General features: G+C 36.3%; 6 protein-coding genes, 1 non-coding gene and 1 pseudogene across 7 annotated transcripts; 6 read left to right on the forward strand and 2 right to left on the reverse strand.

Moving 5' to 3' along the window:
* Positions 1-6,242: 6,242 nt before the first annotated feature.
* On the reverse strand, positions 6,243-18,974 carry LOC113759180 (annotated as a pseudogene).
* Positions 18,975-40,928: 21,954 nt separating this feature from the next.
* On the forward strand, positions 40,929-42,160 carry LOC113759175 (putative disease resistance protein RGA1). The gene is made up of 2 exons (XM_027301740.1): positions 40,929-42,075; positions 42,144-42,160. The coding sequence occupies exons 1-2, from the start codon at positions 40,929-40,931 to the stop codon at positions 42,158-42,160; spliced, it is 1,164 nt and encodes a 387-aa protein (XP_027157541.1).
* Positions 42,118-44,372, forward strand: LOC113759182 (putative disease resistance protein RGA3). Its single transcript, XM_027301745.1, has 2 exons — positions 42,118-43,769; positions 44,332-44,372. The coding sequence occupies exon 1, from the start codon at positions 42,186-42,188 to the stop codon at positions 43,758-43,760; it is 1,575 nt and encodes a 524-aa protein (XP_027157546.1). The 5' UTR covers positions 42,118-42,185; the 3' UTR covers positions 43,761-43,769; positions 44,332-44,372.
* A 1,623-nt stretch (positions 44,373-45,995) lies between these two features.
* On the forward strand, positions 45,996-46,562 carry LOC113759176. Its single transcript, XM_027301741.1, has one exon. It carries the CDS (start codon positions 45,996-45,998, stop codon positions 46,560-46,562), a length of 567 nt encoding a protein of 188 aa, XP_027157542.1.
* A 5,655-nt stretch (positions 46,563-52,217) lies between these two features.
* On the reverse strand, positions 52,218-52,324 carry LOC113759183. The gene has a single exon (XR_003467007.1). It is a non-coding gene; the product is annotated as a small nucleolar RNA R71 (small nucleolar RNA).
* Positions 52,325-52,454: 130 nt separating this feature from the next.
* Positions 52,455-54,521, forward strand: LOC113759177. The gene has a single exon (XM_027301742.1). The coding sequence runs from the start codon at positions 52,455-52,457 to the stop codon at positions 54,519-54,521; it is 2,067 nt and encodes a 688-aa protein (XP_027157543.1).
* Positions 54,522-59,231: 4,710 nt separating this feature from the next.
* LOC113759178 (putative disease resistance protein RGA3) lies at positions 59,232-60,909 on the forward strand. The gene is made up of 3 exons (XM_027301743.1): positions 59,232-59,378; positions 59,888-60,085; positions 60,337-60,909. The coding sequence occupies exons 1-3, from the start codon at positions 59,232-59,234 to the stop codon at positions 60,907-60,909; spliced, it is 918 nt and encodes a 305-aa protein (XP_027157544.1).
* A 95-nt stretch (positions 60,910-61,004) lies between these two features.
* Positions 61,005-61,371, forward strand: LOC113759179 (putative disease resistance RPP13-like protein 1; the record flags this gene model as incomplete). The annotated part of the gene is made up of 1 exon (XM_027301744.1): positions 61,005-61,371. A coding segment is annotated over exon 1 (367 nt), but the record flags the coding sequence as incomplete, so codon positions are not given.
* Positions 61,372-61,461: the final 90 nt, after the last annotated feature.

The raw sequence follows: 61,461 nt of genomic DNA on the forward strand, positions 1-61,461 counted from the left end.
TTCCTATACACCTCAAGTACCTGTTATGAGGTACGTACCCGTAAGTTCCTACACTAAACAATTTTCTCATCTTCTGACATTTGAGAACATAAGAACCTCTGCTTCTGTGTCTATGAGCACAAAATGGGAAAAACAGGTCCACCCGCTATGCATTGTACTTATTACGTGTCAGACAATTTCAAAGTGGTTCTAAGTAGCAATAAACCACGAACATCTTTCAATAACAAAAGATGTGTCCTTTTAACACAAAAACCATCTGTCGACTAGGCAAAAATTCCATCACAGCTACCACCTATGGATCAGTAGTATACACAGTAACCAATCTTTTGATTCCTTTCTTAACAAAACTTGTATAACTAAGCTATTGGATATCTCGCTATTACAATCAAATCTACCATAGCTCTGTAACGACTATTTTCCCAAGGGCTGAATTCATGCTTTTAGTATTTCAAGTTAGGAAGAATTGGTTCTCCAGATCATACAGTGGTTTTGATAGAAGTCATTAACTGGTAAGATTGGTGGAAATATTCATTAATAGTTTAGAGTGGGTATTTTTTTGTTGAGAAAATGTAAGTCATTAACTAGTAAATACAACAGTAAATTTGTAACAATACCCAACTGCAAATTCTTGAGTTTGGAATTCCATTTATATCTTGTCTTTTTTTCCCCGCTTTTTTCCTTTGTTTTCCAGACAATACTCATTGATGGCTCAAATTGAAGCTATGGCAAAAGGCATTTGGGGATCAATCTCTAGGCCAACTTTTCACTTAGGTGCATGTAAATTTTCAAATAATTGTGAATAAGGTTGAAGAGCCACATCCACATGCTTTGTTCAAAATCATTTGTTAAAAACGTTTGTAACTTTAACAATTACCAAATTGACTTTCAAGTGGTTAGTGGTTACACAACGAATCTTTATTTCTTCAGATTATTATTGTCCTGCTGTCTATAAGTTTGTGTAGATTTAATAAAGAAGATTGTGTACATCTGTTTATCTTTATGGTGTATTATTGGCAATCTATTAATGGCGCACCCAATATATGGTACTGTTCTAATGATTAAAAGTTAACAAAGTGACAAATTACCACCTAATGTACCTACTAGCTAAATTAAGATTTGAGGACACCCATTTTTTTAAATTTTTTTCTACCAAAAAAGGAACGGGATTCAATAAGTGGGCAGGAAATGGGGGATTAAAATCCAAGACCTTTAAATCTTGGGGTCTCAACCTCAACTACTAGGACTTGAGGTTATATATATGCGCGCGCGCACCACGTATATATATATATATATATAGGGTAAACAACAAAAAAGCTCTTTGTAGTATAGTTATCTTACAGAAAAGTCCCTTGTGATTTCAAATCATACGTGTTGGTACCTCATGATTTGAAGTAATTTGAACATTGATGGAAATCGTTAAAACAAACGTTTTTGAGTGAAATGACGGAAATGCCCTAATAATATAAGCAAAAATATCCTAAACAAACGGTTTTTGATTCATTAGTTTTATTCACTAATAATATAAGCAAAAAATGTCAATTTCTATAGGTTTGGAGCAAATTTGAAGAAGAACCATTGTTGTTTTATTAAGGTATGAAGGGTAAAACAGTATTTCAGGTCAAAATTTGCCTTATAAAACTATTTTTTGGAAGAACCACGTGCATTTCCAGCACATTAACATTAAAGGCGTTAAATTTAACGATTTTCATTGATTTTTCACTTTATTTCAAACCATGAGATACCGATGTGTATGATTGGAAATTATAAGCGATATTTCTATAAAATAGCTATACTACAGGGGACTTTTTTATTGTTTACTCATATATGTATATATATATGTATGTATGTATGTATGTATATATATATATACTTCCCTAGCCTAGCATCTGATCTTTTTAGACATGTGGGTTCTACATGTCCAACTTGGCCAGTGGGCTTCGGCCACATGGCACAGTAGTCTGGTGTCCCACGTGTCAACAGGTACATGGGAAGACAATTGGAGTGTGGAGAATCAAATTCAAATTTTAAATTTAAATTTCATTATATATGTGTGTGTGTGTGTGTATGAATATAGATAATATTAGAAACTTCCCTTAAGGTTCCTCTTAATAGCACTTAGTACCCCTATGATTTTAAAAATATCATTTCCCTCCCTTGATAGCTGCAAAATGACTATATTGCTTCATATATAACACATATACCAAATAAATGGAACTTAAAAAACTTAAAGAAAAAGAAATAAAAATCACTTTCTTCTCTTTCCCCTTTCTCCAACTTTCTATCTTGTCTATTTCTTTGGGTGACTATGCGATTTTTTTTGTAAATTACCGTAAAGCGAATTTTGCTTATCTTTTTTTCTTGCATGATTGTCTTAGAGTTAGGTACAATTTCTTTTGGCTATTTTGATTTCATTTTTGTAACAATTTAGTACAACTTAAAGGGTTGGGTCATGAGTTGAGAAGATATTGGAAAAAAAAATAGAGTTCATAAAAAATTGATTTTTGATCATATAAATTTGAATTGGTGCTAATGTATTTATTTACAAGTATCTTTTTTATTTTTGAAACGTATATTTTTAGGAGTTATGCTTTTGTGATGTGGTGGTAGTACTTAAGATTGTTTTAAAGTGATGGTTTTTGATAAAGTAAATAAAGTGGTTTAAGTGTATTTTTGTTTAATAAAAGGAGCAAATAATATTTCTGTTAGAATGAATTTTCTTCAAATGTCAAGAATACTCTCAATCAATCAACTACATATATTCTTCTTGATTTTCCTACGTTCATTAAGCACTAATTATTCCTCTTCTTCTCTCTTCAATTAAAGTTTTTTTTTGTACTCTCTTACTTTCCTAGGAACAATGGGTTTCCGACATTAGTGGAGTAGGAGGTAGTGGAGGAAGAGTAAAAGAAAAGGCAGAGGAAGGCAATGGGAAAAAATTACAAAGGCATAGTGGATTTGGCATGCTATTGCTATCAATCAAGAAGGAGAGAGGTTAGGCTTTTCTTTTTTAATATGTCATTTTTCAATAATTAATTTACCAATTCAATCTTTTAACTATAATTGAAACTGTAATGTTTCACTTTAATTCAAAACCGTAAGGGCTAAATTGCAAGTTCGAAAACTATAGAGAGTTAACATATTCAATCACCCAAGCAGGCAAGCACAAGCGAGGTTTTTTTTTTAACCATTATATTGATTAACTACCAAATTGTTTCAATCTTTAAATAAATATTAAGAAAACAATCCTCACATTCTTCTCTTTTAAGAGCATCTAATCGAATGGTCAAATGTTTGCTTCTCAATTAAAAAGGCATTCTCTACAATTCAAGCATTAAAAACATTTAGTTTGATGACATCACCTCAAACAACTAATTTTTGAATCTTTAAAATTCAACACGAGCACACAATTTGATTTGACTTGAAACTTGAATTTAGTCCAACGGCCAAAATCCCTTGCCAAGATATCTAGTGTCTTTGGCAAACCATCTAAAAGTGCAAAAATATGGAATCACCAAGAGGCCTAGCGTCTCTGGCAAACCATCTTGAAGTGCAAAAATGTGAAATATGTTGGTTTTGACAAAAATAGATTTTTCGTTCAACTTGAGCTGTTTTTGTAATTCAAAAAACCCACTTAAAAACAAACTCAAACAAATGTGCTAGTCCAAATAGTTCATTGTGAGTTGATATGATCAATTAATCCATTTTAAAATAAATGGGCATTGCACCTTTAATTTGATTTAAGACCCACATAAAATTAGTGCAATTTGTAGGCCAAAATGTTAGTTGATTTTTCATTATTTAATTTAAGTTAATCAATACCAATTTATTTTATTCCAATATTGACTAAATAATTTTTTATTTTTTATTTTTCCCTAGCAGGGAAGGATGAAATTAAGAGGCCAAGATTGAACTTAATACCTAGAGATCCCGAGGCCTTTTTTTTTTTTTTCGTCCAAACATTACTTGTAGATTCTTTGTAACTCACACTCAAAAGGACAAATAGAATATAAACAAGAACTACTATAATATAGGATAAGTTATTATAAGGTAACATAACATCAAAATTCAGAAATAAAAATATGTAGTCATTGTTCAGTAAGCATAATATTTTAAGTAAAGTCGAGAAAAATAAATCCAAGTCTGATTATCATCCAGCACAAGAAGCCTCGTTTCCGCTTTTTCAACGTTCATAGCACACAAAAAGAGAAAGTAAAATCATGCATTAATACAGTTCATGAGTAACATAGAAAAGGTATATGTCCTCATAAAAATGGAGACATCTAGGGAGCACAAATCACCTATTAAATATAGATCATTGCTGACCACTGAGATTTGATATACTCAGTTTAAGGGTATACCAATTCTGCAATTAGACACCACATGCAAATGCAAAATTTCTAGCCTGAGATATTAGAAGCCGGATTTCCTACTCTGTTGTGCACAACTATACAACTGCACCACCTTGAAAGAAAGCTTGTAAAGAAAGCTATACAGCAATTATGCAGCAATTAGTTCTGTTTCAGTCTCCTCTGTCTTTCTCAATTACCGCAGAGCTCAGCATTTAACTTCAAGCACAGATCCAAAACTTCTCCCAAAGAACAAAAGAAGGAGGTCAGCAAGGGATGAAACTTCCAAGCATCACAAAACTGAACTTCAAGAGGTTTAAATAATGCATAACAAATATCTACTGTTCAACGAGAAGCGGACAAACTCATGCCATAAGAAAAGAAAGCATCCACCAAAACTATTTGGGATGACTAGATGGATACTCGCCATCCAACCCAGCAACTATTACAGTCAGAAGCTTCACAGCAAAAACCATAAAGTTCTTCAAAAAATAGTGCTTCGTCTATATCAATAACTTCTAGCTGTGATCATGGCCATAGTAATTACTAAAGATGATGGGGTACTATAAAATAGGACTGTCATAATGGTCAGATGAAAAATTATTTTAAGTTATATGTTCCTTCTGAAATATGTCGTCATTTAGCATTCTTGCAAGATAGTACATGGCAAACCAAATATCATATGCATGCCTTCTCATATGCCAGACCAAGACGCAGCACTATTTCTCAAGTACAAGGTCAATTTCAACAGAGCATACCTTCTCATATGCCTCAGTACCAAGCTTTTGTCTGAATGATGAAAGATTCGCCAACGGCCAGCATGGCAATTTTTCTCCATCATGTGTAACCATTCAATCCAATGCATATCTAGTGTCTTTACTTGATCTTATAACCGCAACAATCGGTTGAAGCTTGGTCCAATTTCCATCATGTGCATTTCAATATTCTCTTACATGGACAATAATCAAACAGAGGGTATGGAATTTTCTTTTTCATCTTTTCAAGAGATCAATGGAACATGTCGATTTCCCCTTCATATTGTTCCACAAGCGAATCAGGTAACAGTTTCAGAACACCTACCAAGCCTTGATTAAGCATTCCCTATAAATTGAATATAAATCAGGAATTCGGGCAATAAAGAATCTGTTTTACAAACCCCCAATGGTATATTCTGGAAGGAATCTAGAACTTTAGAATGCTAGACACCAAAAAAGAGTGAACTTGAGTTATGAACTTTACATTGACGTAATAATTGAATGCTTCATTGATGCAATAATTGAATGCAGAAATGGTAACTAAAAGTTGCAACAAGATCAAATTGTCTAGTTTGCTAAGAAGCCCTTAGCCCTCAGAGCATCAAAAGACATAAAGAACTCAAGTGGGAGAAATGGCCGTTCAATGGATATGACTTACCAAGTGCCAGTCTGTACTAATTCCAATACATTCAAAAAAAGTTCCGACATTCACTGTGAAGCTTGACTCCTGAACGATTTCCAGCATCATCTCAATATGATCTGATTATTTACCCAATTTCCAAAAGGTGCTCAATATAATTCAATGGCAAAGATCCCTCTGAATCTTTCGTACAGATTTGACGTATAGGCCTTACCTAACCATTAGAGGAAATATAATGACCATAACAATGTTTATCTCCTTCTCTAATTATAAGAGAATAGCATACAAGACACTGAGGATGAAGTACAGGCTAAGAGTTTAAAGCTTTCAGAAGGTCTCCCCTCCTCAAAAGCAGCATTCAACCTATAGCATTAGCTGCCACATAGGCTATTGTGTTCCTCAAACTTTAATCACGTGAATCTAATTACTTATATCAGTAAGATATCCTATATCTTTTAGAACACAAGTCAGATCTTCAATCAATCGATATAACTCCCCAGTTTACTCATCAGTATTATGCTTCATAAATAAAAAGTAAGCCTCCCTTTGAATTTCGATCATGCTATGACCAGGCTCCTTCTTCATACCAGATTCATTCATCACACTACTAATCTCGGCCACATTATCCTACAGCGAAATAGAAGCAGAAGCATTTGACAAGACAACATACAAGGTTTCCACTAATGTGACACTTGATCCACAGAGCATGGGCTTGCCTGCCCTGTTCTAGGATTGCTAAAGCAGCACAAACCCTAAAGACTGATGCAAAGGTATAGTGGTCTGGTATCAAACCATTTTTTCTCATCTTATGGAACATGCTCAAGCCCACCTCTTCCAACCCTTTCTGCACATAGCCTGCAATCATCGAATTCCATGAGACCGAGCTTTTCATTTGTACCTTCTCAAAAAGAATACGGGCTAGATTAAAATCTCCCGCCTTTGCATATAAAATCAACAATTTATCATTTAGATATTCATTGGGAACACATCCAGTGATTATCATTTGCCAATGGATATTTTTTCCCATAAAGTCTTGCAAAAGACGAGAATAAGTTTCCAATTCTACTTGAACCCGTGCATGGCATAACATCCGAACAGCTTCCACTACTCTTCCTGACAAACAGAGATCCTTCAGTCTCATCCAAGTGAAGGGTAATCTCTCTCGCATCAGCTTGAAAACTGGGAATGTCATCAATGATGATTTAATTTGATAGCTAGAACAACTCTATTTCCCCCGTTCTTCTTCAGAGAAGAGGAACATGATGTGGAAAAAATATTCCATTCTAGTTGTATTAATACCAGTAATTACAATCACATAATATGCTCAAGCTCTTTTTTTTTTTTTTTTAAAACCCCTCCAAGAGTCTTACAAAAGACTAAACTTTTAACTTTAGTCATTTATGATACATAAAAACACTCACTATTTGACTCTCATGGCCTACATTGATACCATTTACTTCAGCTTGCATAATCCCTTATTTAGAACCCACATAAAAAAAAGGTTTTAGTGTATTAATACGGCGAATTATCAATATGGCTCTTGCCCAAGCACGTATAACTAAACCAATTGAAACTTGTATTCATCCTCAGCACAGAACCCACATAAATTAGTACAAGTTATGCAGAAAAAAGAAATTAAAATACATATTTTTTCTGTACTAATACAGATATTTATCAAGTTTTTATATGTCAGAGCATTCAGTTTCCACTAAAAATCCAACAAACTAACTAAAAGTGCAAGATATTAAGAACAATCAATGGAAATCAAGATATGGTGATTAATAAAACAACTATGAAATTAAAAAGAGCAAGAGAAAAAAAAAAAGAAAGAAAGAAAGAAAGGGAACCTTACTTTCCATTGCTGCTCTCGGTCTTAATCCTCATGAGAAGAGTGGAAGTTTTTCCGGCGAACCTTACTTTCCATTACTTACAATCACGTGAATTTCACCAGCAATTCTAGACATCCATTGAATTTATTTGCAAATTCTAGACACCCATTGAATTCATTTGATTTGTTTCTTTGCAATAGTTAGTATATTATCTTGAAATTCTAGACACCCAGTAACGATTGTTCTATGAATTTCTTTCTTGAACCATAAAATTCATTTTTAATTGTTCTTTGAATTTACTTCTTTCTTTATTGAATGTTTGGAGATGCCAAGGATTTTACGATGATAACTATTGCAAGAAAACGAAGACCTCCTACATAGGCACATTGAAGTTCCAGTTAGCTGAGTATTAGCGTTTCCTATTTTAATCGGAAGGGTTATACGTTTGATGTGATAAAAACAATTTGAAATTGGCCTGAATCCATAATCAGCCCGCATTTTATCTGGTATTTTGTATACAAAGACTTGCACTTACCATATTATAACATGTAAAATAGAAAAAAGAATAGGCGCGACTCAGAGTCGAGCTCGAAATATAGTTGAAGGTGAATTCATCTAGGTTGAGAAAATAACCTTTTCTATTGTTAATTAGAACATTCATGTTTAATTAGTTTTCTGGGTGTTAAAATTCTTATACCAACATCATTCTACAAGTGCATAACTAAGCAATGTACATCCCACCATCTTAATTGTATGACGTAAAGAAAGTCGTATCTTTTTTATTTTTCTTATTTGTTATTGTAATTTGTAACTTATCCTTGTGCATACAGTACATCAGAAAAGGTGTTTTCCCATCTACTTTTATTTTTTAAAAAAATAAAGAAGGCAGAGAATTGAGGGAATAAGCTTGTGAGGGAATATGTTGAACTTCTACTTCTTTTTCTACTTATCCTTTTTCATCCTGTTTAATTGTTTTATAATTTCTTCAATTTACAAATATATTTAATACTACATATTAAACACTATTCATGTTTTCTTTAAACACAGTAAAGAAAGCTTGAAACGGTCGCATGACCACTGATGCACTCCACTCAAACTTAACTATATTCTGCAATTTTTGTCGCAACAGATCTTCTGTTCCACTCCCTGTTCTACTTACTATTACTTTTTTATTATATTAATATTTCTTCATAAACATCATATTATAATTCTTTTTTTCGTAAAGATCCAATAACAATTAATTGAATAACACACAAAATTTAACAAATTTAAAAAATCAAATTACACAAAAAATATGTTTTATGAATTTTTTGTTGTATTTTTTATTTTCTATTACATATTTCTTCTTTTGAGACTATTGTATATATTTTTTCCTGTGTTAGTAGTTATTTAATAGTAAAAAATATTAAAAAATTAAAATATGATGTTTATGGAAGAGAATAACAATATAATAAAAATTAAGACAGAGAGAGGAATAGGGAGTGAGACAGAAAATCTATTGCAAATTTCAGTTGGATTCTTCTTTCTAAGTTTTGAAAGAAGGATTTCTTATGAAACAATTTAAAGTGTGGATGTCCCTTTGTATTCCCAAGAGAATTAATTCATGATTTATGGCTATATTATGTATAGAAGTTACAATCCATAAATCTACTCATGTAGTGGAGAAACCGTTTCATAAGTTTCTTCATATTTTTGTAATAGTGGGTGTTTAATAAGATTGATGTTCCTTTAATCTTGTAGTACCTATATATAGAGGTACATTGACACCCTTTGGGATGACTTTTATATCTTATTGGAATATAAGAATATCACTCTTCATTTCTCTACTTCTTTCTCCAATATTTCACTTGATATTATAGTAGTTTATTTTATTAGTTTTATAGCACGTTATCAGCACGAGTCTCTACTTTTGAGCAAAAGGTGAAAACAGAGGCTCTATCTCGAACAAAAGTGAAACAGGAGATTTTGCCAAAATTTTGCCTGCATTTCTTCAAGTAACTTCTGAGGTAAATTTCTGATCCACAAACTTATTTCAATTTCTTATGGTTAATATTTGAATTATCGCAAAATACAAGTGTCTACTACTGAGCAACTACTAAACAAGAACATATACTCTTTGACATCTTTGAGGTAATATTTCATCTTTTAATTCTACTTATTTATCTTTAGAATTATTATTTGTTATAAATACTTATATTCTGATGCATAGAGTTTTTAGAGATGCTATTATAGAAAATCAATTATATTTGAGGATCTACTTGTCCTTTGAAAAATTTAAAGAAAAAGATTCGACCACCTAAAGATGGTCGTTCTTTAACGAAAAGATTTGACCACCAGAAGATGGTCATTATTTCAAAACTTGGTATGATAAATTTACTTATGGGTGCAAGTACACAATTCTGCTATGTTTAGAATTATTTCTTAGTTGAAAATAATATTCTCTACATATTTCTCAAATATACTCTTGTAGTAGTAATATTGAGATAAATTTTGAGAAGTATTTTGTACTTATTGCATGCTAATTCTAGTCCATTCCCAGAAGTGAATGCGACTAAATTTCAATTTATTAGTTATGGTTGTTTCCATGACTATGATTTTGGTAAATATATATTTTACCATGACAAGAGAAAAAGTTACTACTTAAAGTGGGATAATAATGATAAGGACAAAAAAATAAGAATTCTGAAGATAAATGTCCCGAAATACATTTTACGAATCAAAATTATAATATCATCTTCATATGGCCAATTTCTTTAAACACCCTGAAGGTGTATGATGATTGATTTAATTAGCTTTTCTTCCTGAAGAAGAAATGGATGTTAAACATTTGGGATCAAAGAATTATGGTGATGATATTTGTCCCATAAGAATTATGGTGACAATGATTGACAGGTTCCGAACCTGTGCAATAATAAATACCTGCTTAAATAAAATATAATTTCTGTAGATAGTGATAAGTAGGGTCGAATCCACAGGGATTGGGGATAATTTATTTCTTTTAGAGTCCGAAGTTTGGGGGTTTTTGGAGAATATAAAATAACTAATTAACTAACTAATAAAACAACTAATAGAAATAAATAGAAATTAATCAATAACCAATATGACTCTAGCCGAAGGTACAACTTTTCAGACACGGTCCATGCAACTGATCATCGACGCAAAGATAATTCAATTACTCATTAATAGATTGGTTATAGTTGCCATACACGCGATGAACAACCAGCCTTTCCTTAATTTCTCGATAGTTAAGGTACGACCGTTAACTATTTCTCTAACCAAGAAATAACCCTAGGTACGACCATAGGATTTAATTACTTGACTGCATTAATAATTAGAAAAGCCCAACCCTAACCAACAAACACGCTACGAGGGTTTGTTTAAGTTAGATCATACGTTTCCCTAACATGAAACCAATCACGCTAGTCGCCACTGGTATTAATCGATAGAACAATTACGGATTCAATCAATTAATATGACAGTAGATTATTAGGTTAATTCGAATATCGGGCCCTTGACATTCAAATAACAAAACAATCATAAACAATTAAATCAGGAAACGTACAAATACCAATAAATAAAAGAAATAAACAAAATAATTAGATCTCACAGATGTTCGGAACCGAGTCCTCAAATTGACCTTCGACTAGAAAAAATGAATTAGTTCATCTTCATGGAGGAAATCCCATGCAAAATTGCAGAAGTAATTATTCTAAAACAAAGCTATGTTTACGTCCTCCCCCTAGAAGAAAACGGCAAAGCTATATATAAAGTAATGAATACGAAGGAACTAGCTAGAAGCAAAAACAAAACGAAACTCTCCTATTCTAAAACAAAAACTACTTCTTGTCTCGTGGTCCCCACGAATAAGGAACAAGCCACAAAGACTAATGCCTTTCTTCTCCTCTGTACGTTTGTTTCCTTAAAGCCAAAAGAAATGACTCAATGCTATCTATCTAGTGGTCCCCACCGAATTGAGAGTCCAAAGGCCAAAGAATTGGAGCTCTGCGAAGTCCTTGATTTTAGTTTCCTCTTCATAGGAAAACTTCTAATCAGCAAAAGAGATGCAATCCGTCTGTGGCACCTTGTGGGCCCGGGTTTGTGAAGCTCTTTGGAGTCTCCCACGTGTGGAGCAATTTTCCTCAACAGGTCCTCCTTTTTAGTATATTTCAGTTCAACTTCCCTGTAGATAGGTCCAAATACCAAAGATAAGTATATATTAACAATTTAAACAATATTTGACAAGGACAAAGGGGGAAATTAACAATAAAATTACTAACAATTAGCACCCTATCAATTTCCCCCACACCTGAACCATGCTTGCCCTCAAGCATGAGAACAGCAATTGAACACCAAAATTTGACAATGGCTATTGCTCAAACTACCGTATTGCCAAGATACCCAGAAAAACATATATCAAGCATCACAAGTTAAGATTCAAGAAAAACCACCCCGATTAGCTTCCCAACCACCAATTCCTCCAATTTAAAGCAAACTAATCTAAGAAAAATGAATGGTTGCTCACATTTATCAGCAAATGGTCCAACTATTAACCAAAATCTCGACATTAAAATCACAAACCGGCAAGCTGATTTATTCGCATACTAACACAATCTTTACTTTACTTTTTTTTCTGTTTGTTGTTTTTTTTTTTGTTCGAGTAGCAAAAGACTTAGTCTATAGCCCTTAGAGTCTTTTGACGCGAACTCCAACATTTGCCAGATGGAGGAGCCCGGTTACTCAGCTCTAATTGCTACGGGACCACGCACTCATAGCAACTTCTACCTTTTGACGCGAAAATCAACACTTTAGGTGAAGATCCCCGGTTACTCAGTAGTAATCACTAGCGGAGTACAGTCAACTCTTTATTTACAATCATATAACACAAAAATAACTAAAAATAACACAAAAATAACAGTAGCCAGCCTCCAATTTCCAAACATGGAGAACTAAAATTAATAGCCGGACCAATTCACATGAAAAATGCCAACAGTCATTCCCTATGCCTAGAAAAGTTAACCAAAAATTGGAAAAATCAAGCAATTACTGATATTCACAAAGAGATGTTCCTGAACTCAACCACATCAACTTGATACCTTTTTATTAATAAACTTGGCAATAGCAGAATTAGAGACAACAATCCAGCATCAAACTTGGTATTCATATGAAGACTGACCACTAGAAAAAAAAAGAAAATAAAATAAACGAAAAAGAAGATAAATATCAAACTAAAACACAGGAAAAACCTCTAGAACCTAAAAACAAAAATACTAGCACCCCAACTGATCCCCCCCTACACCTAAATAACACATTGCCCTCAATGTGATAACGTAAAAGCAGAAGGAAGGAGAGGGGCGACGGTACTTCCCTGAAGTTATCAAAATAGGGGCGGTTCAGGTGGAAATTGTGGATCAACTCGCATCTGGAGCTGGTGCCATTCGTGGCTTCACCATGGACTCTAGATATCACTCTAAGCAACAAGAGACTACAATTGCCAACAAATAATGGAAGCCGGAAATTCAATGCAATAACAATTTTAAATCCAACCCAACGAATAAAATGCACAATTCAACCACCCAGAGGACATACAAATACCCCAACACTTATGGCAATGGCAATCAATACGCACTTACGGTCCCAATGTAGTCAATTTCAGAATCAATGCAGTCCAAAAGTGCAACAAATGGTCCAAAGATGTAGGACTTGAATTTAAGAAGCAGTGTACCCCAAGCAAGTCAATTAGGCACACTCGATCAGCAATAAGCAAAGGAAGGGACACAGTAGCCTTCCAATTCAACGAACGGACGCAGAAAGTACCCTACGATACCAGAGCACAGCTCCCAACAATGCACCAAAACAACAAGTCGAACAAACTAAGAGCGGTGCTAGTGCTAATCAAAATAACAAATTTCAGCAATTGGACACAATTCCACCCACAACCTCAACAACTGTCTCCAATTGGACAGTCAAATACTCAACTCAATCTACTAAAATCAGCAAATGACCCAAGAAAAGGGAAATTCCAGCAACAGTAGTTCGGAGACTAACAGGAGCAACACTTTCAGCGCAAAAGCCTAATAGTCAATGGTGCATAACAAAAAATTAAAGCAGAGCAAAATTAAAGCAGCCACAAGAACCTCTTACAAATCGCAACCAATGGTACACAGAAGCGGCACCTAAATGCCCAACCCAAAATCGCAACGAACGCCCCACAGAAGCAGAAAACCCCCAAAATCAACTCCCAATAACTTCCAAAGAAAATAGCTATCAGAAGGTCTAGAAAATATCAATCTCAAGGGCGAAAAGAAGTCCCAAACAAATGAATTGGGATAGTAACTATGGCCATGAAATCAGCAATCAATGCACTAAGTATTATAGTTGCTGGATTGAACAAATAAATGCACAACTCTGCCAACTACAATTCAGCAGAGGCCCGAATACTTTAGCTACTTAAATCAACAGTCATAGGGCATCAAGAATTCAGCAAAATAATTTAGCAGGGGCCCGAAAACCAAAATTCAACATAGAACCCAAAGTCTGTGCCCAATTCAATCTAGAAATCTATTCCAGAAATAGTACTCCAAATATAAGTAATTTACCTTAGAAAGTTGGGCCAATAAATTGGGAAAAACAAATACCTCCGCTTCATACCAGAGACACCAAGCAGATGGCCATGGGTGGTGGAGCAGTGGAGCAGCGGAGGAGCTGTTGGCCGTGAGATGGTGACGAAGTGGAGAGAGAGCAGAGGGAGATGGCGGCGGTTGGCGGAGCTTAGGCGAACTGGTGGTGGCACGAGCTCAGGAGGCAGCGGCGCGCTTGGAGTTGCGCGCGGAGATGTGGCGAGCTAGCGAAGAGGCGGTGGGCGAAGCTTCGTGCGCGCGAGCAGCGCGCGACGGTGGCTCTGGTCGCGGACGAAGCTGGAGGAGAGCTGGCGGTGGTCGCGCGTGATGGAGCTCGTGGCGCGCGACGGCGGCCAGGAGGCACGCAGTAGGGAGGCAGGCACGGCCGTGAGCTGTGGGTGAAGTGGAGAGAGGCTGGTGAGGCGGACGAGCGGCAAGAGGGTTAGCGGTGGAGCTGGGCGTGCGGCAATGGCGAAGCTGCGGCGCTCGGTTGTTGGAGGTGGAGGTCCATGGGCTCCAAGCGACAGGCGGCGGCGAGGGATTTCGGCCAAAGAGAGAAAAAGAAAAGAAAAAGAAGGAAGCGGGGAAGAAGAGGAAGAAAAGAGAAAGAAAGAAAGAAAGAAAGAAAAGAAAGAAAGAAAGAAGAAAAAAGAAAAAGAAAAAAATAAAAGAAAATAAATTGGTTTTGGGGGTTTTTTTTTCAATGTTTCTTTCCAATTTTTTTCGGATTTAAATTTTCAAAATTTGAATTTTTGAAGAAAAAGAAAAAAATGTTTTTTTTTTTTGAATTTTCTCAATGTGAAATTTTTTAATTTTTTAATTTTTTTTTTGGGTTTTGGGTCGTTAAACACAGCGTGGGCATGCCAAGATTATAAAACGTCCACTGATCTCAGGAGTCACAAACACCGCGTGGGCACGCCAAGATTGCTGTCCTGACCACAGTGGAGGAAAACATTAAGACCGACCACAACCTAAATAAGAAACGACATAATTAAAGAATTTAACAACGAAAAACAATAAAATCAATATTTGGGTTGCCTCCCAAAAAGCGCCTTTTTTTAATGTCTTTAGCTAGACATTGTCATCTTTGCTCAGGGAGGATAAAATCTTGTGACTCGTTTCAATGCTTCATCCTTTATATAGTCCTGATAACCCTCGTAAATAGAGTAATCCTTGAGCACACGAACTACGGTTTTCCTTGGACTAGTAGATGGCGCCAAATAATCAAGCAGTGATCTCAATTCTTCATCCACTCCTCCATCAAGAGCACTCAACGGTTCAAGATATTTGACCATAGCTACTCTTAACTTATTTCTGCCATGAGACTCAAAAACTTCCGGTATAACAAAATCAATCTCATTAACAGAAATCATAGAGTAAGAGTTAAGAAAATGCGGGTTAGGGAATGGAGGTGGTGTCACCACATTTGATGATTCTTCACTGGATTCTTTCACTTGAATGGGTTGCGGTTGGGGTTCCATTTCTTCCTTTTCGGCTTCTTTTTCAACTGCATCTGTAGATCTCTCATTTTGACACTCTTGCATCTCCTCATCACTAGTCAAGCAAATTGCACTCTCATTTTCTTCAAAATCAACAATGGTTTCTGAGGGCAATTCTTCAATTTGAGAAGCCAATCGATTTATTTTGGATGTCAATAGACATATTTGATATGCCAGATTACTCATTGCATCCTTCATCATCCCATTTCTCATTTGTGTCTCCTGTTGGAATTGATATGTATTAGTAGTTATTAATTCAACTATTTCTTCAAGAGACATACCTGACATAGATGATGATTCTTGAGACTCATACTGCTGAAAATTCATTGGCCCTGTTGTATAATTATAACTGGAGTTATCCCACCATCCTTGATCATACCCGTTTGGATTAGGGTTATACCACGTTTGAGACCAGGGTGAAAAATCTCCATAATTATTGAGTGGGACACTCAGATTATCTTGATATTCGGGGCACATACCGGTTGAATGATCCCTGACATAACAAATTTTACAGGTTGCAGCAGCCATTCTTTCTCTAATAGAGTTTAGTGCCTCTAAATATGCAAACTTAGCAAAAAAACAAGCCTCATTGCCTTCCTTAGAAACAAAATCCAATCTATCACCAAAATACGGAGTGTCAGAAGCCATAAACTATATAAAAAAATAAGAGGAAAATAAATTAAAAAAATAAAAATAAGATGAACTCAAAAAGAAACAAATTAATCTGGCACCAGTCCCCGGCAACGGCGCCAAAAATTGACAGGTGCCGAACCTGTGCAATAATAAATACCTGCTTAAATAAAATATAATTTCTGTATATAGTGATAAGTAGGGTCGAATCCACAGGGACTGGGGATAATTCGTTTCTTTTAAAGTCCAAAGTATGGGGGATTTTTTTGGAGAATATAAAATAACTAATTAACTAACTAATAAAACAACTAATAGAAATTCATCAATAACCAATATGACTCTAGCCGAAGGTACAACTTTTCAGACACGGTCCATGCAACTGATCATCGACGCAAAGATAATTCAATTACTCATTAATAGATTGGTTATAGTTGCCATACACGCGATGAACAACCAGTCTTTCCTTAATTTCTCGATAGTTAAGGTACGACCGTTAACTATTTCTCTAACCAAGAAATAACCCTAGGTACGACCATAGGATTTAATTACTTGACTGCATTAATAATTAGAAAAGCCCAACCCTAACCAACAAACACGCTACGAGAGTTTGTTTAAGTTAGATCATACGTTTCCCTAACATGAAACCAATCACGCTAGTCGCCACTGGTATTAATCGATAGAACAATTACGGATTCAATCAATTAATATGACAGTAGATTATTAGGTTAATTCGAATATCGGGCCCTTGACATTCAAATAACAAAACAATCAATAGTAATTAAATCAGGAAACGTACAAATACCAATAAATAAAAGAAATAAATAAAATAATTAGATCTCACAGATGTTCGGAACCGAGTCCTCAAATTGACCTTCGACTAGAAAAAATGAATTAGTTCATCTTCGTGGAGGAAATCCCATGCAAAATTGCAGAAGTAATTATTCTAAAACAAAGCTATGTTTCCGTCCTCCCCCTAGAAGAAAACGGCAAAGCTATATATAAAGTAATGAATACGAAGGAACTAGCTAGAAGCAAAAACAAAACGAAGCTCTCCTATTCTAAAACAAAAACTACTTCTTGTCTTGTGGTCCCCACGAATAAGGAACAAGCCACAAAGACTAATGCCTTTCTTCTCCTCTGTACGTTTGTTTCCTTAAAGCCAAAAGAAATGACTCAATGCTATCTATCTAGTGGTCCCCACCGAATTGAGAGTCCAAAGGCCAAAGAATTGGAGCTCTGCCGAAGTCCTTGATTCTAGTTTCCTCTTCATAGGAAAACTTCTAATCAGCAAAAGAGATGCAATCCGTCTGTGGCACCTTGTGGGCCCGGGTTTGTGAAGCTCTTTGGAGTCTCCCACGTATGGAGCAATTTTCCTCAACAGGTCCTCCTTTTTAGTATATTTCAGTTCAACTTCCCTGTAGATAGGTCCAAATACCAAATATAAGTATATATTAACAATTTAAACAATATTTGGTAAGGACAAAGGGGAAATTAATAATAAAATAACCAACAATTAACACCCTATCAATGATATGTGTCTCGGCTAATAAATGCTACTATATACAATATTTTCCAAACAAAAAGACAAAACACAATCAGTGGTAGTCCTTAAGTGATTGAAAACTCCAGAAGAACCACTGTTATAATTTCTCCCCGTAAGAGAAAAGTTTATTATATAAATAAACACTTACCTTTTTTTTTTTTTTTTTTTTTTTTTTCATGTCTCGAAAAATTTATCAAATTTGTAGTGAGGATCTCAAAATTTCATTAATTTTTGAAAATTAAAATCAAAATATTATTTAAATGTTGAAATTATTAAATAATATGTATTTATATTTAATAATGTGTATTTATATTAGTAATGATGTTTTCACTTATAAAAATGTTATATTTTAATTTACATGAATTTTTAAAAATTTATTTGACGGTTCGCGTTCGACTAAGCATTAGGGTAAATTTTTGCGCACTGACGCGCAATGTAGCACTAAGTTGAAATGTAGGATATGTAGAGGTTATAAAAAAAAATGTACAACTAAGTTGAGGATGTGTTAAATGGGGAATTCCTACCAGTAGATAAAATTCTCGCGCGTAAACGCGATTCAATTCAAAATTTTCCCACCGTTATTAGCATGCCCAAAAGTCAATTAGACTACTCCCTAGACTACCCCAATTTTCCTCCCATCTTGTCACCAGCTACCACCCTTTTCTTACCCCTCTAAACTTTCGCTCCTCTGCTGCAAGAAGAAGCAGAAACCGCTGCCTTCCAAGCTCCAACAGCCTCTCATCTTCAGCCACTCACACCCAGTCTTCAAGCTTCCATTTTCAGCTTCCACCTCCACTTCTTGCTGCTGTCCAGATCGAGCAAAAGGAAGGAGAGGATCGTTGTTGTTGCTGCTACTCTCGCTGCTCCTACCGCTGCTACTACTGCTGGGTTGTTCGGACCAGGGTGAAGGAGAAAAACCAGCTTCCTATTTCTTCCTTCCACCAACCACAGAACCACCTCAAGCTCACCAAAAACCCCAGAACCCCAGCCCTCTTCATCTTCAGTCGCTGCTGTGCTGCTGCGGTGACTGGCCAGACCGAGAGGGAAACAGAGAGCAAGGGAGCCGGCTGATCCTCTATGGTTCTAGGAGCAACTTGAGGAACTAGACAATACATTTAGCTGGTAAACAACCCACTTGAAGGTAACAAACTCCAGCTTAGCACCTTAGCCAAAAATTTCAGATTTTGCAGCTTGTGGTTCATGAAATGTTAACTTGCGTTGGTGAAACTTGTTGGGTTGCTGAACCTCTAAGCTAATGATTGATGAAGCTAGAGGTGTTTTATGTGTTTATATGTGTGTTTTGTGGTGGGTAAATGTTTGGGAAATGTTAAGAATGAAAATGGAGAGCTGGCCGAAATGGGAAGGCAAAATTCCAGCTTGGTTACCGGTTGTTGTTTTGCAATTTTTACTTAGGTAATGAACTGGATTGCTTGTTGGGAGGTTAGACTAGTTAGTTGTGATTGTTATGGACTTAAAGTATGACTTATAAGTTGAAAATGGTTGAGCAAAAAGAGGAGAAAATTCTGCTCTGCTATAGCCGCACAAACAGGCTTGACTTTCTTCCATTGTTACCCGAATTCTTGAGCTGGATTTTGTGAAGTTATTGGGCTATTTAAATCATGTATATGTTCACCTGTATGTGTAGAGTAGTTTTGGTGAAAATGCAGCTTTGGTACAATGGGAAATTTCATTGAAAAATCAAAGAGAAAAATGCCCTTGAGCTGTCCGAAAAATTCTGGAAATTTCCAGATTTTTTGGGCGAATTTGGGGTTTGGTTTTGACAAGTTTTTGAACCATTTGAGCTGTAAACATGTTAACCTGTATGTGAAGTATTGTTTGGGTAAAAATTTAGCCTTTGAGTAGTTTAAAAATCTTGGACAAATGGAAGAGAAAGTGGACTGCTTGTACCGAATGCACTTGAAAATTTTTTCAGCTTTGCATGAGACATGTTGAATGATTTTCACGTTAACATGAACCCAATTTGACTTGTGTTTAGTTAAGGGGTGTGTATAGCTCAATTTGGGGACAGAATCTAGTAGAGTTTACGTCCAAAAAGTGGACCAAAATTTTATTCTTCACGAGGCTACCCAAAACAGAAATTTTGTTTGAAATTAGAAATGATTTTGACGTTTGGATTTCGTTTTGGTTAAATGTGGACTAAATTTGTCCCGAAAATGTTTTCTAGCATTAACCTTTGTTACTAGGTCCACTTCGAGTCAATAACCTTGAATTTTATTAGACCAAATGTCCTATTTCGAGAAATATGCCAAATTTGGAAATTTTCTTGAAAACTCAAGTTTTTGCCTTCATGAAAATCCTTGAACCAAGTTGGTCAATGAAATTTGGCAAACTTAAGGAGTTTCTATTTTATAGAAATTCCAACGACTAGTTTTACTTGGTTTATATGATTTACAAAAACTACTACTCGTCTCGTGGTCCCCACGAATAAGGAACAAGCCACAAAGACTAATGCCTTTCTTTTCCTCTGTACGTTTGTTTCCTTAAAGCCAAAAGAAATGACTCAATGCTATCTATCTAGTGGTCCCCACCAAATTGAGAGTCCAAAGGCCAAAGAGTTGGAGCTCTGCCGAAGTCCTTCATTTTAGTTTCCTTTTCATAGGAAAACTTCTAATCAGCAAAAAAGATGCAATCCGTCTGTGGCACCTTGTGGGCCGGGTTTGTGAAGCTCTTTGGAATCTCCCACGTGTGGAGCAATTTTCCTCAACAGGTCCTCCTTTTTAGTATATTTCAGTTCAACTTCCCTGTAGATAGGTCCAAATACCAAATATAAGTATATATTAACAATTTAAACAATATTTAGCAAGGACAAAGGGGAAAATTAACAATAAAATTACTAACAATTAACACCCTATCATTCCCCAGCACCCTGAACCAATGCTGCCCTCAGCATGAGACACAGCAATTGAACACCAAAATTTGACATGGCTATTGCTCCAACTACCGTATTGCCAAGATACCCAGAAAAACATATATCAAGCATCACAAGTTAAGATTCAAGAAAAACCACCCCGGTTAGCTTCCCAACCACCAACTCTTCCAATTTAAAGCAAACTAATATAAGAAAAAGGAATGGTTGCTCACATTTATCAGCAAATGGTCCAACTATTAACCAAAATCTTGACATTAAGATCACAAACCGGCAAGCTGACTTATTCGCATACTAACACAATCTTTACTTTACTTCTTTTTTTTTTTTTGAGTAACAAAAGACTTAGTCTATAGCCCTTAGAGCCTTTTGATGCGAACTCCAACAATTGACAGATGGAGGAGCCCCGTTACTCAGCTCCCATCGCTACAGGACCACGCACTCATAGCAACTACTACTTTTTGACGCGAGAATCGACACTTTAGGTGAAGATCCCCGGTTACTCAGTAGTAATCACTAGCGAGTACAGTCAACTTTATTTACAATCAATAACACAAAATAACTAAAAATACGACACCAAAAATAACAGTAGCCAGCTCCAATTTCCAAACATGGAGAACTAAAATTAATAGCCGGACCAATTCACATGAAAAATGCCAACATCATCTCCCTATGCCTAGAAAAGTTAACCAAAAATTGGAAAAATCAAGCAATTACTGATATTCACCAAAAGAGATGTTCCTGAACTCAACCACATCAACTTGATACCTTTTTATTAATAAACTTGGCAATAGCAGAATTAGAGACAACAATCCAGCATCAAACTTGGTATTCATATGAAGACTGACCACTAGAAAAAAAAAGAAAATAAAATAAACGAAAAAGAAGATAAATATCAAACTAAAACACAGGAAAAACCTCTAGAACCTAAAAACAAAAATACTAGCACCCCAACTGATCCCCCCCTACACCTAAATAACACATTGCCCTCAATGTGATAACGTAAAAGCAGAAGGAAGGAGAGGGGCGACGGTACTTCCCTGAAGTTATCAAAATAGGGGCGGTTCAGGTGGAAATTGTGGATCAACTCGCATCTGGAGCTGGTGCCATTCGTGGCTTCACCATGGACTCTAGATATCACTCTAAGCAACAAGAGACTACAATTGCCAACAAATAATGGAAGCCGGAAATTCAATGCAATAACAATTTTAAATCCAACCCAACGAATAAAATGCACAATTCAACCACCCAGAGGACATACAAATACCCCAACACTTATGGCAATGGCAATCAATACGCACTTACGGTCCCAATGTAGTCAATTTCAGAATCAATGCAGTCCAAAAGTGCAACAAATGGTCCAAAGATGTAGGACTTGAATTTAAGAAGCAGTGTACCCCAAGCAAGTCAATTAGGCACACTCGATCAGCAATAAGCAAAGGAAGGGACACAGTAGCCTTCCAATTCAACGAACGGACGCAGAAAGTACCCTACGATACCAGAGCACAGCTCCCAACAATGCACCAAAACAACAAGTCGAACAAACTAAGAGCGGTGCTAGTGCTAATCAAAATAACAAATTTCAGCAATTGGACACAATTCCACCCACAACCTCAACAACTGTCTCCAATTGGACAGTCAAATACTCAACTCAATCTACTAAAATCAGCAAATGACCCAAGAAAAGGGAAATTCCAGCAACAGTAGTTCGGAGACTAACAGGAGCAACACTTTCAGCGCAAAAGCCTAATAGTCAATGGTGCATAACAAAAAATTAAAGCAGAGCAAAATTAAAGCAGCCACAAGAACCTCTTACAAATCGCAACCAATGGTACACAGAAGCGGCACCTAAATGCCCAACCCAAAATCGCAACGAACGCCCCACAGAAGCAGAAAACCCCCAAAATCAACTCCCAATAACTTCCAAAGAAAATAGCTATCAGAAGGTCTAGAAAATATCAATCTCAAGGGCGAAAAGAAGTCCCAAACAAATGAATTGGGATAGTAACTATGGCCATGAAATCAGCAATCAATGCACTAAGTATTATAGTTGCTGGATTGAACAAATAAATGCACAACTCTGCCAACTACAATTCAGCAGAGGCCCGAATACTTTAGCTACTTAAATCAACAGTCATAGGGCATCAAGAATTCAGCAAAATAATTTAGCAGGGGCCCGAAAACCAAAATTCAACATAGAACCCAAAGTCTGTGCCCAATTCAATCTAGAAATCTATTCCAGAAATAGTACTCCAAATATAAGTAATTTACCTTAGAAAGTTGGGCCAATAAATTGGGAAAAACAAATACCTCCGCTTCATACCAGAGACACCAAGCAGATGGCCATGGGTGGTGGAGCAGTGGAGCAGCGGAGGAGCTGTTGGCCGTGAGATGGTGACGAAGTGGAGAGAGAGCAGAGGGAGATGGCGGCGGTTGGCGGAGCTTAGGCGAACTGGTGGTGGCACGAGCTCAGGAGGCAGCGGCGCGCTTGGAGTTGCGCGCGGAGATGTGGCGAGCTAGCGAAGAGGCGGTGGGCGAAGCTTCGTGCGCGCGAGCAGCGCGCGACGGTGGCTCTGGTCGCGGACGAAGCTGGAGGAGAGCTGGCGGTGGTCGCGCGTGATGGAGCTCGTGGCGCGCGACGGCGGCCAGGAGGCACGCAGTAGGGAGGCAGGCACGGCCGTGAGCTGTGGGTGAAGTGGAGAGAGGCTGGTGAGGCGGACGAGCGGCAAGAGGGTTAGCGGTGGAGCTGGGCGTGCGGCAATGGCGAAGCTGCGGCGCTCGGTTGTTGGAGGTGGAGGTCCATGGGCTCCAAGCGACAGGCGGCGGCGAGGGATTTCGGCCAAAGAGAGAAAAAGAAAAGAAAAAGAAGGAAGCGGGGAAGAAGAGGAAGAAAAGAGAAAGAAAGAAAGAAAGAAAGAAAAGAAAGAAAGAAAGAAGAAAAAAGAAAAAGAAAAAAATAAAAGAAAATAAATTGGTTTTGGGGGTTTTTTTTTCAATGTTTCTTTCCAATTTTTTTCGGATTTAAATTTTCAAAATTTGAATTTTTGAAGAAAAAGAAAAAAATGTTTTTTTTTTTTGGGTTTTGGGTCGTTAAACACAGCGTGGGCATGCCAAGATTATAAAACGTCCACTGATCTCAGGAGTCACAAACACCGCGTGGGCACGCCAAGATTGCTGTCCTGACCACAGTGGAGGAAAACATTAAGACCGACCACAACCTAAATAAGAAACGACATAATTAAAGAATTTAACAACGAAAAACAATAAAATCAATATTTGGGTTGCCTCCCAAAAAGCGCCTTTTTTTAATGTCTTTAGCTAGACATTGTCATCTTTGCTCAGGGAGGATAAAATCTTGTGACTCGTTTCAATGCTTCATCCTTTATATAGTCCTGATAACCCTCGTAAATAGAGTAATCCTTGAGCACACGAACTACGGTTTTCCTTGGACTAGTAGATGGCGCCAAATAATCAAGCAGTGATCTCAATTCTTCATCCACTCCTCCATCAAGAGCACTCAACGGTTCAAGATATTTGACCATAGCTACTCTTAACTTATTTCTGCCATGAGACTCAAAAACTTCCGGTATAACAAAATCAATCTCATTAACAGAAATCATAGAGTAAGAGTTAAGAAAATGCGGGTTAGGGAATGGAGGTGGTGTCACCACATTTGATGATTCTTCACTGGATTCTTTCACTTGAATGGGTTGCGGTTGGGGTTCCATTTCTTCCTTTTCGGCTTCTTTTTCAACTGCATCTGTAGATCTCTCATTTTGACACTCTTGCATCTCCTCATCACTAGTCAAGCAAATTGCACTCTCATTTTCTTCAAAATCAACAATGGTTTCTGAGGGCAATTCTTCAATTTGAGAAGCCAATCGATTTATTTTGGATGTCAATAGACATATTTGATATGCCAGATTACTCATTGCATCCTTCATCATCCCATTTCTCATTTGTGTCTCCTGTTGGAATTGATATGTATTAGTAGTTATTAATTCAACTATTTCTTCAAGAGACATACCTGACATAGATGATGATTCTTGAGACTCATACTGCTGAAAATTCATTGGCCCTGTTGTATAATTATAACTGGAGTTATCCCACCATCCTTGATCATACCCGTTTGGATTAGGGTTATACCACGTTTGAGACCAGGGTGAAAAATCTCCATAATTATTGAGTGGGACACTCAGATTATCTTGATATTCGGGGCACATACCGGTTGAATGATCCCTGACATAACAAATTTTACAGGTTGCAGCAGCCATTCTTTCTCTAATAGAGTTTAGTGCCTCTAAATATGCAAACTTAGCAAAAAAACAAGCCTCATTGCCTTCCTTAGAAACAAAATCCAATCTATCACCAAAATACGGAGTGTCAGAAGCCATAAACTATATAAAAAAATAAGAGGAAAATAAATTAAAAAAATAAAAATAAGATGAACTCAAAAAGAAACAAATTAATCTGGCACCAGTCCCCGGCAACGGCGCCAAAAATTGACAGGTGCCGAACCTGTGCAATAATAAATACCTGCTTAAATAAAATATAATTTCTGTATATAGTGATAAGTAGGGTCGAATCCACAGGGACTGGGGATAATTCGTTTCTTTTAAAGTCCAAAGTATGGGGGATTTTTTTGGAGAATATAAAATAACTAATTAACTAACTAATAAAACAACTAATAGAAATTCATCAATAACCAATATGACTCTAGCCGAAGGTACAACTTTTCAGACACGGTCCATGCAACTGATCATCGACGCAAAGATAATTCAATTACTCATTAATAGATTGGTTATAGTTGCCATACACGCGATGAACAACCAGTCTTTCCTTAATTTCTCGATAGTTAAGGTACGACCGTTAACTATTTCTCTAACCAAGAAATAACCCTAGGTACGACCATAGGATTTAATTACTTGACTGCATTAATAATTAGAAAAGCCCAACCCTAACCAACAAACACGCTACGAGAGTTTGTTTAAGTTAGATCATACGTTTCCCTAACATGAAACCAATCACGCTAGTCGCCACTGGTATTAATCGATAGAACAATTACGGATTCAATCAATTAATATGACAGTAGATTATTAGGTTAATTCGAATATCGGGCCCTTGACATTCAAATAACAAAACAATCAATAGTAATTAAATCAGGAAACGTACAAATACCAATAAATAAAAGAAATAAATAAAATAATTAGATCTCACAGATGTTCGGAACCGAGTCCTCAAATTGACCTTCGACTAGAAAAAATGAATTAGTTCATCTTCGTGGAGGAAATCCCATGCAAAATTGCAGAAGTAATTATTCTAAAACAAAGCTATGTTTCCGTCCTCCCCCTAGAAGAAAACGGCAAAGCTATATATAAAGTAATGAATACGAAGGAACTAGCTAGAAGCAAAAACAAAACGAAGCTCTCCTATTCTAAAACAAAAACTACTTCTTGTCTTGTGGTCCCCACGAATAAGGAACAAGCCACAAAGACTAATGCCTTTCTTCTCCTCTGTACGTTTGTTTCCTTAAAGCCAAAAGAAATGACTCAATGCTATCTATCTAGTGGTCCCCACCGAATTGAGAGTCCAAAGGCCAAAGAATTGGAGCTCTGCCGAAGTCCTTGATTCTAGTTTCCTCTTCATAGGAAAACTTCTAATCAGCAAAAGAGATGCAATCCGTCTGTGGCACCTTGTGGGCCCGGGTTTGTGAAGCTCTTTGGAGTCTCCCACGTATGGAGCAATTTTCCTCAACAGGTCCTCCTTTTTAGTATATTTCAGTTCAACTTCCCTGTAGATAGGTCCAAATACCAAATATAAGTATATATTAACAATTTAAACAATATTTGGTAAGGACAAAGGGGAAATTAATAATAAAATAACCAACAATTAACACCCTATCAATGATATGTGTTCGCTAATAAATGCTACTATATACAATATTTTCCAACAAAAAAGACAAACACAATCAGTGGTAGTCCTTAAGTGATTGAAAACTCCAGAAGAACCACTGTTATATTTCTCTCCCGTAAGAGAAAAGTTTATGATAAATAAAGCACTACTTTTTATCATGTCTCGAAAAATTTATCAAATTTGTGTGAGGGTCTCAAAATTTCATTAATTTTGAAAATTAAAATAAATATTATTTAAATGTTGAAATTATTAAATAATATGTATTTATATTTAATAATGCGTATTTATATTAGTAATGATGTTTTCACTTATAAAAATGTTATATTTTAATTTACATGAATTTTTAAAAATTTATTTGACGGTTCGCGTTCGACTAAGCATTAGGGTAAATTTTTACGCACTGACGCGCAATGTAGCACTAAGTTGAAATGTAGGATATGTAGAGGTTATAAAAAAAATGTACAACTAAGTTGAGGATGTGTTAAATGGGTAATTCCTACCAGTAGATAAAATTCTCGCGCGTAAACGCGATTCAATTCAAAATTTTCCCACCGTTATTAGCATGCCCAAAAGTCAATTAGACTACTCCCTAGACTACCCCAATTTTCCTCCCATCTTGTCACCAGCTACCACCCTTTTCTTACCCCTCTAAACTTCCGCTCCTCTGCTGCAAGAAGAAGCAGAAACCGCTGCCTTCCAAGCTCCAACAGCCTCTCATCTTCAGCCACTCACACCCAGTCTTCAAGCTTCCATTTTTAGCTTCCACCTCCACTTCTTGCAGCTGTCCAGATCGAGCAAGAGGAAGGAGAGGATCGTTGTTGCTGCTGCTACTCTCGCTGCTCCTGCCGCTGCTACTACTGCTGGGTTGTTCGGACCAGGGTGAAGAAGAAAAACCAGCTTCCTATTTCTTCCTTCCACCAACCACAGAACCACCTCAAGCTCACCAAAAACCCCAGAACCCCAGCCCTCTTCATCTTCAGTCGCTGCTGTGCTGCTGCGGTGACTGGCCAGACCGAGAGGGAAACAGAGAGCAAGAGAGCCGGCTGATCCTCTATGGTTCTAGGAGCAACTTGAGGAACTAGACAATACATTTAGCTGGTAAACAACCCACTTGAAGGTAACAAACTCCAGCTTAGCACCTTAGCCAAAAATTTCAGATATTACAGCTTGTGGTTCATGAAATGTTAACTTGCGTTGGTGAAACTTGTTGGGTTGCTGAACCTCTAAGCTAATGATTGATGAAGCTAGAGGTGTTTTATGTGTTTATATGTGTGTTTTGTGGTGGGTAAATGTTTGGGAAATTTTAAGAATGAAAATGGAGAGCTGGCCGAAATGGGAAGGCAAAATTCCAGCTTGGTTACCGGTTGTTGTTTTGCAATTTTTACTTAGGTAATGAACTGGATTGCTTGTTGGGAGGTTAGACTAGTTAGTTGTGATTGTTATGGACTTAAAGTATGACTTATACGTTGAAAATGGTTGAGCAAAAAGAAGAGAAAATTCTGCTCTGCTATAGCCGCACAAACAGGCTTGACTTTCTTCCATTGTTACTCGAATTCTTGAGCTGGATTTTGTGAAGTTATTGGATTATTTAAATCATGTATATGTTCACCTATACGTGTAGAGTAGTTTTGGTGAAAATGCAGCTTTGGTACAATGGGAAATTTCATTGAAAAATCAAAGAGAAAAATGCCCTTTGAGCTACCCGAAAATTCTGGAAATTTTCCAGATTTTGGTCGAATTTTTGGGGGTTGATTTCGACAAATTTGTGAACTATTTGGGCTGTATACATGTTTACCAATATGTGTAGTATTGTTTGGGGGAAAATGTAGCTTTTGGGTAGTTGAAAAGTTTTGGACAAATTGAAGAGGAAATGGACTGCTTGTATCGAATGCACTTGAAAATTTTCCCAGCTTTGCATGAGACATGTTGAATAATTTTCACGTTAACATGAACCCAATTTGACTTGTGTTTAGTTAAGGGGTGTGTATAGCTCCATTTGGGGACAAAATCTAGTAGAGTTTACGTTCAAAAGTGGGCCAAAATTTTATTCTTCACGAGGCTACCAAAACAGAAATTTTGTTTGAAATTAGAAATGATTTTGACGTTTGGATTTCATTTTGATTAAATGTGGACTAAATTGTCCCGAAAATGTTTTCTAGCATTAACCTTTGTTACTAGGTCCACTTCGAGTCAATAACCTTGAATTTTATTAGACCAAATGCCCTATTTCGAGAAATATGCCAAATCTGGAAATTTTCTTGAAAACTCAAGTTTTTGCTTTCATAAAAATCCTTGAACCAAGTTGGTCAATGGAATTTGGCAAACTTAAGGAGTTTCTATTTTATAGAAATTCCAACGACTAGTTTTACTTGGTTTATATGATTTCCTCTTAAAGGAATTTCCCAAGATATTTTTGGGGAAAATTAGAAGGGAAAATTCCTCTAAATGGGTAAATGTGATTTTTCTCAACCTGTGACACCAAAGTGGTGTTAATTGCTTATATGACTCTAGAACTTGGTTATTGAAATATTTGACGAATTTAGCAAGTTTTTGGTTTTAAAGAAACCTCAAAATTTAATTTCACTCGAAATTTGTGGATTTCACTTTGAGAAAACGATTAATACTAGTTTGGGATTTTTGAGTGAAATTAAATGCTAGTTGACTCGAGTTAAATTCGCCAACTCAAAAGTGGAAATTTATGTGAATTATTTGTATGATTTTAGGAGTTGGTGAAGAGCACAATCTCGATCAAAGTTTGGAATTCTAGACTCTTCACTTGAGGTGAGTGTCTCTTGCGTGAATCGTGTTTAACTGCTAGTTGAACTACTTGTTAAAAGTACTTGCTAGAGATATCATGAAATGTTATATGCTATGTGATTGCGTGAAATATCACAAGTACAAGTGTTGCAATGTCGATTGGAGCGTGGTCTCGTCGACTAAATAAACCAAACGGATGCACGTACCACGCTCTATTAGAGTGGGAGGTACCTCTCTGCCGTCTTGGTAAAAGTGCTTGCAAAATTCGTGTTGGAGTCGGGCCCGAAAATAAGGGGGAAGTCGTTGCTAGGAGACAAGTAGAGTAGGAAATATTCTACATGGAGGTTAGGTAGTGAAAATTGACGGAGTGTCAACTACTAAAAATTTCCTGATCAAGCGCGTGGACTTTGGCTTCTGAGAGCCCCGTATCCTTTTCTTGTCATATTATTTTGATTTCCTAAATTGTTAATTGCTTACTTGTCCATTTGTACTTGTTAAATTGCCTTATGTGAATTGCATGTTTCGAGGCACCACTGAGCGATTGGCTCATCCCTTCCAATTTATTTTTCTTGACAGGTTCTGAGTTGCATGAAGTCTTGGAGAATTAGAAAAGAAATGTTATATTTTGAATGCCCACTTTTGTATATGTACTTAGGGAAAACTTTAGTATCTTTTGGATGACTTTTGTGTCTTTGGGAAAATGTGAATCATGTGGTGCTTCTGTGCCCTGGATTAGGAATTTTAAATTGTAAATTAAGTTGAATTTAAGTATTATAAGTTAGACATTTTTTTTGATGCTTGAAATTGTACTTTTGGACAGAGTAAGTTGAATGGTACGGTTTGTTTAAGTACTTGGCTTATGCGAGAAGTAAAGTTTATTTACGAATTATATTTGATGATGTTAGATGATTGAGTGAGTGAGTCCCGGCGAGAGCTGGGCAGGCGACTCGCCGAACCCTCTGGTTCGCCTTAGGGGGAGGTGGGGCCGCCACAATTTGAATATCCATCGAAATGGATATCAAGTTGAGACACTAAATGAAACAATAATAGAGATCATGTTTAGAAATCAAATGAGATAAAGGTTAATTATATCATAATAATCATTCGAGAGAGAAATAGTTATCGATATAGTTGTCTTCATTCTCATTTTGATTTATAATCATCAATTGCAGTAAACCAGAAGTTTACTGATCCCAATATATATGTGATTTGACAAAAGTGAGAATATTTGAGAGTCGACAAGTATTTATACATACCTCCTTTATATTATATATGGCTCCAAAAGAAATTTAAAATTTATATTGGGTATGAATCACCTTTTACGATTAAATATCGTAAAATATTGATGAGTAATCTATTGAATGATTTATTTATTCTGATGAACTACGATTCCCGACATTAGGGGGAGGAATTAATACACAGGAATAGTGTACTCTTTTTCCTTCACTAGGATTTTTGTCCCGATGGATTTTTCTCTAGTAAGGTTTTAACGAGATATATTTTTTTGTGTAATGGACATCCAAGGGGAAGTGTTATGAAACAATTTAAAGTGTGGATATCCCTTTGTATTCCCAAGAGGATTAATTCATGATTTATGGCTATATTATGTATAGAAGTTACAATCCATAAATCTACTCATGTAGTGGAGAAACCGTTTCATAAGTTTCTTCATATTCTTGTAATAGTGGGTGTTTAATAAGATTGATGTTCCTTTAATCTTGTAGTACCTAAATATAGAGGTACATTGACATCCTTTGGAAGGACCTTTGATTAGTTGGAATAATAAGAAGATCATTCTTCATTCCTCTACTCATTTCTCTAATATTTCAATTCCTATTATAGTAGTTCATTTTATTAGTTTTACAATAGGATTGTATTATTTTAATTTTTTCAAAATTTAGATAAATTAAGGTTAATTTTAGGTTAGAAGATAATATATACTAGAATTTGAACAATGAATTAGGACCACCAAAAATCTCAATCATGAGCAAATAAATTCTAGACAATGACTCAGTTTTTATATTAATATTTGATTGTAACATTTCCAACAACTAATACGGTAATTTAATTATCTTTAATTATCTTACGGTAAATATTCAAGGCACAGTGTACATAGCTATTTGACGGGAAATTATTCTCTATCGCTAAGCTTCCTATCTTGCCCCGGCCTTGCCTGTTCTAGGAATTCAAGAACTTGGTGCATCAGCCCTGCTGATTGGAGTTATCCCCTATTAATGCTTGAGTACTTGGGGAAGTTGTCTTTGTTATTTACATACAAGAAATGATTTTTGTTTGACAGGATTTCTATTTTATTTCGTGCACAATGACTGTTGTAAATAATTTGTTCATTATTTGGTAATATAAGTGATATAAAATAAACAAATGCAACAAACAAACATAAGCAATTGAAATAGGGTAATAAAGGACCAATATTTACGGAACATGCGATAGTCGGCTAAGAAATCTTACTTAAAGAGAGGAACGAGTCAAAATTACTCTTTTTAAAGTGCCTAAACTAACTAACAAGTAAATATTATATACACTGACAGTACATATACTACCACTATTAGATCCATGATATATATATAAAAATTAAATTTTAAATTCAAATTTTACGTGACTGTCATTCATGTAATGCTGACAATGCTCAGCACACGAAAGATTAATTCTTAACTGTCAGCGTACGAAACATTAATTCTTAACTAAATAGTTAAACTTTTCAAGCTTATACAAAAGCATTTTTACTTTTTTCTTTTAAGAGGATCGACAATTGGACTTTATTAACCCTCTTGATAGCTCAAACCTGCAACGCATCCGTAACTAGTGAAGCTTTTACCAATTCACTTGTATTTCTGTTATGTACGACTATAACAACTATAACAACTTTATTGGTGAAATCTTGGCCTTCAATTGCATCTGTTATGTACGAAATCTAAGGCAGCTTAGCTATAAGAAAGACACATCGGGAAAGAGAGAAGGTTAGCATGATTAGAAACAAGTTCTAAACAAATAATTCAGGTAAGCTAAATATTAACATCATCAATATCCCAATCTATCTCTCTCCATCTCAAGCTCTCTCAAATCTCTAACCAAAAGTGTTCATCACCTGCTTTTTCATGCTGAACTTCAAAAGTTGTATCATTAGTTAGGTTATCTCATAATGATTGTTTCACAATCACAAGACAAGAATCTCAAACCAGTAATTGATAAAAAAAATAAATCAGTATACTATTGTTTCATTAATTAGCAAAGGAAGGGTGGCAATTTTTAAGTCAAGTTAGCAAAATAATGCAATTCTTATACAGATGGCACATGTACAGCTGCAGAGCCACCTTTATATATTATCAGAGTAAAGAGGGCCCACAATTTATCTTTTATCTTTCTCTGAATCAGTTAGAACGATCAATATTTCCGCATCCAAACTATGGTTGGTGTTATATCTAATGTAGAAGCAACATTCTTATAACAAAAACTACAAACAAATACGAGTGAAACGGGCTAGTATTGGAGTAACAAACGGAATTCAACTTCTTTTTTTTTTTTACCGGAACTCAAGTTAATAGAACATAACAATGTAAAAGAACTTCATTTAGGAATCATCTTCCTCGGCCCTTGTACTCCATCCATAAATTTTTGACTTCCCATTAAAATTATTCAGGATACATAGTTACTAGTTGACAAATAAATACAAACTTAAAATAAATTTTTTAAATTATAAGTTGAAACAAATAAATTTCATCTCAATTTCAATTATATCTACCAAAAAATAATCTCAAATCCAGCACAAAAATACCACAATATTTTGAAATTATACAAAATTCATGTCTATGAGAATTTAGACATTGTCAGTTTAAATTTTAATTTACGTTTTTGCGATTTAGAGATTGCAATTAAAAAAAAAGGAAGTTTGGAGTTTAAAGAAAGTCAAGAGAATCGAAAATAGAAATACAAACTTGATAAGAAACAAAAAATGAGATAAAAGTGAGTGATTGTGGCATTTAATAATTAGTCTTTAGGGTTAAAGAAAAATATTTTTTTAAATTTTTTTCAATTTAATGGACAAAAACAAAATTAAAAGATGGAAGAAAACATCAATAAATTAAAACTAAAGAGGTTTGATTAAAAAAGGAGTGACAAAAGAAAAGAGGAGAGAAAGAGTTGAAAATTAAAAAGAAAGAGTGATGAGAGCATTGAGATTTTGTAAGAAAAATGGAGAAAAGAAAAATAAATGTTTGTTTTATATAAACAAGTTATCAATAAAGGCTGATATGATGTAATGGTACAATGGTTACTACATTGGTCTTCTATCACAAAGGTCTTTGAGTTTGAACCTTGGTAGCTACATTTTGCAAAACTTTAAAAAAAAAAAAAAAGATACAAACTGAACATCATGCCATTAAATATGCTAGGTGAGAACGTTGAGAGGGGATGAGCATATTGTGCATCAATAAGAAGAAGTTGAGAGGGGATGAGCATATTGTGGTAGGTGAGAACGTTTCAGTGATTTTACAAAGAAAATTACCTCCTAAATGCGGAAATCCAGGTATGTTTATTATCCCCTGTAAGATTGGACATTCTAAAATTAAAAATGTCATGCTAGATTTAGGGGTTTTAATTAATGTGATGCCTAAATCAATTTATGATTCCCTAAATTTAGGGCCTTTAAAAGAAACAGGGATAATAATTCAATTGGCTGATCGTACATTTGCTTATCCAGATAGAGTAGTTGAGGATGTTTTAGTGCAAGTAGATGGATTAATTTTTCCTGTTGATTTTTATGTACTTTACATGGATGATGAAAGTGCCCCAAATCCATCACCCATTATATTAGTAAGGCCATTCTTGAGTACTGTCCAAACAAAGATTGATGTTAGTAAGGGTACTCTCACAATGGAATTTGATGGAGAAATAGTCCACTTTAATATTTTTGATACAATGAAACATCCTGTTAACTCTCACTCTGTGTTTGCTATTCATGCTATTAATCCCTCTGTACAAGAATTTTCTGAGTTTTCTTGTAGGCATAAATTCAAAGTTGCTGCGAACAAGTATCAGGGGATGAACGCAATTTATGAGGTAAAGATGAATAGAAAATTAAGAAAGAAGGCTGCATTCAATGGCTATTTGGATCTCGGAGGAAGGCCACAGATTATAAGAAAAATTGAATTACATCCAAATTGAAAAGTCGTGCTTAACGTCTAGCCAAAAACGTTAAAGAAAGGCGCTTTTTGAGAGGCAACCCAAATATTAGTTTTATTGCTTTTCGTTATTTAATTCTGTCGTTTTGTCGTTTCTCATTTGGGTAGTAGTCGGTCTTAATATTTTCCTCCATTGTGACCAAGACAGGGAATCTTGGCGTGCCCACGCAAGGAGGGCACGCATTAATCGTGTAAACTCCAACCTCATGGTCAGTGGACGTTTGTAAAACATGGTGTGCCCACGCCGTGTTGGTAAATTCTCGACATCTCGCGATGTTGGTAGGAAATGGAATCTTGGTGTGCCCGCGTGAGCAGGGCACGCGTTAAAGTGCAAAAAGTGACTCCCAAGGTCAGTAGACGTTTACCAATCTTGGCGTGCCCACGCGGTGTTTGACGACCCAAAACTGAAAAAGAAAAAAAAAATTATTCAAAAAAAATTTTTACAAAAATAAAATTATTTTATTTTTAAACCTTCTGTTTTGTTTTTTTTTCAAAAATTCAAATTTTGAAATTTGAATTTGAAAAAAATGAAAAAAAATTTTTGGAAAAAAAACCAAAAACTATTTTATTTTTTTTCTTTTCTCTCTTTTCTTTTTCCTTCTTCTTTTCTTTCTTTCTTTCTTTCCTTTCTTTCTTTTTTCCTCTTTTCTTGCTTTCTTCTTCCCCAATGTTTTTCTCTTCTCTTCGGCCGAAACTTTTCACCGCCGCACTCACCCCTTCATCCCACACAGCGCCTGGCGAACGCCGCGCCACCCACGACCGCCGCCGCTCACCCTTGCGCATGCACGAGCCTCCATTTCCTCCATCGCACTCCGCAGCACCTCCTCCGCTGTCGCATAGCCGCGCGACTCCATTGGCGTCCTCTTCTCCTCGTGTCCACTATGGCCAAGCCCGCAGTCGCGCGCATTCTTTTCGTACCACCGCACGCAGCCACCCATGGGCAACCCTACTTTCTCTCACGCTTGGCATCAGCCACACTCCACCAGCTCTCACTACCTCCGCTGCATACGCGCCGCCATTGCCGCACGCGCTCTCTCCGCACGCGCCCACACTCGACCATCCCTCCCTGAATCTGGTAGCCTTTATGCAGCACTCGGGTTTTCCTCCTTCTTTTGCAACTCGCCCGCCCGCCATGTGACCGGACATGGTCGTGTGATTTCAGGGAAGTTTCATTGCCTTTTTCTTAGCTTTTGCTGTTTATTTGACACATTAAGGGCATGTGTCATTTAGGTATCAGAGAAATCAGCTAGTAAGCTAGTTTTTCTAGTTTTTAGTTTTCAGATATTTTCTTTATTTTTAGTTTGTTATTTGTCTAGTTTTGTTTACTTTTTGTCATTTATCTGTCTAGTTCTCCTATGATACCAAAGTTTGATGTTGGATTGTTGACTCTAATTCTACTATTGCCAGTTTTAATAATAAGAGTGTATCGAGTTAATGTGGTTGAGTTCAAGAACATCTCTTTGGTGAATATCGTGATTGCTTGAGTCTTTTGATTTTTTTTGGTTAACTTTCATAGGCATAGAGAATGATTGTTGGCATTTTCATGTGAATTGGTCCGGTTATTAACTTTAGTTCTCCATATTTGAAGAAATGAGGCTAGCGGCTGCTGTTTTTGTTTTCTTTTGATGTGTTATTTTGAGTTATCGTGTTATCTGACTGTGAAATAAGGTTGACTGTACTCCGCTATGTGTTACTACTGAGTAACCGGGAATCTTCACCTAAAGTGTCGGTTCTCGCGTAAAAAAGTAGTAATTTCTATGAGTACGTGGTCGTATAGCGATAGGAGCTGAGTAACCGGGCTCCTTCATCTGGCAAATATTGGAGTTCGCGTCAAAAAGCTCCAATGGCTAGAGACTAAGTCTTTTGTGCTATTAAAAAAAAAGAGAAGAAAACATGAAAAAAAAGTGAAGGTTGTGTTAATGTGTGATAGAAGTCAGCTTGCCGATTTATGGATCTAATGTTGAGATTTTGGTTAATATTTGGACCATTTGCTGATAAATGTTGTGCGCCATTCCTTTTTCTTAGATTAGTTAACCTAGAATTGAAGGAGTTTGTGGTTTAAAAGCTAACTGGGGTAGTGTTTCTCGGATTTTGATCACTGATACTTGATATATGTTTTTTTCTTGGTATCTTGGCAATATGGTAGATGGAGCAATGACCATTGTCAAATATTGGTGGTTGTTGGCTGTTCTCATGCTTGAGGGCAAGTATGATTTAGGTGTGGAGGGAATTGATAGGGTGTTAATTGTTAGTACTTTTATTGTTAATTTTCCCCTTTGTCCTTATCAAATATTGTTTTAATTGTTAATATATACTTATATTTGGTATTTAGCCTAAATTACAGGAGGTGAAGCAAAAAAGTGCTAAAAAAGTAGGCCTTCTTGTGAAATATTCAATACGTGGGGAGCTTCCAAAAAGATCAACAAGCATAGCCCCACAATGGTGCTACAACGGAGCCCTTTTCCTGGGCTGACTGGGAGTCTTCTTGTTTGGGGGGCAATTGGAGCGGACGCCGCACAGGGGTGGTAGTAATTAGATAGGAAATAGGATATCAGAGAACAAGCACTACTTTAGCTTAGCTTTTGACTTTTCCGTCTTTGGCTTTTGGTAGTAGTTCTCCTCTGTGTGTTAGGAGCCATAGGAAGACTAAATCATCCCCTGTAACTTTGATTTTCTTTATTCCTTCGATCAAATTGAATTCACGCGAGCAAGGACAATGCCGATACTGTTGCTTCAATTTTGTGTGGGTTTTTTGCATCAGGGATGAACTAAATCCCTTTTATCTAGTCAAGAAACAACGGAGGTTTTGGTTCGCCTAAAAATTGTGAGATCGATTTATTTTTATCTTTTCCTCTTATTTAGTGGTATTTGCATATTCCCTGATTGCAGTGTTTATGGTTATTTAATTAATTGATTGTTTTGGATCCGGATAATGAGTTGATTTAATAATCTATTGTCAATTAGAGTTAAATCCGTAATTGTTTAATTGTCTTAATATAGTGACAACTGGCATGATTAGATTTGTGCCAAGAGAATACACAGGCTAATCTAAAATAACCCTGGTAGTGCGTTATTTGATTAGAATAGGGCTCCTTTAATACGTAAGGCAATTGGGGAATTAAATTTTACGGGCGTACTTAGGATTATTTCTCAATTAGAACAGTAATTAACGGGCGTACCTTAATCACCGATACAGTAAGGAGGGGTTGACTGTCATCGCTTGTTTGGCAGTTATAACCTATTTATTAGTAAATAATTGGAATTGCCTTTGTATCGATGATCAATTAGGTGAACCATTGCTGAAGTTGTTTCTTGGCTAGACCTTTAATTATTATTGCTCAAATTTTAGTGAATTGTCATTTAATTTCTAGTTAGCTATTTATTTTTATTTGAATTTCTTTGATTGTCATCGTTTATACAAAAACACCCCCCGTGTTATTTTGAATTTCGAAAGAGACAAATATCCCTAATTCCTGAGGATACGACTCTACTTGCCCTGTTTACAAATTAATAATTATTTGTGAAAAAATCATCCCATTCGGGTATATCGGATCAAGTAAACTCTTCGAGAACAGGGTGAATCATGTAACCCATTGCACACCTAGAATCCCTGCTCCAGTACTTGGAATCGGGTTTTGGTTACTTTAACTGGCAATTAGGTTTAATTTTATTATTGTACAGGTTTCGACAACCTGTCAAAGTGGGACAAAATTTTTATTTTAAGGACTAAAATGTCTCATTTTAAAGTTTAGAAATCAAAGCAAAAATCTGAGCATGGGTAAAAAGTGAAAAGTGGGATTAACCCTATACAAATTAGCGGAATGTGTTTTATTTTATATCATTAGAATAAAAGAAAAGCAGTTTGACGCGATTGTTGGTAGTCATACGAAAAAATCCAAACTGTTTTCTGATGTTCTTGTTTAGCATCTAGCAATGATTTTCATTCAATTCTGACCACCCACTCTATGTTTTTGTATTTGTTTCGAGCTAAAGAACTAGTAATGAGATTTCAAAAGTGAGGAGGGGTAGGAAAATTAGAATCCAGGACATCTAATTTCCGGGGTTTCAATTTTAATAACCAGATTAAGGCCTTCAAGGCTGATTACATCAGATAATTTTTGTGAGAATTTCTAGCAAGAAATTGTAACAAATTGATCCGTAAGTACTTTTCAATTGTTAAGTAGGAGTGAGAAATCACTCTAATTAAAATAAGAGCATGTAAGAAGTGGGAAGGGATAGGGGAATTAGAACCCAGAACCTGTAATTCTTAGGGGTCTCAATTTTAACAATTAAACTAAGGCTTCCAAGGCTAATTACACCAGATAGTTCTTGGTGAGAATTTCTCCTAAGAAATTGAAACAAGTTGATGTGTAAATACTTTTCAATTAAACATGTTATGTAGGAGTGAGAAATAACTCTAATTAAAATAAGAACTCTATATATATATAAACACGTTTCCTTTTATTTAGAAAAATTGACATTTGGTGCACCAAATAAACTTTTCATTCCACAAATCTGACAGTGCTTCTTGCAAGGATAAGAATCCTGATTTGAAGTGTAATAAGATCCTTCTAACAAGTCCCCAAGTGGTCATTGGCAACACTTTCATCAGATTTTTACACTTTTCAATTAAAAAAAAGGGATAGATTAAGAAGAATCATGGATACAGTTTGCAAAGAAATACGCGACCTTAATTTTGCGTTTATTTTTGTGTGCAAGGTTTACGCCAATTTTGCTTGATTCCCAACAACTGGAATATGAATATCAGTTTTTTTGTTAAAATAGATCAAGACGAATGCTGTATTGGTTAATTGAGTGTGCATCAAAGTAAGAAATTTTTTATGCTGTTTAATCCATAAATACCTTAACTTATTCTACTTCATCCAATGTCTCACTAATTAAATTGTGAGTAAGGCTTCTTTTTTTAATGATCATTAAAATTAGAAATATATAGATAAACTAACCTAAATAAATATTAATCATGACATGATATTGATCATTAAACTTGTATGAAGAATTTAGTACATGATAAAATGGCCTCATGAGCATATATTTGGGTGAAATGTGATTTTTAGCCTTGCACGCAACAATGAAATTAACGTGGATATGGTAAAGGAGGAAAGAATAGTAAAAAGAAGGCTAGAAGAAGATCCCATCATTGTTCAAAAGGAAATGAATACTTTAATGGTGGATGGTTTCTTACTCATTTCTATAGCTCAGAATTTTGTTTGAAAATCATGCAAGTGATTCTGAGATGATGGTTCAAGCAAATTCATATAAGAGGGAAACCTAGAATGCACGGTTGAAATATTCATCTAAGTCAGTTACATGTTTCATTCACAGTATCAAAGTCGACAAAGATTTGTTTTACTGCAAAGCATAGTAAGTAATCCAAAGTTAGATGCTAAATTTTTGTATCAATCAACATATAATATAGTATATATAACAAATAAAACAAAAGTAATAAAACATATCATGTCCTATAAATTAATCATGGGTAACCAAGTCAAATTTCTATTAATTATATTCTATTTTGACATTTAAATATTGATTATAATAAATACTAGAAAATGAATGAATATTCCACTCTAACTTGTGTACTAGACACTCTAGAATGATAATTTTTTTCCTTACCATTTCAGATGCAAAGATCTTTCCATAATGAGCATTCTCGCCCATGAAATGAGAGGTTAGAGTAGGCAATGGGCACCTGTTCAAATATTTAAAAAGAAATCTTTCACAAACAAAAACAGCCCTTTAACAGATGGCATGCTATTGGTATATGACCTTTTTTATATAGATCACCTATAAAGTATAGAGTAGATACTTTATGACAAATAACATTATCCAAAAGAAAAAAAATATTTATGATCAGAAACCATGGTCGCATGTTACATTTTAGTCACTTTTCATATTTAATTTCATTTCGTTTGGGAAAATTGATACTTGTTGCCTTAAATAATCTTTGTATTAAAACAACTAGCAATTCGTTTTGTAAATATAAGAATCCCGACAATTTGTTTTACACTTTTTCACATGTTTTACGCGTTTCAATTAATTCAACAACAAAAAAGAGGGATACACAACTTTGCTTTTCTCTTTATTCTTGTGTGCAAGGTTAACGTCAATGTTTTCTGATTCCAAACACTAGAATAAGGAATGCTTTATTCTTTAATTGAGTGCGCATCAAAGTAAGGAATTTTTTATGCCATCCAATCTATAAATGCCTGGACATATTTGTTGTTTCTAATTCTAAACAAACAAACAGTTTTCCACTTCGAAATACACAAATTCTCAGCTAACAACCATAAACAATGGCTGAATTGTTTGTTCCGAAGATAATAGATGTACTGGGTGATGTTGCCCTGAAGCAGCTTGGGGAGAAGGTCAACTTGGTGATGGGGGTTGAAGAGGAGGTGGCAAATATCTCCTCTAAGTTGGCAACCATTGAAAAAGTGCTGCATGATGCAGAGAGACGAAGGCTGAAGGACAGAAGTGTTGGAATTTGGCTAGAAAAGCTTGAGGACATAACATATGAGATGGATGACGTGCTGGACGACTGGAACTTCAAGATTCACAGATCAAAGAATGAGGGAACTCAACAGAATGCCAGAATGCAGCCAACACTGCGGAACAAGGTTCGTTCCTTTATACCATGCCTTTGTTCTTGTCTCAAACAACTTCCTGTGCGTAGTGGTATAGCTAAGAAAATAAAGAAAATAAATGAACGGCTAGAATTAACTTTGAAAGAGGCAGATCAATTCAAGTTTATTACACGTGGGGGGATTCCTGATTCTCATGATTTTCAACGAATTATGACTACCTCAAGCATAGACGAATCAGAGGTCTATGGTCGAGCAGCTGATAAGGATAAGGTTCTTGACAAAATTTTGCCTGAGAGTAGTAGTCATATTAGTCAAGGAAGAGATGGGATTCAAGTCATCTCCATAGTAGGGACCGGGGGTACAGGAAAGACAACACTTGCCCAGTTACTCTTCAATGATGATAGAGTCAAGAACCATTTTGAGCTTAAAAAATGGGTATGCGTGTCAGATCCTTTCAATGAGAAAAGGATCGTGAAAGCAATCCTTGAGAGTCTAGTACCGGACTCGTCAGAGTTGGAATCATTGGAGTTGGATTCGTTGATCCAACTTATAAAAGAAACTTTTTCCGGTAAGAGATTCCTGCTTGTCCTAGATGATGTCTGGACAGAGGACGACTCAAAGTGGAAACCTTTCCAATACTCTCTCAAGGATGGGGCTCCCGGAAGTGTAATCTTGGTGACAACAAGGAGTCATAGAGTGGCCAGAGTGGTGGGAACTACTCATACTCACCCCTTGGACCTAATATCTGACTCTGATTGTTGGCTAATAATGCAAAGGATAGCATTTGCTGGAAGAGCAGAGGAGTGGTGCAAGAAGGTACAAAGTATTGGGTGGAAAATTGCAGAAAAATGCAAGGGCTTGCCACTTGCTGCAAAGACCATGGGAAGCCTGTTACGGTTCAAAGATACCGTACAACAATGGCAGAATGTTTTGGACAGTGAGATATGGCAATTGGAGGAAGCAACTATGGACCTTTTCCCTCATTTTTATCTAAGCTACAACGAGTTGTCCCCAGAGCAGAAAAGTTGCTTCTCCTATTGTGCTGTCTTTCCCAAAGATCATGAGATAGTTGTAGAAGAGCTTATTAGGCTGTGGATAGCACAAGGTTATGTTCGCCCAAGACGAAGAGGTGAGTGCTTGGAGCTGGTGGGCCTTGAGTACTTCAACAATTTGGCAATGCGCTCCTTTTTTCAAGAAATTCGAAAAGGAACGTATTCAGGGCATGAATTTATGAAGTGCAAGATGCATGACATAGTGCATGATTTTGCACGATTTCTCACAAAAAATGAATGTCATGTACTTGATGGAATTGGAGGAAATTTATTGAGTGAAAGAGCCCGTCATCTAACAATTTTGGAAGGCACTGAGGAGACGTTTAGTTCTTCAGCATTTGATCTTGGAAGGCTCAGGAGCCTTTTTGCTTTTTCACGGGGAAGAGTTCCCCAAGATCTCTTTCGCGGTCTGAATTGCGTGAGGACGCTAACTTTAAGTCATTGTCAGTTACGTGAAGTCCCTACTAAGGTTGGAAGTTTGGTTCATCTTCGACACTTGGACTTAAGTTGGAATCCTTTTGAGACATTGCCAGAAGCTATATGTGATCTATATTATCTGGAAACTTTGGATATCAGTTATTGTAGAAAGCTTTCGTGCCTTCCTAAAAGGATTGAAGGTCTTGTACACTTGAAGCACCTTTTCAATCATAACACCTATGAATTACTTCAAATGCAACAAGGACTCGGGAAGCTGACTTCACTTTGTAGTTTGACTAGTTTCATTGCTAGCAACAACTCTGTTGATTTGGCAATTTTGAAGGATCTGAAGCAACTGGAGAGATTGTATGTTGATATTCATGGAAAAGGAGATTTTGGGAGTGCGGAACTTGGAAAGAAAATTTACTTGCGTGAGATGTTACTGCGGTTTAGCGATGAGGCCCACTCTGAAGGAACTCCAAGTTGGATTCAAACCATGGAACCACCTCCAAACTTGCAACAACTTGCGCTAGTTACCTATCCAGGAACCCAGCTACCAAGTTGGCTTGTGACAGAAACTCTCATCAGTAGCTTGACAAAACTATTTATCGTTGAGCCCCGCAATATCTCATCCTTGCCTACTTTGTGGAAGCTATCATCCCTAGAAGAACTTCGCCTTGAGTATGTGGAAGAGCTAGAATATTTGGGTAAGGAATTCTTCGGAATCACATTGTCAAAATTCGAGTCATCATCCTCAACTGAAGCAGTAGCATTTCCGAATTTGAGAAAATTACATTTTCTTAAATTCCCAAATTGGACAAATTGGGAAGACTTGAGTGAAGAGGATGAAAAAGTTGTTGTCTCTATCATGCCATGCTTAGAGGAGCTAGAGATTGAGGCTTGTGATGAGCTGAAGGGTCTGCCACATCGCATCCTTGGAAAGATGTCATCTCTCAAAAGCTTGAAAGTTCAGCATTGCAACAAGTTAAGGGATCGTTACTCCAACAAAACAGGAGACGACTGGCTGAAAATATCATCACGCATTCCTCGAATTCACATATCTCAATATTAATCTGTTCAGGTATGATTAGTCACACATTTTTTATGTATCTGTCATCTTTTGAAGTCGAATAGTTACTACTTATAGAATTACAATAAACTAAGGCCTACTTTGTAGCATGACATGTCCTTAATAACGAGTCAAGTGCTAATTGAGACATATATATAATTCCAATATGAAATTAATGATGATGCATCTGGGAAAATGGCCTCCTTAATTTAATACCATCTGAGATGCATAACTTTTGATGTAATGTTATGCATATAAGATAAAAATTTATCTCATATGACTTCTACGAAATTTCATTCAAATTAACCTTCGGCACACTTGGAGAATTTAGTAGAACAGTATACCTAAATTCCTTTTGCTTCAGAGAAAAAAGTAATAAATAATTTGCATATAAATCAAGTGGAAATAATCATTAATAGTTTAGAGTGGGTGTTTTTTTTTTCTTTGAGAAGATGCAAGTCATTAACTAGTAAATACAACACTAAATTTCTTACAATATCTAACTCTTGAGTTTAGAATTCCATTTATATATATCTTGTCTTATTTTTTTTCGCTTTTGTCCCTTGTTTCCCAGGTAATACTTATTGATGGCTCAGATTTAAGCTGCAACAGAAGGCAATGGGGGATCAATCTCTATGTCAACTTTTTACGTAGGTGCATGTAAAATTTCAAATAATTGTGAATAAGTTTGAAGAGTCACATGCACAAGGCTTGTTCAGAATCATTTGTTGAAAGCCTGTAACTTTAACAATTTCGAGATTGACTTTCAAGTGTTTATGGAACCAGCCTTTGTTTCTTCAAATTATTATTGTCCTATGTATGTAAGTTTGTGTAGATCTAATAAAAAAAAAGTTTGTATATTGTGTTTATCTGTATAATGTACTATTGTGGCAATCTATATGGTACTATCCTAATGGTTAAAAGCTAACAAATTGACAAATTAATTTTTAATCTGTTTCTTTTCTCAAGAAAATGTTTACAAGGATAATAACGTTTTACATAAAAGAGTTGTACTAATGGTAAAATCAAAACATAGATGTTGAAATATATATATATATATATATATATATATATATATATCCGCGGTCAACAAGTCTAAAAAACTGGTTGACCTCCATATCCAATATTGAGAGCATTTATTACTGTAATTCATTTGCCTGTATCAAAATTGTACAGGTACCATGACAAAATCCATGAAAATATACATCGTTCATTCTGACATGGTTACAATAATCAATTTGCTGTATCCGAAATGGCGTAAGTACATAAAACGTACTAAAAAAAGATACATAAAATTAAAAAGGCCACAATGGAAGTGCAACAGAGGAAGATCACAACACGAGAAATAAAACCTACTAAAAAAAGTCACCAACAGTTGAAACAAGAGCTAAAATCATCCATTCCCCCATCTTTGCTAAACTGATAAGTAAAATTGAAACAAATAATAATTTCACTAAAAGGATTTGAAAAAAGAAAAATATAAAATTAATGCGTTTTATGTTTTGCAGAGCACTAATAATACTCTAACAGATTATAAAAATCCTCATTTTGATGGAGGAATATGTTTCCATATTTAAACGGATAACTCTAGTTTTGATACAATAGTCAAGATTCATTTCAGGGCAATATAATTTTTGGGCATTAATGTCAGTCTCATGCAACAAAATCGGAAAGGCTTGAGGCATTGAATTTATACTCCGTTCCATTCAGTCCTTGGCATACTAAAAGGGTCGAGGCTTGGAGTGGGCAAAAATGAAATTTCTCACGAAATCGTAAGCTCATTTGAAGAAAATACATACAAAGCTTGTTGACCTTACAACCAAGCTTCCACCAGTCAACACATTAAGCATTTACAGGGAATCTAGCTTTCCTTTTATTAGTTTATTGGAAATAGGATACTGTTCTAAAATAAGAGGCACCTTTTAAACTTAAAATAGGAGTGCAGAATTTTGACAATTTTGACATTTGAAAAAGTAATTTTTTTGCAAATCCTATTGTACTCTTAATTGGCTACTAGTTTCCTTACAAATGGAATATTTTAGTTTGACCAAACATGGGTATTTGGTATTAAGAGAAGAAGATTTGAAAGTAAAATTTTAAAGGATTTATTTCTCCTACAGGAGTTAGGAGAAATAGATTTTGGGAGTGCGAAACTCAAAGAAAGTCAACATGCGTGAAATGGATTTGTACTTTAGCGATAGGGCCCACTTTATAGAAACTCCAAGTTGCATAGAAAGTATGGAACCGCCACCAAACTTGGAGGAACTTGAGCTAGTTGGCTATCCTGGAGCCCAGTTACCAAGTTGGCTTGTCACGAAGTCTCACACCAATAACTTGACGAAGCTAGCTATCGAGCAACCCCACAATATCTCATCCCTGCTTGCCTTGTGGAAGCTATCATTCCTAGAAGAACTTATGCTGGTAGGAGCACAAAAGCTAGAATGTTTGGATAAGGAATTCTTTGGAGTTACAAAAGCACTACATGAGAATAGTCGTGATGCTCTTGATACATTGTCAAACTCTGAGTCATCATTCTCAGCTGAAGCAGTGGCATTTCCAAATTTGAGAAAATTACATTTTTATTCCTTTCACAATTGGACAAATTGGGAAGACTTGAGTGAAGATGATAAAGAAGTTGCAGTCTCTATCATGTCACGCCTAGAGGAGCTAGAAATTTGGAACTGTGATAAGCTTGAAACTCTACCACATCGCATCATTAAAAAGATATCATCCCTCAAAAATTTGGATATTCAGCGTTGCTTCAAGTTGAGCGATCGTTACTCTGACAAAATAAGAGATGATTGAATAAAGATATTACACAGTCCTCGAGTTTTGATGAATATTAATCTGCTCAGGTATGGGTATTCACACATTTTTTATGTATCTATCATCTTTGAAGTCAAATAATTATTACTTATAGAATTACAACGAATAAAGGCTTACTTTGTAGACTATGACATGTGCTTCATAACGAATCAAGTGTTAACAGATCTATATGTATAATGAAAATATGAAATAACACTAAATTTCTAACAATATCTAACTGTAAACTCTTGAGTTTGGAATTCCATTTATGTCTTTTTTTTTGTCCTTTGTTTTCCAGATAATAATACTCATTGATGGCTTAAAATGAAGCTACAGCAGAAGGCATTGGGGGATCAACCTCTACATCAACTTTTCACTTGGGTTCATGTAAAATTTCAAACAATTGTAAATATGGTTGAAGAGGCACATCCACTTGTTTTGTTCAAAATCACTTGTTGAAAGCATCTGTAACCTTACCAATTTCTAGATTGGATTTCAAGTTGTTACACAACTAGTCTTTATTTCTTCAAATAATTATTGTCCTATTGTATGTAAGTTAGTGTAGATTTAATAAAAGAAGAAAGCTTGTACATCGTGCTTATCTATATAGTGTAATATTGACACTCTATTATTAGCGCACCTATTTTATGGTATTATTCTAAGAGTAGCATGAATTCAAATTTGAAATTCAAATAATAGACATGTGGCATACATCCAAAACAGTTAGTAATAAAAAAATCACTAAACTGTGACTGTATAAAAAGGTAATCCTTATTCTAATGGTTAAAGGTTAATAAGTTGACAAATTATTCTTTATCTTGTTTCCTTTCTTAAAATCAATGTTTACATAGACTACAAAAGTGCATGTAAACTTAAAAGGCACCAAAACTCATGATACTTTTATAGTAATAGTAGCAGTGGTAGTTCTAGTAGTAGTAATGACAATGATTTGTTAATAATACTTTCTTCTAAAAGTGAATGGGCTAATTAGCTTTTTTAAAAAAACATTTAAGAAAGGAAGGAATGGAATTTCAGAAGCGGGAAGGGGATAAGGTGACTAGAACAAAATATCATAATAAATCTTGACAATTTCATTTACAAGTCAAAAGTTACTACCCGCAGAATTTTGAACTTGAAAGCTTGTAAGACATATCATAATAAATCAATTATTTGCATATTTCACATATATGAACTAGTTTAACAAACTATCCATATTCCAAAATTGAATATCATCCTGACAGGGCGTCGCACCTGTGCAATAATAATAATAATAACCTAGCTACCACTAAAAGCAGTCAATAATTAATCCTAGGTACTGGAGCAGGGACTCTAGGTGTGCAATGGGTTACTTGATTCACCCTGTTCCCGAAGAGTTTGCTTAATCCGATATACCAGAATTAATTAGTTGACAAAAATTACTAAATAGTAGACAGTGGCAAGTAGGGTCGTCTCCTCAGGGACTGGAGATATTTGTCTCTTTTAAATTCCAATTGGTAGGGGGGGATTTCACCGGAATGAAACTAAAGACAATTAAACAATTCAACTAAAAATAAATAATTAATTAGCGCGAATATAGCAAGAATTAAATCAGGAATAAATAAATTCTAGCCAAGGATGCAACTACTCAGGCACAGTCCATTTATCCGATCATTGATCCAAGAGAGATTCACTTAATTTATTAATAGGCTAGTTATAGCCATCGATGAACTCTAATGACCAATTTTTCCTTAATTTATAGATGACCAAGGTACGACCATTAATCACCCCTAACCAAAAAAGTACTCCTAGGTACGACCGTAGGAATTAATTTTCCAATTGCATTAATAACCAGAAAAACCTAGCCCTAATCAAAAACACGCTACGAGGGTTATTTAAATTAGATCGCACGTTCCCCTGATGTGCAAACACACCAGTTGCCACTAATATTAATCAATCAAACAATTACGGATTTAATTGACTAAATTGGCACGAGATTAATAAATCACATTGAACATCGGGCCCTTGACATCCAATTAATAAAATAATCCCATGAAAATTCAAGCAGACAACGTGCAAATATTAATAAATTAAGGAACGCGTGAAAACTAATTAGATCTCACAGATTTTCGGGACTGCGCCGTCGAGTTGACCCTTGACTAGATGGAAGGTTTAGCCACGCCGCATAATTAAATCACCACACGAATTAATGGATTGCATAAACATTGCGGTTTTTACTAGAAAGCAAAGGGTGAAAGATGTTTTTCCCGTTGGGGAATATTGTCGAACACCTGGCGTGTGTCAGAGGCCAGTCAAAAAAAGAAAACTAGAACCAAACTAAAAAGCTAAACTAAAGGGTGGTACTTTGCTTCTGTACGTTGTCCCCTTTTTAAAGAAACAAAAAGAAACATGACTAAAAGCTATTTAGGTGGTCCCCACACATGTGGACAAAGCCTCCAAATTACTTCTCCTTCCAAGTCTCTCTACGTTGCTTTCTTTGAAGAGCCCAAATGACTAAATGCCTTTCACTAGCTTGTGGTCCCCACCAATTAAAGGGCCCAAGGGTTGAAGCCCTTAGAAGTCTCCATTTTCTCCATAAAGTCCCTCCTTTTTGATAATTTTCTGTTTCATCCCTGAAATTAATTCCAAATACCAAATATAAGTAAATATCCGCAATTAACACAATATTTGTCAGGGAAAAAAGGAAAAATTAATAATAAAATTATTAACAAATTATACCCTATCACATCCTTTGTTTATTCACTATTATATATGTTCAATACTTAGTTGAAAATATGCCTTTGCCATCCCTGCTTCCTATTCATAGTCCTTCCTAATTGATACAATTTTTAAAAATAATTGAAAATTTCAGACATGTAACTAGTTATCTTCAAGTTGATTGAAGATAAAATAGACTTTGACGCATCACAGTTCATTGTATTTATATTCAACTCCAGTAGTAAGTTATAATTTGATTCTTTCTATAAAGGCTGTTAAATCATTGAATCTATAAAACTCACATTTTAACTGTGAAATTGGGCAGCCCTAGCCTAATGACTTTCATAATTGAAGTCACTATCTCTCAAGTAGACATTACCTGATCAAAAATTCCATCTCTGGAGAAGCAAAATTGGTACTTCCTGTTCAGCTTCTAGAAAATCAAAATATGAAAGAATTCCCAAAGAAACAACAGAGCCTTGCCGAATGCTACTTAAGTTACCAGGCTTGACAAGATCAGGAACATGCAGATCAGGAACATTTATTTCTAAATATATGGTACATTATTTTGTTAGACCCAGGATACAAACTGAACATCATGCCATTAAATATGCTATGACTGATAGAGCAATTACTGGGTGCCTTTTGCACTATTATTTTGTTCTAATGTTGGTTACTCATGGGTTTAAGAATTGAGATTTCGCTCATATTTGCTATTTATATGAATTATAGGTAATTGGCGTTAAAAGTAATCTCTTGAGGCAAATTTCCAGAAGACCCTTCATCTCAGGGCGTACCCACGCCAGAAAAGATAGAGGTTCCCGAAAAGCCGGACCCGCGATCTCTAGCAGTAGGACTAACTAATTAATTGGGTCCACGTGAGCCCGGTGCATAGGATAAAATCCCCAAAAAAGGAAGCTTTGCTCCAGACGTTTCTTTCTTTTCTCTTGACGGCGCACTACAAAAAGGCAATTTACACGCGGATTGTCAGAGAGTTTTATTGGAGTTTCTTCCCTGTTCACGAGGCAATGAGCTTTGGTTCTCAATTATAGTATCAGACGCTTGCTTTCTTTTAGGTAGAAATCAATTAGGTTAGTTTTTTTGTTTTTGTACCGTCAGACGCTTTGTCCCTTTTTTTTTCCTCTCTTCAGCAACAATTAAAAAGGCCAGATGTCTTTTTTCCTTTTGATTTTCAACCCTTGCTTTGGACAACTTTCGTTAGCCTTTTGCTTTGTAATTGCGGCTCCAGCGCAGACACGAAATAAGGAAAAGGAATTAAGGGACTTCCGCCGCACTGTTTCTTCGTTGTTTCACTTTTCTAATTCTTCGGCGATTAATTGAATGAATTCAATTAAATCACGCGGGATTGACACGATGAGAAGCTGCTAATTTTCTCCTCTACCCAAAAGTCGACGTGAAGGCGTGGCCCACAATATTTATGAGATATAATCGAATCTTTATTATTTCTTTCAATTCGTTACTATTTATGTGTTTCCTGGATTAATTGTTCATGGGTATTTTATTAATTAGGTATCAACGGCCGGATATTTAATTTAATATAATAGCCTACTGCCACGTTAATTAAATTGAATCCGTAATTGTTCATTTAGTTGACAACTAGTGGCAACCACCATAATTGGTTTTATGTTGGGGAGACGCAAGATCTAATTTAAATAAACCCTCTTAGCGTGTTTATTGGTTAGGGTTGGGTTCTTCTAGCTTTAATGCAATTGGATAATTAAATTCCTACGGTCATACCTAGGGTTGTTTTCTGGTTAGGGAAGCAGTCAATGGTCGTACCTTGATTGTCGAAAAAGTAAGGAAGAACTGGTGGTCAGAGCTTGTTGATAGGTATAACCAATCTAGTGACGAATGAATGAAATATCTGTGCATCGATGATCATTTAATTGGACCATGCCTGAGCAGTTGATCCTTTGGGTAGAATTTTATTAATTGCTATTTTTACTAAATTGAACTTGTTGAGTTAGCCCTTGAATTTTATTTATTTTGTTTTTATTTTCATCCTATTAATTATCCCCCTATTTCATTTTATTGACTTGGAAAGAAATAATTTCCTACCCGCTCCCTGTGGAATCGACCCTACTTGCCATTGTACGCAAAATTAATATTTTTATAGACAAATCTGGTATATCGGATCAAGCAAACTCTTCGGGAACAGGGTGAATCAAGTAATTCATTGCACATCTCGGGTCCCTGATCCAGTATTTGGATTTGTTCTATAATTAATTGTGGTGGTAATTAGGACTTTTTAGTAATTATTATTGCACAGGTTCGGCACCTGTCAATTTTTGGCGCCGTTGCCGGGGAGCGGTGTTTTGGTTAATTTTGTTTCTTTCTAAGTCATTTTCGTCGAATTTGTCTAGCATTTTTCTAGTTTATGCCTCGATCTTCTCGTACAGATGAATTGAATTTCGACCCAGAAGTAGAGAAGACTGCGAGCCAAACTAGGAAAGAGACCAGACAGCTCAGGGAGGAGCAATTTAGCATTGCATCTCAGAGACTGGGTCCAGAGGTTGAGTCAACAAATTTGAGTGGTGAAAATTTAAGTGACCTATGCCACGAGGATATTCCTATGGCGAATGCAAGGATACTAAGGGTGTTGGTTGCTCCGGAATTGCCCCAACAGCCGTTGTGCATCACATTCCCAACTTTGGCTGAAAATACCTCATTCGAATTGAAGTCAGGATTAATTCACCTCCTACCCACGTTCCATGGCCTCTCAGGTGAGGAGCCCCATAAACACATCCAGGAGTTCGATGTGGTATGCTCATGAAGCCTCCTGGCATTACTAAGGAGCAAATTAAACTCAGAGCCTTCCCTTTCTCCCTTAAGGATGCAGCAAAGGATTGGTTATACTACCCACCTGCAGGAAGTATCACAACGTTGGCCCAACTTAAGAAGAAATTTTTGGAGAAATTTTTCCCTACATCCCGGGCTGCAAGTCTGAGAAAAGAGATATGCAGCATTAAGTAGTATCCTGGAGAGTCTCTATATGATTACTGGGAAAGGTTCAATAAGTTGTGCACTAGATGCTCACAACATCAAATTAGTGAACAACTATTGATCGAATATTTCTATGAGGGACTCCAATCGTCCGACAGGAGTATCATTGATACTGCAAGTGGGGGAGCATTAGCGAACAAGACACTAAGGGAAGCATGGCTACTCATTGAATCGATGGCAGAGAATTCTCAACAGTTTGGCTTCCGTGAGAGTAACCCTACCCGTAGGGTCAACGAGGTAGAGACGTCATCCATTCAGCAACAAATATCGGAGCTGACATCTTTTGTACGACAATTAGCTATGGAAAACATGCATCAAGCAAAGGCCTGTGGAATTTGCACAAATGTGGGCCACCCCACTGACTCCTGCCCTATGTTGCAAGAGGATGGGGCTGAACAAGTGAACATGGCTGGAGGCGTACCCGCGCCTCGAAAACCGTACTACCCATACTCCAACACGTACAATCCGGGATGGCGAGATCACCCCAATTTCAGCTATGGGAATAGGCCACAGAACTCATTCTCTAATCGTCCACCAGGATTCCAACAATCGTGGCAACAAAAGCCTCAACCCTCGTCCTCCAACTTAGGGAGTTCCCTGGAGGAAATTGTCAAGAGTTTGGCCATGACCACTACTCAACTCCAGCAAGAGACTAGGTCCTTGGTCGCGAGTACTACTCAATTTCAACAGGACACCAAAGCAGGCATGAAAGACATGGAAACTCGAATGAGTCAAATGGCAACTGCCATTAATCGCCTGGAGTCCCACGTCTATGGAAAATTGCCTTTGCAGCCTGAGGCAAACGCCAAAAATGTAAGTGCCATTACATTAAGGAGCGGCAAAGAGGTAGAGGGGCCTAAGACCACGAACCTGAAAAGTAAGAATGAAAATGAGATCGAAAAGGAGATGGAAGAAGAAGGACGCATCCATGGCAACCCTGAGGTAACTCTTACTCCACCAATACCCATTAAATCTAATTCACCTCCTTTTCCATACAGGTTGGCGAATACGAGGAAGGCGGAAAAGGAGAAAGAGATCCTGGACGTATTCAGAAAGGTGGAGATCAACATCCCTTTGTTGGATGCGATCAAGCAAGTACCGAAATACGTGAAATTCCTCAAGGACTTGTGCACCCATAAGAGGAAGTTGAGAGGGGATGAAAGAGTAGCGGTAGGGGAGAACGTGTCGGCCATGATCCAAAGGAAACTTCCACCCAAGTGTGGAGATTCAGGTATGTTCACGATTCCCTGTAAGATAGGGAATACACCGATCAGGAGAGCCATGCTAGATTTAGGGGCGTCAATTAATGTGATGTCAAAAACTATTTTTACTTCTCTAAACCTTGGGCCACTAAAAGAAACAGCCATTATAATCCAACTAACTGACCGCATGAATGCCTACCCAGAGGGGCTAGTTGAGGATGTTTTAGTCCAGGTAAATGAATTAGTCTTTCCTGCAGACTTTTATATCCTGGACATGGGAGATGAAAAGTCGTTAAATCTATCGCATATTTTGTTAGGTAGACCGTTTATTAGTACTGTCAGGACTAAGATAGATGTGAATAAGGGTACTTTATCAATGAAATTTGATGGTGAAAGGGTGCATTTTAATATTTTTGAGGCAATGAAGTATCCAGAGGATTCTAACTCAATCTTTGCTTTGAGTGTTATTGAACCTCTTGTACAGGAAACGTTCGAGTTAGGTGGTGAAGACGCACTACAAGTGGCCCTAACACAGCATCTTGAGTTGGGAGTGACCCTTGATGTGGACATGAGGGATAAGTTGCACCATGCTGTGGAAGCCTTACACTCACTCCCAACCATTCAACCCAGGTATGAGCTCACTTCCCTTTTTGTGCGGGAAACTCACGCAAAATTATTGCTATTGGTGGTGCAGGCACCCGAATTAGAATTCAAACCTCTCCCGAAGCATTTGAAGTATGTATTCCTGGGAGACAGAGAGACACTTCCTGTGATTATCTCTGCTCATCTGTCTCCAAGTCAGGAGGAAAGATTGGTGCGACTCCTTAAAGATCATAAGGAGGCAATTGGGTGGAGTATAGCCGATATCAAAGGGATAACCCCGTCCTTGTGCATGCACCGGATAAGACTCAAGGATGATGCAAAATCGGTGAGGCAAGCACAGCGAAGACTGAACCCCTTAATGATGGAGGTTGTGAAGAAGGAGATATTCAAACTCCTGGAGGTGGGGATCATCTTCGCTATTTCGGACAGTCCCTAGGTGAGCCCGGTTCAGGTGGTCCCGAAGAAAGCGGGAGTAACCATAGAGGAGAACAAGAGGGTGATATGGTCCCGGTTAGGAAAGCTACTGATTGGCGTCAGTGTATTAACTACCGGAGACTAAACTTGGTGACAAAAAATGACCATTTTCCTCTCCTCTTTATTGACCAAATGATTGAGAGATTGGCAGGTCGTGTTTACTATTGTTTTTTAGTTGGTTTTTCAGGGTACTTCCAGATCGCGATAGTACCGGAGGACCAGGAGAAGACCACGTTCACCTGCCCATTTGGTACGTTTGCTTACCGTAGGATGCCATTCGATCTTTGCAATGCTCCAGCAACTTTTCAAAGGTGCATGGTAAGTATTTTCTCAGAATATGTGGAAAAAATAATTGTGGTGTTCATGGATGATTTTAGCGTGTACGGGGATAGTTTTGATGAATGTCTTGAGAATCTGGCTTTAATTCTGAAAAGGTGCATAGAGACGAACTTGGTTCTTAACTGGGAGAAGTGTCACTTTATGGTAGATCATGCAACTGGCCATTTTGTGATTGATATTACTTGACAATGATTAAGTAGGAGAAGGGGCAGTACAACTGGGATTTTTGTACAATTGTGTGATTGTTAAATATTTTATATGATTTGGTGTATACTCACATTTTTTTGTTATACACATAATTTTTGTTCTTGTATACCAACTCAATAATTTAATAAAAACACAATTGTAAATGCACAATACCTTCTCAGAAAATACAGCAACTGTATTAATTGTAGAGCAAGCCCAATTACACTGGCCCTTCTCCGATTAAGTTAAGGAATTATGAGACCAATCTTACGTATTAATTAAGAAGGTTCTATATGCAAAAAATTAAAGGCGAAAAACAACTACCGTGACACTCCAAATTCCTAATAGTACATCCGCGCATGCTCCTGGTCCCAAACATCCTTTAAGGACTCCCATAAAGCACCTTGGAAAAAGCCTATGAATAATGCCGCAATTGGATCTTAGTTTTAATAACTAGACTAAGGCCTCTGAGGCTAATTACTCCAGATAGTTCTCGGCGAGAAAATTTCTTCCAAAGAATTTGTAACAAATTGATTCGTAAATACTAATCAATTAGCCATGTTATGTAGAAGTGAGAAATAACACTAATTAAAATAAGAACTATATATATATATATATATATACACACACACATTCCCTTTTATTTAGGAAAATTGACACTTGGTGCACCAAACAAACTTTTCATTCCACAAATCTGACAGTGCTTCATGTAAGGATAAGAATCCCGATTTGAAGTGCAATAAGATCCTTCTAACAAGTCCCAAAGTGGTCATTGGCAACACTTTCATCAGATTTTTACACATTTCAATTAACTCAACTACAGAAAATGGGATAGATTAAGAAGAATCATGGACATGGTTTGCAAAGAAATACGCGACCTTACTTTTGCCTTTATTCTTCTGTGCAAGGTTTACGCCAATGTTGCTTGATTCCCAATAACTGGAATATGAACATCAATTGTTAAAATAGATCCAGAGAATGCCGTATTGTTTAATTGAGTGTGCACCAAAGTAACCAATCTTTTATGCCATTTAATGTATAAATACCTAAACTTAATTGTACTTCATCCACTGTCTCGCAAATTAAATTGCGAGTAAGGCTTCTTTTTTAAATGATAAATATATAGTCTGAATTAAATGAAATAAATATTAATTATGACATGATATTGATCGTTAAACTTGTATGATGAATTTAGAACACAATAAAATTTGGCTCATGGGCATATATTTAGGTGAAATGTGATTATTAGCCTGGCATGTAAAAATGAAATTAACGTGGATATGGAAAAGGAGAAAAGCATAGTAAAAACAAGGCTAGGAGAAGATCCCTTCATTGTTCAATAGGAAATGAATACTTTAATGGTGGAAGCTTTCCATCTCATTTCTACAGCTCAGAATTTTTGTTCGAAAGTCATGCAAGTGATTATGAGATTATGGTTGAGCAAATTCATGTACGAGGGAAACCTTGAATGCACGATTGAAATATTCATCAAGTCAGTTAGTATTTCAGGCACAGTATCGAAGTCGACAAAGAATTGCATTGCTGCAAAGCATGGTAAGTAATCCAAAGTTGGCTTCTAAATTTTTAATCTTCAAATTGAAAGAAAGAAGAAAGAAAATGTTTAGTCGTGATATTGAATCGTTAAGAAAGAAATATATATATATATATATATATATATATATATAGTTAAAACCCTCAAGCTGCTTTTGCTGCTTGGAAATACTAAGCAATTGTTAGTTTAACATAAAAATTTATATGGTAGAATGAGTCAAGTATTACAATTGAAAATTTTTAATATCAATCTTCAATTATTCTAAAAATGTCAAAATTCCATGTAAATAAACATATAATATAGTAGAACAAATAAAACAAAAGTAATAAAGCAGATTATGTCCTATAAATTAATCATGGGTAATTAAGTCAAACTTCTATTAATTATATTATATTTTGACATATAAATATTGATTATAATAAATATTAGGAAATGAATGAATATTCCGCTCTAACTTGTGTACTAGATACTCTAGACTGATAAAAAAATTTTCCCTAGCATTTCTGATACAAAAATCTTTCCATCATGAGCATTCTCGCACATGAAATGAGAGGTTAGAGTATCCAATAAACACTTGTTAAAATGTTTAAAAAGAAAGTATTAACAAATAAAAACACAAAATCCTTTAATAGAATTCATGCTATTGTTATATGACCCTTTCATATAGATCACCTATAGAGTATAGACGAGACACTTTATGACAAATGACATTATTCAAAAGGAAAAAGAAAAAGATACGATAAGAAACCATGATCACACCTTGCATTTTAGTCGCTTTTCATATTTAATTACGTTTCATTTTGGGAAAATTGACGCTTGCTGCCTCAAATAATCTTTGTATTCAAAAACTTGCAGTTCGTTTTGTAAATATAAAATTTTGGACAATTTGTTTTACACTTTTTCACATGTTTTACGCTTTTCAATTAATTCAACAACAAAAAAGAGGGATACACAACTTTGCTTTTCTCTTTATTCTTGTGTGCAAGGTTAACGTCATTGTTTTCTGATTCCAAACACTAGAATAAGGATCGCTTTATTCTTTAATTGAGTGTGCATCAAATTTAGGAATTTTTTATGCCATCCAATCCATAAAATGCTTGAACATATTTGCTGTTTCTAATTCTAAACAAACAAATAGTTTTCCACTCTGAAATACCCAAATTCTTAGCTAACAACCATAAGCAATGGCTGAATTGTTTGTTCCAAAGATAATTGATCAATTAAGTGATGTTCTCATGAAGCAGTTTGGGGAGAAGGTCAACCTGGTGATGGGGATTGAAGACATGGTTCATCAAATCGGCCGAGTCCGAGTTGACTCAGTCGAGTCATAACCGGAACGGGACTCACCGGTACGATACCGACACCCGCATCGCCGTTTCACCGGAATCCGAGTTGACTCGGATTGACTCGGTCGATATTTACCGAGTCAACTCAAATAAATAAGAAATCAGTAAAACTTACCGAGTTTGGCCGAGTCAACTCGCGAGTCAGACAACAAAATCACCCACATGATTTCTTCTTTCTCCCACCGGTTGCCATCCTCATTCCATCACTTCTGCTAGTGCAACCCATCATAATTAGTTGAGGTTTCTTGAGGGTTGTGGTTGTAAGACTCGTAATTTCGTTGGGATTGATCCTAATCTTCAGATTGGGAGTACGAACAAGAAGAATTGGAGCAAATTTGGAAGTAAGATGAATCTGTAAAAATTTTGTGGGATTCGGGGTTTTGGAGATTTTTGTAGGTGGTGGTAAACTGGTAATGGTGGTGGAGCTTGAGAAGAGAGAGACAGAGAGAAATAAAGGGGGGGAGGCGGTGGAAAGATGAATCTGTAAAAATTTTGTGGGATTCGGGGTTTTGGAGATTTTTGTGGGTGGTGTTAAACTGGTAATGGTGGTGGAGCTTGAGAAGAGAGAGACAGAGAAATAAAGGGGGGAAGGCGGTGGAATGGAAGGACGTTTTCTAGGGATTATGGGAGGCAGTGTGGGTTGTGTATGTGGTGGGATTCGTGGGAATGTGGGGATAGAATGGAGTGAGGAGAGAGAGAGAGAGAGATAAACACCCAACAAAAAAAAAGAAAAAGAAAAAATTACAGCTAAATCACAGCTCAAAGGCCACCAGATTCTATCTCACTTCCTTTCCAACTTTCTCTCTAACCCGAACAAACATTTCTTGATCAAGGGGGGATACCTAAAACTTCATTCCTCTGTTTTTTGAATGCATTCACGTTTCCATTCATTCAACATTTCAACCCCCCTAACACCAAAGGAACAAGATTAGAATAGTCCAACAAATATTAAATTGGATTAGTTAACAACAAATGAACTGGATTTTTTTCAACATCTTTTGTTTATTAATTAGAACTACGTCATTTTTTTTAAAGATTTACATGGTATCTATGTTAACTTAGGTTTTTTATCAAATTTAATTTGATAGTTGTGTTGCTTATATTATTTTTTATTTTTAATAATTTTTTTAAGAATTTTTTAAAGTTTTATATACTTTAACTTGCGTATCACCCGATATTTAATCGATATGCTGTGACGGATGTGGAACAATCGCGACTGCGACGCGACCGCAACCTGCGATGGCGAACCATGGTTAAAGAGGAGGTTGCAAATATCTCCTCTAAGTTGGCAACCATTGAAAAAGTGCTGCATGATGCAGAGAGACGAAGGCTAAAGAACAGAAGTGTTGGAATTTGGCTGGAAAAGCTTGAGGACATAACATATGAGATGGATGATGTGCTGGACAAATGGAACTTCAAGATTCATAGAGCAAAGAATAAGGGAACTCACTAGAATGGCAGATTGCAGCCAACATTGTGGAGCAAGGTTCGTTCCTTTATCCCATCCCTTTGTTCTTGTCTTAAACAAGTTCCTTTTCGTAGTGATATTGCTTTGAAAATAAAAAGCATAAATGAAAAGCTAGAATTGACTTTGAAAGAGGCAGATCAATTCAAATTTATTTCAACTGGGGGGATTCCTGATTCTCAAGATTTTAAGCCAATTATGACCACCTCAATCATCGACGAATCAGAGGTCTATGGTCGAGCATCCGATAAGGACGCTTTGCTTGACCAAGTTTTGTCTAAGAGTAGTAGTCAAGGAAGGGAGGGGGTTCAAATTATCTTTGTAATAGGGGTCGGGGTAGTGGAAAGACCACACTTGCCCAACTGCTCTTCAATAATGATAAAGTGAAGAACCACTTTGAACATAGAAATTGGATCTGCGTATCAGATCCATTTGACCAGAAAAGGATCGCAAAAGCTATCCTTGACAGTCCAGGGAAGAGTTCTCCTGATTTGTCAGAGTTGGAACCACTGCTTCAACTATTGAAAGAAACTTTTTCTGGTAAGAGATTCTTGCTTGTCCTAGATGATGTCTGGACAGAGGATGACTCAAAGTGGAAACCTTTCCAAGACTCTCTCAAGGATGGCGCCCCCGGAAGTGTAATCTTGGTGACAACAAGAAGTCATAGAGTGGCCACGGTGGTGGGAACAACTCATACTACCAGATGACCCGAATGCCTGACTCAGATTCTTGGCTAATAATGAAAAGGATAGCATTTGCTAGAAAATCAGGGGACTTCTGCAAGAAGGTGGAAAGAATTGGGTTAAAAATTGCAGAAAAATGCAAGGGGTTGCCACTTGCTGCAAAGACTATGGGAAGCTTGTTACGGCTCAAAGATGTTGAATAACAGTGGCAGAATGTTTTGGACAGTGAGATATGGCAATTGAAGGAAGCCGCCGTGAGCCTTTTTCCTCATTTGTACTTGAGCTACAATGAATTACCTCCAGAGTTGAAACGTTGCTTCTCATATTGTGCTGTCTTTCCCAAAGATCATGAGATAGATGTAGAAGAGCTTATTAGGCTGTGGATAGCACAAGGTTATGTTCGCCCAATCCGAAGAGGTGAGCGCTTGGAGCTGGTGGGCTTTGAGTACTTCAACAATTTGGCAATGCGTTCCTTTTTTCAAGAATTTAAAAAAAGTGTAGTTGATTACGTGCATGAGGTTACAAGGTGCAAGATGCATGACATAGTGCATGATTTTGCACAATTTCTCACAAAAAATGAATTTTGTCATGTACTTGATGGAATTGATTATGAACAGGGCATTGGAAGAAATTCATCTAGTGAAAGAGCACGTCATTTAACAATTTTGGAAGGCACTGAGGAGATGTTTAGTTCTCTAGTCATTGATTTTGGAAGGCTTAGGAGCTTTTTTGCTTATTCACATGGAAGAGTAATTCCTCAAGATCTGTTTTCAAATTGAAATGCATGAGGACTCTAACTTTAAGATATTGTCAATTGCTTGAAATCCTAGACGAGGTTGGACGTTTGATCCATCTTCGGCACTTGGACTTAAGTATGAATCCTTTCAAGGAATTGCCAGAAGCTATATGTGATCTATATTATCCGGAAACTTTTGATATCAGTTATTGTTCAAACCTTTGGTGCCTTCTTGAAAGGATAGAAGACCTTGTAAACTTGAGGCACCTTTTCAATTTTGATACCTCTGAATCACTTCAAATGCCGCAAGGATTCAAGAAGCTGATATCACTTTGTACTTTGACTGGGTTCATTGCCAGGAACAACTCTAATAATTTGGCAATTTTGAAGGACCTGAACCAACTGGAAAGATTGGATGTTTATTTCGAGAATGAAGTAGATTTTGGGAGTGCAGAATTTGGAAAGAAAATTCACATGCGTGAAATGTCTTGTTGTTCAGCTCTAGGTACCACCACTTTATAGAAACTCCAAGTTGCATTGAAAGCATGGAACTACCTCCAAACTTGCAACGACTTATGCTATATGGCTGTCTAGG

Source organism: Coffea eugenioides, unplaced genomic scaffold (genome assembly GCF_003713205.1).
Source record: "Coffea eugenioides isolate CCC68of unplaced genomic scaffold, Ceug_1.0 ScVebR1_977;HRSCAF=1750, whole genome shotgun sequence".
NCBI lineage: Eukaryota > Viridiplantae > Streptophyta > Magnoliopsida > Gentianales > Rubiaceae > Coffea > Coffea eugenioides.

Coding starts and splice junctions, on each gene's coding strand:
- LOC113759175 (XM_027301740.1), top strand. CDS start 40,929: ATGGCTGAATTGTTTGTTCCGAAGATAATAGATGTACTGGGTGATGTT.
- LOC113759178 (XM_027301743.1), top strand. CDS start 59,232: ATGGTTAAAGAGGAGGTTGCAAATATCTCCTCTAAGTTGGCAACCATT. Junction 59,379..59,887: donor TAACATATGAGATGGATGAT/GTGCTGGACAAA, acceptor CCATTTGACCAG/AAAAGGATCGCAAAAGCTAT. Junction 60,086..60,336: donor AGGATGGCGCCCCCGGAAGT/GTAATCTTGGTG, acceptor GTTGAATAACAG/TGGCAGAATGTTTTGGACAG.
- LOC113759176 (XM_027301741.1), top strand. CDS start 45,996: ATGGAACCGCCACCAAACTTGGAGGAACTTGAGCTAGTTGGCTATCCT.
- LOC113759177 (XM_027301742.1), top strand. CDS start 52,455: ATGGCAGAGAATTCTCAACAGTTTGGCTTCCGTGAGAGTAACCCTACC.
- LOC113759182 (XM_027301745.1), top strand. CDS start 42,186: ATGGACCTTTTCCCTCATTTTTATCTAAGCTACAACGAGTTGTCCCCA.